Raw genomic sequence first — 71492 nt, 5'->3', positions numbered from 1 at the left:
CTCAGGGTCTGATTTGGTGGGCGGGGCCCCTCAGGGTCGATTTGGTCGGCGGGGCCCTCAGGGTCCGATTTTGTGGGTGGGGCCCCTCAGGGTCCGATTTGGTGGGTGGGGCCCCTCAGGGTCCGATTTTGTGGTTGGGGCCCCTCAGGGTCATATTTTGTGGCCGGGGCCCCTCAGGTTCCGATTTTGTGGCCGGGGCCCCGTAGGGTCCGATTTTGTGGGTGGGGCCCCTCAGGGTCCGAGTTGGTGGGCGGAGCCCCTCAGGGTCCGAGTTGGTGGGCGGGGACACTCTGGGTCCGATTTGGTGGGCGGGGCCCTTCAGGGTCCAATATGGTGGGCGGAGTCACTCTGGGTCTGATTTGGTGGGCGGGGCTCCTCAGGGTCCGATTTGGTGGGCGGGGCCACTCTGGGTCTGATTTGGTGGGCTGTGCCACTCTGGGTGCGTTTTGGTGGGCGGGGCCCCTCAGGGTCTGATTTGGTGGGCGGGGCCCCTCACGGTCCGATTTGGTGGGCGGGGCCCCTCAGGGTCCGATTTGGTGGGCGGGGCCCCTCAGGGTCCAATTTGGTGGGTGGTGCTGCTCAGGAAGAAAGGAGGTACAGATAGTGGTTTGAAATGGTGCCCGGGCTGCCCCTTTAAGAGAGACTTGCCTGCTGCCCCTGCAAGACTTTCAACTCAGGATCTGTTTTAACTGTGGGTGCCTCTCAGGGTCCACTTTGGCCTGTGGGGCCCCTCAGAGTCTGATTTGGTGGGTGGGGCCACTCTGGGTCCGATTTGGTGGGCGGGGCCACTCTGGGTCCGATTTGGAGGCCAGGAAGGCTCAGCCTCCGATTTGTAGGCCAGGGTCGATCAGCCTCCGATTTGGAGGCTGGGGTGGCTCAGCCTCCGATTTGGAGCGTGGGGTCACTCAGCTTTTGATTTGGTTCGTTGGCCCTTTAAGACTCATTTTGGTGCGCCGGCCCTTTAAGAATCACTTATGCGCGTCAGCCCTTTAAGAGCCAGTTTGGCGCACTGGGCTTCTAAATCCACTTTGGCGCACATTATCTTTCAGGGTCATGCGTCATGTGATGAAGCTAGATTTGCATTTGTACTTTGAGTTTTGCTTTAAGAGCTGATATTATCTTGCAGAATCTGTGTCCTGCTGGGGTCATGTAAAGTTCGTAGGCGTTGGCACAGTAACTGGGTGTGCCTGCGCATATTATTGAGCTTATCTGCCACCTCACGACTGCCCCATGCTTTCCCTATGGCAACATTTTCCCATTAAAATGCATTGAGACAATGCATTCCAATGACAGGAAAATGTTTTTACAAACGCAAATTGCGCAAAAACTACAAATCCGATCGAAACGAAACATACTTAGCACATCTCTCATGGACGCTGGCTTCGAAACGACACGTGGACGAGGCCCTTCAGGGTCCGATTTTGTGGCCGAAGCCCCTCAGGGTCCGATTTTGTGGCCGGGGCCCCTCAGGGTCCGATTTTGTGGCCCGGGGCCCTCAGAGTCCGATTTTGTGGGTGGGGCCCCTCAGGGTCTGATTTTGTGGGCAGAGCACCCTGGGTCCATTTTGGTGGGCGGGACCACTCAGGGTCCAATTTGGTGGGGGGGCCACTCTGGGTCCGATTTGGTGGGCAGGGCACCTCAGGGTCCAATTTGGTGGGCGGGGCCCCTCGGGGTCTGATTTGGTGGGCGGGGCTTCTCAGCGTCCGATTTGGTGGGCGGGGCCACTCTTGGTCCGATTTAGTGTGCGGTGTCCCTTAGGGTCCGATTTGGTGGGCGGGGCACCTCAGGGTCCAATTTGGTGGGCGGGGCCCCTCGGGGTCTGATTTGGTGGGCGGGGCCACTCTCGGTCCGATTTGGTGGGCGGGGCCCCTCTGGGTCCGATTTGGTGGGCGGGGCCACTCTGCGTCCGATTTGGTGGGTGATGCTGCTCAGGGTCCGATTTGGTGGGCGGGGCCACTCTGGGTCCAATTTGGTGGGCGGGGCCCCTCAGGGTCCAATTTGGTGGGCTGTGCCACTCTGGGTCCGTTTTGGTGGGCGGGGTGGCTCAGCCTCCGATTTGGAGGCCGGGGTGGCTCAGCCTCCGATTTGAAGCCTTGGGTCACTCAGCTTTCGATTTGGCGCGTCGGTCCTTTAAGACTCATTTCGGTGCGCCGGCCCTTTAATAATCACTTTGGCGCGTCGGCTCTTTAAGAGACAGTTTGGCTCACTTTGCTTCTAAATCCACGTTGGCGCACATTCTCTCTCAGGGGCATGCGTCATGTGATGAAGCTAGATTTGCATTTGTGCTGTGGGTTTCGCTTTAAGAGCTGAAATTATCTGCCAGAAACTCTGTCCAGGAGAGGTCATGTGAAGTTCGTAGGCGTTGGCACAGTAACTAGGTGAGCCTGCGCATATCAATGAGCTTAACTGCCACCTCACGACTGTCCCATGTTTTCCCTATGGCAACATTTTCCCATTGAAATGCATTGAGGAAAATGTTTTTTCAAATGCAAATTGCGCAAAAACTACAAATCCGATCGACACGAAAAATACTTAGCACACCACTCGTGGTCGCTGTCTTCGAAACGAGGCATCAACGGAGTCGGTGCGTGTAGCGGTTCAGGCCGCATTAATTGCGGAAATCAGCTGAATAGTAATAATAATACTAGATGTGTATTTCCTGAAGGAAGTACAGATAGTGGTTTGAAATGGTGCCCGGGTTGCCCCTTTAAGAGAGACTTGCCTGCTGCCCCAGCAAGATTTTCAACTCAGGATCCGTTTTAAGTGTGAGTGCCTCTCAGGGGCCACTTTGGCCTCAGGGTCTGATTCGGTGGCCTGGGCTCCTTAGGGTTTGAATTGGTGGCCGGGATCCCTCAGGGTCCAATTTTGTTGGTGTGGCCCCTCAGGGTCCGATTTTGTGGGTGGGGCCCCTCATGGTCTGATTTGCTGGGTGGGGACCCTCAGGGTCCTATTTGGTGGGCGGGGCCCCTCAGGGTCAGATTTGGTGGGTGGGACCACTCAGGGTCCGATTTCGTGGTTGGGGCCTTTCAGAATCCGATTTGGTGGGCGGGGCCCCTCAGGGTCCGATTTGGTGAGCGGGGCCCCTCAGGGCCCGATTTGGTGGGCGGAGCCCCTCAGGGTCCGATTTGGTGGGCGGAGCCCCTCAGGGTCCGATTTGGAGGACGGGGCCCCTCAGGGTCCGATTTGATCGGCGGGGCCCCTCAGGGTCTGATTTGGTGGGCGGGGGCCATTCTGGGTCTGATTTTGTGGCCGGGGCCCCTCAGGGTCTGATTTTGTGGCCGGGGCCCCTCAGGGTCTGATTTTGTGGCCGGGGCCCCTCAGGGTCTGATTTTGTGGCCGGGGCCAATCAGGGTCTGATTTTGTGGCCGGGGCCAATCAGGGTCTGATTTTGTGGCCGGGGCCAATCAGGGTCTGATTTTGTGGCCGGGGCCAATCAGGGTCTGATTTTGTGGCCGGGGCCAATCAGGGTCTGATTTTGTGGCCGGGGCCAATCAGGGTCTGATTTTGTAGTTGGGGCCCCTCAGGGTCTGATTTTGTGGCCGGGTCAACTCGGGGTCCGATTTTGAGGGCGGGGCCCCTCAGGGTCAGATTTGGTGGGCGGGGCCCCTCAGGGTCCGATTTGGTGGGCGGGGCCCCCAGGGTTCGATTTTGTGGGTGGGGCCCCTCTGGGTTCGATTTTGTGGCCGGGGTCTCTCAGGGTCCGATTTTGTGGCCGGGGCCCCTCAGGGTCCGATTTTGTGGTTGGGGCCCCTCAGGGTCCGATTTTGTGATTGGGGCCCTCAGGGTCCGATTTTGTGGGTGGGGCCCCTCAGCGTCCGAATTGGTTGGCGGGGCCCCTCAGCGTCCGATTTGGTGGGCGGGGCCTCTCAGGGTCCGAATTGGTGGGCGGGGACACTGAGTCTGATTTGGTGGGTGGGGCCCCTCAGGGTCTGATTTGGTGGGCTGTGCCACTCTGGGTCCGTTTTGGTGGGCGGGGCCACTCGGTGTCTGATTTTTTTAGCGGGGCCACGCTGGGTCCGATTTGGAGGCCAGGGTGGATCAGCCTACGATTTGGAGGTCGGGGTAGCTCAGCCTCCGATTTGGAGCCTGGGGTCACTCAGCTTTCGATTTGGCGCGCCGGCCCTTTAAGACTCATTTTGGTGCGCCGGCCCTTTAAGAATCACTTTGGCGCGTCGGCCCTTTAAGAGCCAGTTTGGCTCACTGGGCTTCTAATGCGCACATTCTCTCTCAGTGGCATGCGTCATGTGATGAAGCTAGATTTGCATTTATGCTGTTGGTTTCGCTTTAAGAGCTGAAATTATCTGCCAGAAACGCTGTCCTAGAGAGGTCATGTGAAGTTCGTAGGCGTTGGCATAGTAACTGGGTGAGCCTGCGGATATCAATGAGCTTATCTGCCACCTCACGACTGTCCCATGTTTTCCCTATGGCAACATTTTCCCATTGAAATGCATTGAGGAAAATGTTTTTTCAAATGCAAATTGCGCAAAAACTCCAATTCCGATCTACATGAAAAATACTTAGCACACCTCTCGTGGACGCTGGCTTCGAAACGAGGCCTCAATGGAGTCTGTGCGTGTAGCAGTTCGGGACGCATTAATTGCGGAAATCAACTGAATAGTAATAATAATACTAGATGTGTATTTCCTGAAGGAAGTACAGATAGTGGTTTGAAATGCTGCCCAGGCTGCCCCTTTAAGAGAGACTTGCCTGCTGCACCTGCAAGACTTTCAACTCAGGATCCGTTTTAACTGTGGGTGCCTCTCAGGGGCCACTTTGGCCTCAGGGTCCGATTTTGTGGGTGGGGCCCTCAGGGCCCGATTTTGTGGGTGGGGCACCTCAGGGTCAATTTTGGTGGGTGGGGCCCCTCAGGGTCCGATTTGGTGGCCGGGTCCCCTCAGGGGCTGATTTGGTGGGTGGGGCCCCTAAGGGTCCGATTTTGTGGCCGGGGCCCCTCAGGGTCTGATTTGGTGGTTGGGGCCCCTCAGGGTCCAATCTTGTGGCCGGGGCCCCTCAGGGTCCAATTTTGTGGGTGGGGCCCCTCAGGGTCCGATTTTGTGGCCGGGGCCCCTCAGGGTCTGATTTGGTGCGTGGGGCCCCTCAGGGTCCGATTTGGTGAGCGGGGCCCCTCGGGGTCCGATTTGGTGAGCGGGGCCCCTCAGGGTCTGATTTGGTGGGCGGGATCTATCAGAGTCCGATTTGGTGGGCGGTGCCCCTCAGGGTCCAATTTGGTGGGCGGGGACCCTCGGGGTCCGATTTGGTGGGCGGGATCCCTCGGGGTCCGATTTGGTGGACGGGGCCCCTCGGGGTCCGATTTGGTGGGCGGGGACCCTCGGGGTCCGATTTGGTAGGCGGGCCACTCTGGGTCCGATTTGGTGGGCAGGGCCCCTCAGAGTTCAATTTGGTCAGCGGGGCCCCTCAGGGTCCAATTTTGTGGTTGGGGCCTTTCAGAATCCGATTTAGTGGGCGGGGCCCCTCAGGGTCCGATTTGGTGGGCGGGGCCCCTCAGGGTCCGAGTTTGTGGCCGGGTCCCCTCAGGGTCTGGATTTGTGGGTGGGGCCCCTCAGGGTCCGATTTTGTGGGTGGGGCCCCTCAGAGTCCGATTTTGTGGCTGGGGCCCCTCAGGGTCTGATTTTGTGGCTGGGGCCCCTCAGGGTCCGATTTTGAGGGTGGGGCCGCTCAGGGTCTAATTTGGTGGGCGGGGCCCCTCAGGGTCTGATTTTGTGGGTTGGGCCCCTCAGTGTCTGATTTTGTGGCCGGGGCCCCTCAGGGTCCGATTTTGTGTCCGGGGCCCCTCAGGGTCCGATTTTGTGGCCGGTGCCTCTCATGGTCAGATTTTTTGGTTGTGGCCCCTCAGGGTCCGATTTTGCGGCCGGAGCCTCTTAGGGTCCGATTTTGTGGTTGGGGCCCCTCAGGATCTGATTTTGTGGCCGGGGTCCCTCAGGGTCCGATTTTGTGGCCGGGGCCCCTGAGGGTCCAAATTTGTGGGTGGGGCCCCTCAGGATCCGATTTTGTGGTTGGGGCCCCTCAGGGTTCAATTTTGTAGGTGGGGTCCCTCAGGGTCCGATTTTGTGGCCAGGGCCCCTCAGGGTCCGATTTTGTGGCCGGGGCCCCTCAGGGTCCGATTTTGTGGTTGGGGCCCCTCAGGGTCCGATTTTGTTGGTAGGGCCCCTCAGGGTCCGATTTTGTGAGTGGGGCCACTCAGGGTCCGATGTTGTGGCCGGATCCCCTCAGGGTCCGATTTTGTGGGTGGGGCCCCTCAGGGTCCAATTTTGTGGCCGGGGCCCCTCAGGGTCCAATTTTGTGGGTGGGGCCCCTTAGGGTCCGATTTTGTGGGTGGGGCCCCTCAGGGTACAATTTGGTGGGCGGGGCCACTCTGGGTCTGATTTGGTGGGCGGGGCCACTCTGGGTCCGATTTGGTGGGTGGGGCCACTCTGGTTCCGATTTGGTGAGCTGGGCCCCTCAGGGTTTGATTTGGTGGGCGGGATCTATCAGAGTCCGATTTGGTGGGCGGGGCCCATCAGGGTCCAATTTGGTTGGCGGGGACCCTCGGGGTCCGATTTGGTGGGCGGGATCCCTCGGGGTCCGATTTGGTGGGCGGGGCCCCTCGGGGTCCAATTTGGTGGGCGGGGCCCCTCGGGGTCCGATTTGGTGGGTGGGGCCCCTCGGGGTCCGATTTGGTGAGCCGGGCACTCTAGGTCTGATTTGGTGGGCGGGCCACTTTGGGTCCGATTTGGTGGGCGGGGCCCCTCAGAGTTCCATTTGGTCAGCGGGGACCCTCAGGGTCCGATTTTGTGGGTGGTGCCCCTCATGGTCCGATTTTGTGGTTGGGGCCTTTCAGAATCCGATTTAGTGGGCGGGGCCCCTCAGGGTCCGATTTGGTGGGCGGGGCCCCTCAGGGTCCCATTTGGTGGGCGGGGCCCCTCAGGGTCCCATTTGGTGGGCGGGGCCCCTCAGGGTCCGATTTTGTGATCGGGGCCCCTCAGGGTCTGATTTTGTGGTTGGGGCCCCTCGGTCCGATTTTGTGGCCGGTGTCTGAGGGTCCGATTTTGTGGCTGGGGCCCCTCAGGGTCTGGATTTGTGGGTGGGGCCCATCAGGGTCCGATTTTGTGGGTGGGGCCCCTCAGGGTCCGATTTTGTGGCTGGGGCCCGTCATGGTCTGATTTTGTGGCTGTGGCCCCTCAGGGTCTGATTTTGAGGGTGGGGCCCCTCAGGGTCTAATTTGGTGGGCGGGGCCCCTCAGGGTTCAATTTTGTGGGTGGGGCCCCCCAGGGTCCGATTTTGTGGGTGGGGCCCCTCAGGGTCCGTTTTTGTGGCTGGGGCCCCTCAGGGTCTGATTTTGTGGGTGGGGCCCATCAGGGTCCGATTCTTTTGGTGGGGCCCCTCAGGGTCCGATTTTGTGACCGGGGACCCTCAGGGTCTGATTTTGTGGGTGGGGCCCCTCAGGGTCCGATTTTGTGGCTGGGGTCCCTCAGGGTCTGATTTTGTGGGTGGGGCCCCTCAGGGTCTGATTTTGTGGCCGGGGCCCCTTAGGGTCTGATTTTGTGACTGAGGCCCCTCTGGGTTCGATTTTGTGGCCGGGGTCTCTCAGAGTCCGATTTTGTTGGGTGGGGCTACTCAGCGACCGATTTTGAGGGTGGGGCCCCTCAGGGTCTAATTTGGTGGGCGGGGCCCCTCAGGGTCCGATTTTGTGGGTGGGGTCCCTCATGGTCTGATTTTGTGGGTGGGGCCCCTCAGGTTCTTATTTTGTGGTTGGGGCCCCTCAGGTTCTGATTTTGTGGCTGGGGTCCCTCAGGGTCTGATTTTGTGGGTGGGGCCCCTCAGGGTCCGATTTTGTGACTGGGGCCCCTCAGGGTCTGATTTTGTGGTTGGGGCCCCTCAGGGTCCGATTTTGTGGCCGGGGTCTCTCAGGGTCCGATTTTGTGGCCGGGTCCCCTCAGGGTCTGGATTTGTGGGTGGGGCCCCTCAGGGTCCGATTTTGTGGGTGGGGCCCCTCAGAGTCCGATTTTGTGGCTGGGGCCCCTCAGGGTCTGATTTTGAGGGTGGGGCCCCTCAGGGTCTAATTTGGTGGGCGGGGCCCCTCAGGGTCTGATTTTGTGGGCGGGGCCCCTCAGGGTCCGATTTCGTGACCTGGGCCCCTTAGGGTCTGATTTTGTGACTGGGGCCCCTCTGGGTTCGATTTTGTGGCCGGGGTCTCTCAGGGTCCGATTTTGTGGGTGGGGCCTCTCAGGGTCTTATTTTGCGGCTGGGGCCCCTCAGGGTCTGGTTTTGTGGGTGGGGCCCCTCAGGGTCTGATTTTGTGGGTGGGGCCCCTCAGGGTCCGATTTTGTGACCGGGGCACCTCAGGGTCTGATTTTGTGGTTGGGGCCCCTGAGGGTCCTATTTTGTGACTGGGGCCCCTCTAGGTTCGATTTTGTGGCCGGGGTCTCTCAGGGTCCGATTTTGTGGTTGGGGCCCCTCAGGGTCTGATTTTGTGGCTGGGCCCACTGAGGGTCCGATTTTGTGGGTGGGGCCCCTTAGGGTCTGATTTTGTGGGTGGAGCCCCCTGGGTCCATTTTGGTGGGCGGGGCCACTCTGGGTCCGATTTAGTGGGCGGTGCCCCTCATGGTCCGATTTGGTGGGCCGGGCCCCTCATGGTCCGATTTGGTGGGCGGGGCCCCCCTGGGTCCGATTTGGTGGGCGGGGCCCCTCTGGGTCCGATTTGGTGGGTGGGCCCCTTCAGGGTCCGATTTGGTGGGCGGGGCACCTCTGGGTCCGATTTGGTGGGCGGGGCCCTTCAGGGTCCGATTTGGTGGGCGGGGTCAATCTGGGTCCGATTTGGTGGGCGGGGCTCCTCAGGTTCCGATTTGGTGGGCGGGGCCCCTCAGTGTCCGATTTTGTGGGTGGGGTCCCTCATGGTCTGATTTTGTGGGTGGTCCCCCTCAGGTTCTGATTTTGTGGTTGGGGCCCCTCAGGTTCTGATTTTGTGGCTGGGGTCCCTCAGGGTCTGATTTTGTGGCCGGGGCCCCTTAGGGTCTGATTTTGTGACTGAGGCCCCTCTGGGTTCGATTTTGTGGCCGGGGTCTCTCAGAGTCCGATTTTGTTGGGTGGGGCTACTCAGCGACCGATTTTGAGGGTGGGGCCCCTCAGGGTCTAATTTGGTGGGCGGGGCCCCTCAGGGTCCGATTTTGTGGGTGGGGTCCCTCATGGTCTGATTTTGTGGGTGGGGCCCCTCAGGTTCTTATTTTGTGGTTGGGGCCCCTCAGGTTCTGATTTTGTGGCTGGGGTCCCTCAGGGTCTGATTTTGTGGGTGGGGCCCCTCAGGGTCCGATTTTGTGACTGGGGCCCCTCAGGGTCTGATTTTGTGGTTGGGGCCCCTCAGGGTCCGATTTTGTGGCCGGGGTCTCTCAGGGTCCGATTTTGTGGCCGGGTCCCCTCAGGGTCTGGATTTGTGGGTGGGGCCCCTCAGGGTCCGATTTTGTGGGTGGGGCCCCTCAGAGTCCGATTTTGTGGCTGGGGCCCCTCAGGGTCCGATTTCGTGACCTGGGCCCCTTAGGGTCTGATTTTGTGACTGGGGCCCCTCTGGGTTCGATTTTGTGGCCGGGGTCTCTCAGGGTCCGATTTTGTGGGTGGGGCCTCTCAGGGTCTTATTTTGCGGCTGGGGCCCCTCAGGGTCTGGTTTTGTGGGTGGGGCCCCTCAGGGTCTGGTTTTGTGGGTGGGGCCCCTCAGGGTCTGATTTTGTGGGTGGGGCCCCTCAGGGTCCGATTTTGTGACCGGGGCACCTCAGGGTCTGATTTTGTGGTTGGGGCCCCTGAGGGTCCTATTTTGTGACTGGGGCCCCTCTAGGTTCGATTTTGTGGCCGGGGTCTCTCAGGGTCCGATTTTGTGGTTGGGGCCCCTCAGGGTCTGATTTTGTGGCTGGGCCCACTGAGGGTCCGATTTTGTGGGTGGGGCCCCTTAGGGTCTGATTTTGTGGGTGGAGCCCCCTGGGTCCATTTTGGTGGGCGGGGCCACTCTGGGTCCGATTTAGTGGGCGGTGCCCCTCATGGTCCGATTTGGTGGGCGGGGCCCCTCATGGTCCGATTTGGTGGGCGGGGCCCCCCTGGGTCCGATTTGGTGGGCGGGGCCCCTCTGGGTCCGATTTGGTGGGTGGGCCCCTTCAGGGTCCGATTTGGTGGGCGGGGCACCTCTGGGTCCGATTTGGTGGGCGGGGCCCTTCAGGGTCCGATTTGGTGGGCGGGGTCAATCTGGGTCCGATTTGGTGGGCGGGGCTCCTCAGGTTCCGATTTGGTGGGCGGGGCCCCTCAGTGTCCGATTTTGTGGGTGGGGTCCCTCATGGTCTGATTTTGTGGGTGGTCCCCCTCAGGTTCTGATTTTGTGGTTGGGGCCCCTCAGGTTCTGATTTTGTGGCTGGGGTCCCTCAGGGTCTGATTTTGTGGGTGGGGCCCCTCAGGGTCCGATTTTGTGACTGGGGCCCCTCAGGGTCTGATTTTGTGGTTGGGGCCCCTCAGGGTCCGATTTTGTGGCCGGGGTCTCTCAGGGTCCGATTTTGTGGCCGGGTCCCCTTCAGGGTCCGATTTGGTGGGCGGGGTCAATCTGGGTCCGATTTGGTGGGCGGGGCTCCTCAGGTTCCGATTTGGTGGGCGGGGCCCCTCAGTGTCCGATTTGATGGGCGGGGCCCCTCTGGGTCCGATTTGGTGGGAGGGGCCACTTTGGGTCCGATTTGATGGGCGGGGCCCTTCAGGGTCCGATTTGGTGTGCGGGGTCGCTCTGGGTCCGATTTGGTGGGCGGGGCTTCTCAGGGTCTGATTTGGTGGGCGGGGCCCTTCAGGGTCCGATTTGGTGGGCGGGGCCACTCGGAGTCTAATTTGGTGGGCGGGGCCCCTCAGGATCCGATTTGTTGGGCTGTGCTACTCTGGGTCTGATTTTTTGAGCGGGGCCACACTGGGTCCAATTTGGAGGCCGGGGTGGCTCAGCCTCCGATTTGGAGGCCGGTGTGGTTCAGCCTACGATTTGGAGGCCGGGGTGGCTCAGCCTCCGATTTGGAGGCCGGGGTCACTCAGCTTTCGATTTGGCGCGCCGGCCCCTTAAGACTCATTTCGGTGCGCTGGCCCTTTAAGAATCACTGTGGCACGTCGGCCCTTTAAGAGCCAGGGTGGCTCACTGGGCTTCTAAATCCACTTTGTCACACATTCTATCTCACGGGCATGTGTTATGTGATGAAGCTAGATTTGCATTTGTGCTGTGGGTTTCACTTTAAGAGCTGATATTATGTGGCAGAAGCTCTGTCCTTGGGATGTCATGTGACGTTCGTAGGCGTTGGCATAGTAACTGGGTCTGCCTGCGTATATCAATGAGCTCAACTGCCATTTCAATCGCCTCAGGGCACGTTTTGCCATTACCCATTGAAAAGCATTGGAGACAGTGCATTCCAATGACGGGAAAAAAAAATTTCAAACGCAAATTGCGCAAAAACTACAAATCCGATCGACACGAAAAATACTTAGCACACCTCTCGTGGACGCTGGCTTCGAAACAACACCTTAACGGCGTCTGTGCGTGTAGCGGTTCGGGCTGTATTAATTGCGGAAATCAACTTAATAATAATAACTAGATGTGTATTTCCTGAAGGAAGTACAGATAGTGGTTTGAAATGGTGCCCGGGCTGCCCTTTCAGAGAGACTTGCCTGCTGCCCCTGCAAGACTTTCAACTCAGGATCCGTTTTAACTGTGGGTGCCTCTCAGGGGCCACTTTGACCTCAGGGTCCGATTTTGTGGGTGGGGCCCCTCAGGGTCCGATTTTGTGGCCGGGGCCTCTCAGGGTCCGATTTGGTGGGTGTGGCCTCTCAGGGTCCGATTTGGTGGCCGGGGCCCCTCAGGGTCTGATTTGGTGGGTGGGGCCCCTCAGGGTCCGATTTTGTGGCCGGGGCCCCTCAGGGTCCGATTTGGTGGTTGGGGCCCCTCAGGGTCCGATTTTGTGGGTGGGGCCCCTCAGGGTCCGATTTTGTGGGTGGGGCCCCTCAGGGCCCGATTTTGTGGCCGGGTCCCCTCAGGGTCCGATTTGGTGGCCGGGGCCCCTCAGGGTCCGATTTTGTGGGTGGGGCCCCTCAGGGTCCGATTTTGTGGTTGGGGCCTTTCAGAATCCGATTTGGTGGGCGGGGCCGCTCAGGGTCCGATTTGGTGGGCGGGGGCGCACTTTGGCGCAAATTCTCTCTCTCAGGGGCATGCGTCATGTGATGAAGCTAGATTTGTATTTGTGCTGTGGGTTTCGTTTTAAGAGCTGATATTATGTGGCAGAAGCTCTGTCCTGGGGGCGTCATGTGACGTTCGTAGGCGTTGGCATAGTAACTGGGTGTGCCTGCGCATATCAATGAGCTTTACTGCCATTTCAATCGCCTCAGGGCACGTTTTAAGTTTCCCATTCAAATGCATTGAGACAGAGCATTCCAATGACTGGAAAAAAAATTTTCAAACGCAAATTGTGCAAAAACTACAAATCCGATTGACACGAAAAATACTTAGCACACCTCTCGTGGACGCTGGCTTCGAAACAACACCTCAATGGAGTCTGTGCGTGTAGTGGTTCGGACTGCATTAATTGCGGAAATCAACTGAAAAATAAGAATAAGTTAGCAGCGTTCGGATTACAACATTAATACTAGATGTGTATTTCCTGAAGGAAGTACAGATAGTGGTTTGAAATGGTGCCCGGGCTGCCCCTTTAAGAGAGACTTGCCTGCTGCCCCTGCAAGACTTTCAACTCAGGATACGATTTAACTGTGGGTGCCTCTCAGGAGCAACTTTGGCTTCAGGGTCTGATTTTGTGGGTGGAGCCTCTCAGGGCCTGATTTTGTGGGTGGGGCCCCTCAGGGTCCGATTTTGTGGCCGGGGCCACTCAGGGTCCGATTTGGTGGCCGGGGCCCCTCAGGGTCCGATTTGGTGGCCGGGGCCCCTCAGGGTCTGATTTGGTGGGTGGGGCCCCTCAAGGTCCGATTTTGTGGCTGGGGCCCCTCAGGGTCTGATTTTCTGGCCGGGCCACTCAGGATCCGATTTTGTGTCAGGGGCCCGTCAGGGTCCGATTTTGTGGGTGGGGCCTCTCAGGGTCCGATTTGGTGGGCGGGGCCCCTCAGGGTCCAATTTGGTGGGCAGGCCCCCTCAGCGTCCGATTTTGTGGGTGGGGCCCCTCAGGGTCCGATTTTGTGGCTGGGGCCCGTCAGGGTCCGATTTTGTGGGTGGGGCCTCTCAGGGTCCGATTTGGTGGGCGGGGCCCCTCAGGGTCCAATTTGGTGGGCAGGGCCCGTCAGGGTCCGATTTTGTGGATTGGGCCCCTCAGGGTCCGATTTTGTGGCCGGGGCCCCTCAGGGTCCGATTTTGTGGCCGGGGCCCCTCAGGGTCCGGTTTTGTGTCAGGGGCCCCTCAGGGTCCGATTTTATGGTTGGGTCCCCTCAGGGTCTGATTTTGTGGTTGGGGCCCCTCAGGGTCCGATTTTGTGGCCGCGGCCCCTCAGGGTCTGATTTTGTGGCCGCGGCCCCTCAGGGTCCGATTTTGTGGCAGGGGCCCCTCTGGGTCCGATTTTGTGGGTGGGGCCCCTCTGAGTCCAATTTGGTGGGCGGGACCACTCTGGGTCCAATTTGGTGGGCGGGACCTCTCAGGGTCCGATTTTGTGGTTGGGTCCCCTCAGGGTCCGATTTTGTGGTTGGGGCCCCTCAGGGTCCGATTTTGTGTCCGGGGCCTATCAGGGTCCAATTTTGTGGCCGCGGCCCCTCAGGGTCTGATTTTGTGGCAGGGGCCCCTCTGGGTCTGATTTTGTGGGCGGAGCCCCTCTGGGTCCAATTTAGTGGGCGGGACCACTCTGGGTCCAATTTAGTGGGCGGGACCACTCTGGGTCCAATTTGGTGGGCGGAACCACTCTGGGTCCAATTTGGTGGGCGGGGCCTCAGGGTCCGATTTGGTGAGCGGGGCCCCACAGGGTCCGATTTGGTGGGTGGGGCCACTCTGGGTAAGATTTGGAGGCTGGGGTCGCTCAGCCTCCAATTTGGAGGCCGGGGTCGTTGAGCTTCCGATTTGGAGGCCGAGGTCAAAGAGCCTCCGATTTGGAGGCCGAGGTCAAAGAGCCTCCGATTTGGAGGCCGGGGTCGATGAGCTTCCGATTTGGAGGCCGGGTGGCTCAGCCTCCGATTTGGAGGCAGGGGTGGCTCAGCCTCCGATTTGGAGGCAGGGGTGGCTCAGCCTCCGATTTGGAGGCCGGGGTGGCTCAGCCTCCGATTTGGAGGCCGAGGTGGCTCAGCCTCCGATTTGGAGGCCGGGGTGGCTCAGCCTCCGATTTGGAGGCCGGGGTGGCTCAGCCTCCGATTTGGAGGCCGGGTTGGCTCAGCCTCCGATTTGGAGGCCGGGGTGGATCAGCCTCCGATTTGGAGGCCGGGGTGGCTCAGCCTCCGATTTGGAGGCCGGGGTGGCTCAGCCTCCGATTTGGAGGCCGAGGTGGCTCAGCCTCCGATTTGGAGGCCGGGGTGGCTCAGCCACCGATTTGGAGGCCGGGGTGGATCAGCCTCTGATTTGGAGGCCGGGGTGGATCAGCCTCTGATTTGGAGGCCGGGGTGGATCAGCCTCCGATTTGGAGGCCGGGGTGGCTCAGCCTCCGATTTGGAGGCCGGGGTGGCTCAGCCTCCGATTTGGAGGCCGGGGTGGCTCAGCCTCCGATTTGGAGGCCGGGGTGGCTCAGCCTCCGATTTGGAGGCCGGGGTGGCTCAGCCTCCGATTTGGAGGCCGGGGTGGCTCAGCCTCCTATTTGGAGGCCGGTGTGGCTCAGCCTCCTATTTGGAGGCCGGGGTGGCTCAGCCTCCTATTTGGAGGCCGGTGTGGCTCAGCCTCCTATTTGGAGGCCGGGGTGGCTCAGCCTCTGATTTGGAGGCCTGGGTCGATCAGCCTCCGATTTGGAGGCCGGGGTGGATCAGCCTCCGATTTGGAGGCCGGGGTGGATCAGCCTCCGATTTGGAGGCCGGGGTGGATCAGCCTCCGATTTGGAGGCCGGGGTGGCTCAGCGTCCGATTTGGAGGCCGGGGTGGCTCAGCGTCCGATTTGGAGGCCGGGGTGGCTCAGTCTCCGATTTGGTGTGTCGGCCCTTTAAGACTCATTTGGGTGCGCTGGCCCTTTAAGAGCTAGTTTGGCTCACTGGGCTTCTTTTAAATCCACTTTGGCGCACACATTCTCTCTCAGGGGCATGTGTCATGTGATGAAGCTATATTTGCATTTGTGCTGTGGGTTTCGCTTTAAGAGCTGATATTATGTGGCAGAGGCTCTGTGCTGGGGTTCAGGTGAAGTTCGTAGGCGTTGGCATAGTAACTGGGTGTGCCTGCGCATATCAATGAGCTCAACTGCCATTTCAATCGCCTCAGGGCATGTTTTGCCATTTCCTATTGAAAAGCATTGGAGACAGTGCATTCCAATGACGGGAAAAAAAATTTTCAAACGCAAATTGCGCAAAAACTACAAATCCGATCGACACGAAAAATACTTAGCACACCTCTCATGGACACTGGCTTCGAAACGACACCTCAACGGAGTCTGTGCGTGTAGCGGTTCGGGCCGCATTAATTGCGGAAATCAACTTAATAATAATAAGAAGAAGAATAAGTTAGCAGCGTTCGGATTACAATATAGTGGTTTTTTCAAACCACTATAATAATGTATTATCACGTATTATTGATTTATTATTTCAAACATTGAAATCCATATATGGTACAAATTCTGATAATAATCATATTGATATTACTGATTGCTATGGTACGCCCTGATATTATAGGTTAGGAAAATTACCAGATTTGGTATAGAATAGAGAATGAAGACTTCAAGCAAGATACTGGAATTACGTTAATAAAGACTTTTTATATTTCTAAGTTGATTCTTACCAGTTGCAAGAAGTAGAATGCCGCTATCCAGAAGTCCCAGAAGGTAACAAAGCTATGATTACTGAGTAAGACTGTGTTAATTACAAGTGCAGTATCCACCACTGACGGTCACAAGTGCAGTATCCACCACTGACAGTCACAATTAAAGTGTCTAACCTGACAACCAGAGGACGATGATCTTATGATGCTGAGATGAACTGTGTTATCACGTTCTTACCAAGTTCCAGAGGTTTCCAATCACCTGTAAAGCTTCGATGAAGGCTGGTGAACAATAAGGTAATTGTCAGGAAGCTACAACCCTGACATGTGTCCTGTGCATTAGGACTACAGACTGGTAGATGTTTAGCAAGGAAGAGTCATTTTAACCCTTGCTTTGCTGACCAAAGACGTCACACCTGTTCAAAGACCAGTGCGGATGGAGGATTCAAGAATATCCAAGGCGAGCCAATGTAAGCCCAGGTTTTTAAAAGGTGACACTGCACAGATATTAAAGCTACATTTCATCTATAGACTTTGTTTTCTTATCAACATTTGAATTTATGGACTTTGATTTTATATACAACACGATTTCTACAACATCTATATGCTATAGAAAAACTGTGTTTTTAAAAGAATCAAGAAGAAGACAGAAGACATCAAAATGAAGACCAGATTACATCAAATGATGATGACTGGACCTGAGATGCTTCAATTTAGACTTAGGGAAGTATAATTATACATATTTTATATGAATATTGTTCACGGCTTACCATAACATGAATTCACATCATTAAGTACGTATAACAATAATCTGATGTTATTATTGATATTAAATTATTCTGTCGAAGAAGAAAAGAAGAAAGAAGATCTTGTTATATTTTGAGGGTTCCAATTAATGTCTGTCTCCCTCAAAAGGGGGAATTGTTAAATATTATTAGTTATGGATTTATATATATTAGTTATGGATTTGTATTCTTATCACACTCAGTTCTGTACTGGACATTGCCTTCCACTGACATTGCATGTGCTATTTTAGCAAGTGGTAAATGTCAACTCCTCTACATATGTAAGATTAGCTCATGGTAAAAGTTCGACTCCATATATACAGAGATCACGTGCTTTAAGAGACGTATATAATTCATGGCTCACTGTAGAGGTCGCTCTCACTCCTTCCCTATCACCATGAAACACATTCGAGGAGTCATCCTTGCTCGGACATGACATTACGAACAGCTGGTATGTAACTTTGCTACTTGAGAAGCCGAACAGAGCCAGATGCCATTTGCCATGTGGAATCCCAGAGAAAGAAGGTTACAAACTTTGCTATGAACAAATGATCATCTCTTTATAATCGTGCACCTATTTTTATGTTTTTCTGTAATAATCTTTTCTTTGATGGAAGAATCCAAATAAACCACTACATTTTTATCTGGTAACTAGTCCTAAGTATTTTACAAGAATACGCATTATTTTACAATCACTCCGTTCCTCTATGTGAGTCCCTATCATGTACACGTCCGGTAGTGAGACCAGTGACGGCTGCAGCTCAAATTCCTCCATCACTCGGTTCCTCTCTGTGAACCCCTATCATGTACCCGTCTTGCAGTGAGACCAGTGAAGGCCATGGTGCAGGTTCCTCCCTCACTCTGTTCCGCTATGTGACCCCCAATCATGTACACAACCAGCTGCGTGACCAGTGATGGCTGCAGTACAGATTCCTCCAACACTTGGTTCCTCTATGTAAGCCCCTATTATGTACACGTCCTGCAGTGAGAGCAGAGATGGCCGCGGTGCAAATACCTCCGTCATTTGATTCCTCTATGTAATCCCATAAAATGTACACATCCTGCAGTGGACCAGCAATAACTGCAGTGCAGATTCCTGCATCACTCAATTCCTATATGTGAGCCACTGTCATGTACACGTCCTTCAGTAAAACCAGTGATGGCCGAGGTGCAGATTCCTCCATCATTCGGTTCCTCTAGGTGAGCCCCTATCATGTTCACGTCCTGCAGTGAACCCAGTGACGGTCGCCGAGCAGATTGTTCTGTCACTCGGTTCCTCTATGTGAGCCCCTATTATGTACATGTGTGGCACCCCAGAGGGTTCAGTCACCACAGAAGTACTGCACCTCATCCAGAGGTGTGGTATTCCGCTCTCAGATAAGGAGGGGACATCACCCAGAAACCACACTTGCATCCAACATTGGATCTCTCAGTCGATGGGGAGAGCTGTGTAGAGGGTGTGGGTGGAGAAAGTTAGAAGGGGGAGGAGTCAGAGTGTAGTATGCAGTGGTCTGAGAGACCAGAGGGACAGTCTACAGGCGGGCTGAAGCTGAGAGCAGCTTGTCTCCAAACTACAGAGAGTGAAGCGAAAAAGGACTTAAGAGAGAGGCTCCAGAGGTGGAAAGGAAGAAGAGGTCTTAGGGGCACGGCTAGTGAGAGATCCATCTGTGGGGCCCGCATCCACCGGCATTGTCGGTGGAGGGACCAAGTCACAGTTAGGGGACTGGCCCCAAAACTAGTGGAGAAACTAAGGACTCAGCTAGGAAACTGGAGGCGGTAGGCATTGCAAGTGCTACAGCCACATCCATACATATTCACCGAAAAGGCAGACATATAGGATCCAGGGGTCTGACCAACGTCGCCGGACAAGATCTGATTCTGCTGCGTAGTGAGATGGCCAGGAAAGGAACATCTGAAAGGGGGTTCTGATACGGTGTACCCCAATCTACCTGGGAGCTGACTGGACCACGGACCCTAAGGACACAGCACCCCGGCTGAGGATTGTAACATCTGAACTGTGAGTAAAACCACACTTGCATCCAACATTGGATCTCTCAGTCGATGGGGAGAGCTGTGTAGAGGGTGTGGGTGGAGAAAGTTAGAAGGGGGAGGAGTCAGAGTGTAGTATGCAGTGGTCTGAGAGACCAGAGGGACAGTCTACAGGCGGGCTGAAGCTGAGAGCAGCTTGTCTCCAAACTACAGAGAGTGAAGCGAAAAAGGACTTAAGAGAGAGGCTCCAGAGGTGGAAAGGAAGAAGAGGTCTTAGGGGCACGGCTAGTGAGAGATCCATCCGTGGGGCCCGCATCCACCGGCATTGTCGGTGGAGGGACCAAGTCACAGATAGGGGACTGGCCCCAAAACTAGTGGAGAAACTAAGGACTCAGCTAGGAAACTGGAGGCGGTAGGCATTGCAAGTGCTACAGCCACATCCATACATATTCACCGAAAAGGCAGACATATAGGATCCAGGGGTCTGACCAACGTCGCCGGACAAGATCTGATTCTGCTGCGTAGTGAGATGGCCAGGAAAGGAACATCTGAAAGGGGGTTCTGATACGGTGTACCCCAATCTACCTGGGAGCTGACTGGACCACGGACCCTAAGGACACAGCACCCCGGCTGAGGATTGTAACATCTGAACTGTGAGTAAAACCACACTTGCATCCAACATTGGATCTCTCAGTCGATGGGGAGAGCTGTGTAGAGGGTGTGGGTGGAGAAAGTTAGAAGGGGGAGGAGTCAGAGTGTAGTATGCAGTGGTCTGAGAGACCAGAGGGACAGTCTACAGGCGGGCTGAAGCTGAGAGCAGCTTGTCTCCAAACTACAGAGAGTGAAGCGAAAAAGGACTTAAGAGAGAGGCTCCAGAGGTGGAAAGGAAGAAGAGGTCTTAGGGGCACGGCTAGTGAGAGATCCATCCGTGGGGCCCGCATCCACCGGCATTGTCGGTGGAGGGACAAAGTCACAGTTAGGGGACTGGCCCCAAAACTAGTGGAGAAACTAAGGACTCAGCTAGGAAACTGGAGGCGGTAGGCATTGCAAGTGCTACAGCCACATCCATACATATTCACCGAAAAGGCAGACATATAGGATCCAGGGGTCTGACCAACGTCGCCGGACAAGATCTGATTCTGCTGCGTAGTGAGATGGCCAGGAAAGGAACATCTGAAAGGGGGTTCTGATACGGTGTACCCCAATCTACCTGGGAGCTGACTGGACCACGGACCCTAAGGACACAGCACCCCGGCTGAGGATTGTAACATCTGAACTGTGAGTAAAACCTGTGAAGACTGCACACCGCTGTGTCCTCCAATTTATTACTGCGTCACTTTCCATGCTCTACAACCACCATAATCACCATCTATTACACCATAGCTGCCCTGGGGAATAGCTCTGCCTGTGGATAGCTGTACCAACTCCGCTGCTTCAACATCAACCCCAGTGGACTGAATCCGCAGCGTCGGCTAACACCTATTTGCCGAGTACCACAGGTGGGGTCACAAATCATCTCTTACAAACTTTATTTCCTCTTAAATCATCATTTTTCATTGGACGCCCACAGCCGCGAACTGGGTCACTACTGTCGTGACACATCCCCTTTAAGAACTGACCGGCTGGTACCGAGTATCCCCCGGCCCTGGCGGGCGCTTCGCATATCCTGCAGTGAGAGCAGCGATGGACGTGGTGCAGATTCCTCTGTCATTCGGTTCCTCTATGTAAGCCCCTATAATAAACAAGTCCTGCAGTGGACCAGCAATAACTGCAATGCAGATTCCTATTGTCAGGGATCCTATTTCACGATTCCATCTTCAGTTCCTTGTTTTAGAACTTGCAGCTCTATGGCACCCCCTTACCCTCAGGTCAGTCACAGAACCACACCTAGGCTAAGTATTCGCCAAAAGGGCTGCCTGATTGTGTATTGGCTATTGGGTACTCTGCAAGGACGGCGGTATGTATGTCCCCAGTCTCAGGCGGGTAATACACACATAAAACCTGTGTTTCGTCACTAGCAGAGTCTCCCAATTACCCCAGATCACACTTTGCTGCCACCAGCTCCTAGTTCTGATATTAAAATAAATATCGGGTTAGGAGCCAACCCAACAGTAGCGTGAATTTAGCCCAGAGGACATGGCAATACATTTAGAGCAAGGAAAACAAAGCTAGTATTTTTATAGTTTTACTCCAGAAAAGATAGGCAGTGTTTACAAAAATATAAAAAGATGTTACAAACGAGACAATTACAATATATACAGGCAATTACAAAATAACATGGATTAAAATAAGAAACTTACATATCTCAGTCAATAGCACGCCATGTGGGAGAGGGGGAGGGGAGTTCCCAAGGACCAGGATTCAGTCCACAGCAAGGATGGTATATGCTGTCTCCCCCCCGGTCTGAACAAAACCTGCATGAGCCTGCTATCCTTATACCTTCTTCTGGGTGACCTCATTTGGTTGGCAGAGCTATGGAATGCACTCCCCTTTCAGAAGTTACTAAAACATTACTTCTTCTGACTAAAACATTACGAGAACCATAACTCTGGCTGCAAGGCTTGCAGGGTGACAGCAGGACGATAATTTTTTTATTACGAAATTAGCTTTCTATTGATACCAAACATGAACTACCTGCGGGCTAGTGGACGGCGGGAACCCTTTTCTCAATTCCAGATAGGCGACAAAATGTCAAAATATAAGCTTCCTGCTTCTATGAATATTTTACGCCATTATATTTGATCTGAGATACACAAAGGAACCATGTGCTTTTAGTCAAAGGCTGGTTTCTGATCACACCACATTCCCGAGGGAGGGGTGAAAGAGTGAGATAGAATTACACAGTGCTGGCAGGGAGAGAAGGAGGGGGTTGGACGCTGCAGCTTGTGTGTGTAATGCACAACCTAATGGGAGGAAGGGCAGTGTGTGTGTCCCAGTAGTTGCAGCGGAAAGTTCTGGAAGTGTACCCAAACCCCTGCAAAATGGTTCATATTTTCATGACACCTCCCCTTTTGGACTGCACTATGAAGGCAGGGCCTCTCGGTACTCCGCCATGCGCAACTCTGCAGGCTCACCTCGCTGCCCTTTTTGTGTTTAACAGTAAAGTCGTACTGTTGGATGGCGAGGTTCCAGAATAGCAACCTTCCATTGGTACCAGACACAGTGTGCAGCCAACTTAGGGGCTTGTGGTCGGTCACCATAGTGAAGGTGCGTCCATACAGGTAGGGCTGCAAACGTTGCAGGGCCCAAACCATGGCCAGGCACTCCTCTATGGTGGAATAGGCCACTTCCCTTGGCACAAGCTTCCGGCTCAGGTACAACACGGGGAGCTCTTGGTTCCCCGAGTCGACCTGGCTAAGCACAGCACCGAGGGCAAACTCGCTGGTGTCGGTCTGTACTATGAACGGCCGACTGCTTTTAGCACAGGAGAGCTGCTCAGAGCTGTTTTCAAAGCCCTAAAAGCCACCTCACAGCCGTCTGTCCAGTCGACTGTTTGGGGTAGCTTCTTCCTGGTGAAGTCTGTCAAGGGCTTTGCAAGGCTGCTATAGTTTTGTACAAAGCACCTATAGTACCCTGCGGTGCCCAGGAAGGGCATCACCTGCTTCTTGGTCCTGGGTGTGGACCAGGATGCGATTGTGTCCACTTTCCCAGGCTCTTACCTCATAGAACCCCCGCCTACCCAAAGCCCCAGGTAGTGGACCTCTCTCATGCCCATCTGGCATTTTCCTGATGGTCATGTCTCCTTGGTGGATGCTCCTGAGCACCTCTTAGAGATGCTAAAGGTGTTCCTCCAGGAGGAACTGAAGACTACAATGTCATCCAGGTACGCCCTGCGCACTTCTCCAGTCCCTGAAGCAGGTGGTTGACTATCCGCTGGAATGTGTTAGGCGTCGGGTTCCTGCAGCTGCACAGCGGGAATCCAGAGCCTTGCATCCGGTGGTCTCCTATTCTCCACTGACCGCTCAGGAGCCTGCACAGCAATCTCATCGTCCCAGGCGCTCTGCTCAGACTAGTGCTGTAGGACTGGTTGTTGCTGCCACCTCTGGGTCAGCAATAGCAGCGCAGGCTGTCCTGCAGCAAGCCACTCCAGAGGCTAAGTCCTCTCATCCCACTACTGGGCATGCTCACGAGGTGATCTCCCATTGGAGATCGGGAGTCACGTGCTCCGGTCCTTCTCCTGATCTGATTGGTCCATCTCAGAGATATGAAAGGTCCCAAGAGCGCACGGCTATAAAAGGCCCGCATGGCCGCTCGGCCATGCGCTAGTATAGACTCTTCTTGCTAGATGTGTGAATGGAGATGGATGTATGATTCTGGTGACTAAGATTCCCCTCCCTCTGATATTACGCATGTGGATAGGGAACTATAGAAAGAGTCAGCGCCAGTCAGTGGCAACTCTTAGGCCACTGTGCACACCGCACCTCTACACTAGCGTCCGGTGGTGTCACGTCTCTCACTGCACTATCGCATAGTGGCTGTGTCTGCCGCCGCGCTGCATTCAGCAGCACTTGCCGGCGTCCGCAGTAGCGACGTCGCACGCACGGTAGGTCTAGATGGACACCGTTCCCTGTCTTGGGCCCGTGTCCTGTGACCAGATACTGTGCGTGCAATTTCACTGAGACCTGTGCGGCTAACAGGCTCGGCGTTTATGTTTATGTTACAGCGCCTCTGTGAGTTAACAGAGTCCGCTCTGCGCACATCTGGTGACATTGAACCCGTGTGCATTATACCGCCATATAGCGCGTCTGCCATTGTCTATCAGCGGTTTTAACACCTACTGCACGGTGGACCCCGGGCAGCGAACGCACTTTCAATTATTTAATATTTAGTGCGTTCCGCCGTCCCTAACAGAATGTGGCAGGGGCATTCTTCATGTCAAAAGGCATGACCGTGGATTCATATAGTCCGAAGGGGGTGATAAAGGCAGACTTCTCCTGCGCCTTGGGGCTCAGGGGAATCTGCCAATATCCCGACTCAGATCTATAATGGATAGATAGTGCGCGCCAGCTAAACGCTCAAGCAGCTCCTCGATGCGTGGCATTGGATGCACATCAGAGGCTGTGATGGCGTTGAGCCCCCTGTAGTCCATGCAGAACTGTGTTCCGATCCTTTTTTGGCACCAGGACTACAGGTGAGGCCCACGTGCTCTTTGACCGTTGAATCACCCCCAGCTGCAACATCTCATTGATCTTCCGGTGCATGACATGCTGCACCTCGTAAGAGATCTGATAGTGTGTCCGCAATAGGGGGGCATGATTCTCGGTGTCCACATTTTAGACCGCTACCTCAGTCCTTCCGGGTCAGTTGGTAAACCCGGCCCAGTAGGGTTCCAGCGTGGCTCGCAGCTGGGACCGCTGGTGTGCAGATAGCACATACGCTTACCTCCACGTCCTCCATGGACCCTCCGGCTTTGGCTTGGTCCAGCATGTCCAGGAGGGGGTCTTCCTCCCCGTCCTCAGGCAGGTTGCAGACCAGAAGGACGCAGGCTCCACGTTCTTGATGAGCTTTCAAAATATTGACGTGGAGGGTCTTGAGCCTACCCCGAGTGCGGTCACGGGTGACCACGTAGGTGACTGGGTTGAGCTGTTGATGCATGACGTATGGGCCTTCCCAAGCCGCCTGAAGCTTAGACTTTGGGACGGGGACCAGCACCCACACGTTCTGACCCACCTTGTAGGTTCTTTCCCAGGCGTTCTGGTCGTACCAGTGCATCTGGTCAGCCTGAGCCTGCACCATGTTGTCATGCACCAACTGCGTCAAGGTCTGCATCTGGTCACGGAAGCACATGACATACTCCATGATTGACACTTTTGAAGGGCTCAGCTCTTCTTCACAGGATTCCCTTACCAACCAAATGGGTCCCCGGACTCGCCTGCCGTACAGGAGCTTGACGGGGGAAAACCCAGTTGAGGCCAGCGGAACCTCTCGGTAAGCAAATAGGAGGCGTGGGAGGTACCGCTCCCAGTCTCGTTCTTGGATCTCAACCAGCATTCTTAGCATCTGTTTGAGGGTACCGTTGAAGCAGTCACACAAACCATTGGTTTGGGGGTGATACACAATACCAGACACTTCACCTACATTTTCTTACAAAGAGCCTCCATTAGGCGAGACATAAATAGGGACCCCTGGTCAGTAAACCTCTTCCTGGGAAATCCTACTCGTGAAAAGATGGCCAACAGGGCATCCGCCACCTTAACCGCCCTAGTTGAGGACAGAGCCACTGCCTCCGGGTACCATAGTCTACTACAGTAAGGATGTACTGCTTTCCAGATCTGCTGGGTATGGCCAGTGGTCCCACAATGTCCACTGCAATCCTCTGGAAAGGCTCCTCTATCACTGGCAAATATCAGGGGAGCCTTAAGAGCAAGCCCTGACTTTCCCACTCTTTGACAGGTGATACAGGAGTAGCAGTAGTTTGTTACATCTGTCCCCAATTTGGGACAATAGAAGTGTTGCGACAGCCAGGCCTTAGTTTTGCTCATCCCCAAGTGTCAAGCAAGTGGAATCTCATGGGCAATCCATAACAACTCACCCGTAAATTGGTACGGGACCACCAGCTGTCTTTCTCTCAATCACTCCTTTTGGGATTTACCGGGAACTGTCTCCCGGTACAACCTTCCTCGTTCCCAGAACACCCTCTCCTTACCAGTCTCAGAGATGGGCTGCTTGGCGAGGTGTCTCAAGGTCTCCAGGCTTGCATCTGAGGGCAGAGCAACCTGAAACTCCTGGCTGGAGGCAACCAGAAGTGACGTCAAGGTCCCTTCCTCAAGGGAACCCTCTGAGACCTGCTCTTGGTCCGTTTCTGGTTCAGTCATCCCTCTGACTGAGGAGGGTCCAGAAAGCAGGGTATTATCTGCATTCTGGGCACTCTGACTGCGAGTGACAGCGGCTACATAGGTTGTCTCCCTGGGGATTTCCACAGTTCCATCAGCCTGTTCGGCCATAGCTACTACCTCCCCATCTTCCCCCATTACCTTAGGAGCAGTGCCATATATGGGGCAGTTACTTTCGGCCAGGACACCTTCCTGTGTGGCACTGGTCAGTTGCAAGCAGCGTCGGACTGGAACACCTTGGGCCCACCAGAGAAAATCATTCTTGGGGCCCACTATGTAGCTGCATAGAGTTAAATACCAGACCACCAATTATGCGGTAAAACACGCTAATATCCGGGTATAATATAAGGTTGTACATGTCTTAATTATGTAGCAGGAGTTGGGGTAGCCCCCTCATAGAATATAAAGCAGCCCCCTCACATAGTATAATGCAGCCATCTCATAGAATATAATGCAGCCATCTCATAGAATATAATACTGCCCCCCTCATAGGGTATAATGATAGGGTATAATGCACCCCCTCATAGGGTATAATGCACCCCCTCATAGGGTATAATACTGCCCCCCTCATAGGGTATAATACTGCCCCCCTCATAGGGTATAATGATAGGGTATAATGCACCCCCTCATAGGGTATAATGCACCCCCTCATAGGGTATAATACTGCCCCCCTCATAGGGTATAATACTGCCCCCCTCATAGGGTATAATGATAGGGTATAATGCACCCCCTCATAGGGTATAATGCACCCCCTCATAGGGTATAATACTGCCCCCCTCATAGGGAATAATGCACCCCCTCATAGGGTATAATGCACCCCCTCATAGGGTATAATGCACCCCCTCATAGGGTATAATACTGCCCCCCTCATAGGGTATAATACTTCCCCCCTCATAGGGAATAATGCACCCACTCATAGGGAATAATGCACCCCCTCATAGGGTATAATGCTGCCCCCTCATAGGATATAATACTGCCCCCCTCATAGGGTATAATACTGCCCCCCTCATAGGGAATAATGCACCCCGTCATAGGGAATAATGCCGCCCTCCTCATAGGGTATAATGCTGCCTCCTCATACGGTATAATGCTGCCTCCTCATAGGGTATAATGCTGCCCCCTCATAGGGTATAATACTGCCCCCCTCATAGGGAATAATGCACCCCCTCATAGGGTATAATGCTATATAGATATATACAGTTAGATAGATATAGATAGAAAGATAGATGTAGAAATAGATAGATATAGAGATAGATAGTAGATAATGGATAGAAAGTAGATAATGGATAGATATAGATATAAAGATAGATAGAGATAGAGAGATAGATAGAGATAGATAGAGATAGATAGAGATAGATATAAAGATAGATATAGAAAGAAATATAGATAGATAGATATAGAGATAGATAGAAAATAGATAATGGATAGATAGATATAGAGATAGATAGAAAATAGATAATGGATAGATAGATATAGAGATAGATAGCTATAGATAGAAAGATATAGAGATATATAGATAGAGATAGATAATAGATAGAGATAGATAATAGACAGAGATATACAGATATAATAATAATAATTATAATAATAATAATATAGACATATATAGATAGATATAGAGATAAATATAGATAGATGGCCATAAATAAAAATAGATATAGACAGCGTCGGACTGGAACACCTTGGGCCCACCAGAGAAAATCATTCTTGGGGCCCACTATGTAGCTGCATAGAGTTAAATACCAGACCACCAATTATGTGGTAAAACACGCTAATATCCGGGTATAATATAAGGTTGTACATGTCTTAATTATGTAGCAGGAGTTGGGGTAGCCCCCTCATAGAATATAAAGCAGCCCCCTCACATAGTATAATACAGCCATCTCATAGAATATAATGCAGCCATCTCATAGAATACAATACTGCCCCCCTCATAGGGTATAATGCACCCCCTCATAGGGTATAATGCACCCCCTCATAGGGTATAATACTGCCCCCCTCATAGGGTATAATACTGCCCCCCTCATAAGGTATAACACTGCCCCCCTCATAGGGAATAATGCACCCCCTCATAGGGTATAATGCTGCCCCCTCATAGGGTATAATACTGCCCCCCTCATAGGGTATAATACTGCCCCCCTCATAGGGAATAATGCACCCACTCATAGGGTATAATGCACCCCCTCACAGGGAATAATGCTGCCCTCCTCATAGGGTATAATGCTGCCTCCTCATAGGGTATAATGCTGCCCCCTCATAGGGTATAATACTGCCCCCCTCATAGGGAATAATGCACCCCCTCATAGGGTATAATGCTATATAGATATATAGATATAGAGTTAGATAGATATAGATAGAAAGATAGATGTAGAAATAGATAGATATAGAGATAGATAGCAGATAATGGATAGAAAGTAGATAATGGATAGATATAGATAGAAAGATTCATAGAGATAGATAGAGATAGATATAGATATAAAGATAGATATAGAAAGAAAGATAGATAGATAGATAGATAGATCGATAGGTAGATAGATATAGAGATAGATAGAAAATAGATAATGGATAGATAGATAGATATAGAGATAGATAGCTATAGATAGAAAGATATAGAGATAGATAGATATATAGATAGAGATAGATAATAGATAGAGATAGATAATAGATAGAGATATACAGATATAATAATAATAATAATAATAATAATAATAATATAGACATATATAGATATAGAGATAAATATATATAGATACATGGCTATAAATAAAAATAGATATAGAGCTATATAGAGATAGATAGATATAGAGATAATAGATATAGAGATAGATAGATAGATAGATATAGAGATAGATATAGAGACAGATAGATATAGAAAGATAGATATAGAGATACAGTGCCTACAAGTAGTATTCAACCCCCTGCAGATTTAGCAGGTTTGATAAGATGCAAATAAGTTAGAGCCTTCAAACTTCACACAAGAGCAGGATTTATTAACAGATGCATAAATCTTACAAACCAAAAAGTTATGTTGCTCAGTTAAATTTTAATAAATTTTAAACATAAACGTGTGGGTCAATTATTATTCAAAACCTAGGTTTAATATTTTGTGGAATAACCCTTGTTTGCAATTACAGCTAATAATCGTCTTTTATAAGACCTGATCAGGCCGGCACAGGTCTCTGGAGTTATCTTGGCCCACTCCTCCATGCAGATCTTCTCCAAGTTATCTAGGTTCTTTGGGTGTCTCATGTGGACTTTAATCTTGAGCTCCTTCCACAAGTTTTCAATTGGGTTAAGGTCAGGAGACTGACTAGGCCACTCCAACACCTTGATTTTTTTGCCTCTTGAACCAGGCCTTGGTTTTGTTGGCTGTGTGCTTTGGGTCGTTGTCTTGTTGGAAGATGAAATGACGACCCATCTTAAGATCCTTGATGGAGGAGCGGAGGTTCTTGGCCAAAATCTCCAGGTAGGCCGTGCTATCCATCTTCCCATGGATGCGGACCAGATGGCCAGGCCCCTTGGCTGAGAAACAGCCCCACAGCATGATGCTGCCACCATCATGCTTGACTGTAGGGATGGTATTCTTGGGGTCGTATGCAGTGCCATCCAGTCTCCAAACGTCACGTGTGTGGTTGACACCAAAGATCTCGATCTTGGTCTCATCAGACCAGAGAACCTTGAACCAGTCTGTCTCAGAGTCCTCCAAGTGATCATGAGCAAACTGTAGACGAGCCTTGACATGACGCTTTGAAAGTAAAGGTACCTTACGGGCTCGTCTGGAACGGAGACCATTGCAGTGGAGTACGTTACTTATGGTATTGACTGAAACCAATGTCCCCACTGCCATGAGATCTTCCCGGAGCTCCTTCCTTGTTGTCCTTGGGTTAGCCTTGACTCTTCGGACAAGCCTGGCCTCGGCACGGGAGGAAACTTTCAAAGGCTGTCCAGGCCGTGGAAGGCTAACAGTAGTTCCATAAGCCTTCCACTTCCGGATGATGCTCCCAACAGTGGAGACAGGTAGGCCCAACTCCTTGGAAAGGGTTTTGTACCCCTTGCCAGCCTTGTGACCCTCCACGATCTTGTCTCTGATGGCCTTGGAATGCTCCTTTGTCTTTCCCATGTTGACCATGTATGAGTGCTGTTCACAAGTTTGGGGAGGGTCTTAAATAGTCAGAAAAGGCTGGAAAAAGATAATTAATCCAAACATGTGAAGCTCATTGTTCTTTGTGCCTGAAATACTTCTTAATACTTTAGGGGAACCAAACAGAATTCTGGTGGTTTGAGGGGTTGAATAATAAATGACCCTCTGAATAAACTTTTCACAATTTAAAAAAAAATTAAACAAAGAAATAACATTCTTTTTTGCTGCAGTGCATTTCACACTTCCAGGCTGATCTACAGTCCAAATGTCACAATGCCAAGTTAATTCTGAATGCGTAAACCTGCTAAATCTGCAGGGGGTTGAATACTACTTGTAGGCACTGTAGATATAGAGATAATAGCTAGATATAGAGATATGTATAGAGATAGATAGATATAGAGTTAGAAAGATAGATATAGAGAGATATAGAGATAGATAGAGATAGCTAGATAGATAGATGGATAGATAGATATAGATAATAGAGATAATAGATAGATAGATATAGAGATAGATATAGAGATAGATATAGAGATAGATGGATAGATCAATAGATAGATAGATAAAGAGAGATAGAGATAGATATTGATAGATAATGAGATATAGAGATAGATATAGAGATATAGTGTTAGATAGAAAGATAGCTATAGAGATAGATAGATATAGAGATAGATATGGATATAGAGATAGATATGGATATAGAGATAACAGATATAGAGATAGATAGATAGATATAGAGATAGATAGATAGATAGATAGATATAGAGATAGATAGATAGATAGATAGATATAGAGATAATATATAGATAGATATATATAGAGATAATATATAGATAGCTATAGAGAGAGATATAGAGATAGATATAGAGAGAAACAGATATATATATAGTTATAGATATAGAGATAGATAGGTAGATAGATATAGAGATAATAGATATAGAGATAGATAGATATAGATATAAAGATAGATAGAGATAGAGAGAGCGGTAGATAGAGAGATAGATACAGAGATCGATAAATAGATAGAGAGATAGATATAGATATAGATAATAGATAGAGATAGATAGATAAAGATAGATAATAAATATAGAGATAACAGATAGATATAGAGATAGAGTAAGATAGAAAGATATAGAGATAGGTAGATATAGATAATAGAGATAGCTAGATAGATAGTAATAATAGATAGATATAGATATAGATAGATTTAGATAGAAAGATAGATATAGAGATATATGTAGAGATAGAAAGATAGATATAGAGATAGAGTGATAGATAGAGATAGATATAGATAATAGATAGAGATAAATAGATAGATAGATAGAGAAAGATAGATAGATATAGAGATAGATATAGAGATAGAAAGATAGATAGATATACAGAGAGATAGATATAGAGATAGAGATAAATAGATAGATAGATATAGAGAGAGATATAGAGAGAAATAGATATAGATATAGAGATAATAGATATATATATAGATAGATAGATATAGATATAGAGAGAGATAGATACAGAGAAAAGATATAGAGATAAATAGATAAAGATAGATAGATATAGAGATAGAAAGATAGATATAGAGATAGAGCGATAGATATACAGAGAGATAGATATAGAGATAGAGATATATAGATAGATAGCTATAGAGATATAGAGATAGATATAGAGAGAAATAGAGATAGATATAGAGATAGATAGAGATAGATATATAGATATAGATATAGAGATAGATATAGATATAGAGATAGAGCGATAGATAGCGAGAGATATAGATATAGAGATAGATAGATACAGAGAAAAGATATAGAGATAGATAACGGATAGATAAATAGATAGATAGGTATAGAGATAGATAGATATAGATATTAGATAGAGATATATATAGATAAAGATAGATAGATATAGATGGTAGCTAGATAGATAATAAATATAGAGATAATAGATATAGAGATAGATAGAGTAAGATAGATAGATATAGAGATAGATAGATAGACATAATAGATAGATATAGAGATATATATAGAAAGATATAGAGATAGATAGATAGATATAGAGATAGATGTAGAGATAGAAAGATAGATATAAAGATAGAGCGATAGAGATAGATATAGAAATAGATAGATATAGATAATAGATAGAGATAGAAAGATAGATAGATATAAGAGAGATAGAGAGAGAGATATATAGAGAAATAGAGATAGATAGAGAGAGAGACAGATAGAGAGAGCGAGAGAGATATAAAAAAAAACCCAAACCACAATACTCACCTCTCCTCCTCGCTCCCACGCTGATCCCGGCTTCAGTGTCAGGAGCTGCCCCCTCTGCCAGACACACAGCGGGTGCGCGATGTAGTGACGTCATCGCGCACTGGCTGTGAGCCAGGAGCAGAGAGGACTGAGGGCGGCGCCGGCCCTGATGCAGAGCAGCTTACTGGGCTGGGGGCGGGGCCTCTGGGGGTGGAGACTGTGAAATGATATTCACTGCTTCGCAGTGAATATTCATTTCTCTTTAGCAGCGGGGACATGGGCTCCTGCCTCCTGACACCCGCTGCTACTCCGCTGGCAGGGGCCCCCATAGCAGCTGCATGGTGTGCGACACACCACTGGCTGGGGGCCCCTGGAGCAGCGGAGGCCCTAGGCAACTGCTGGCCCTGTATGCCAGCAGGTGCCAGGGCCCACCAGATGCCAGGGCCCACCAGAGAATCCACCGGTTCCCCGGTGGGCCAGTCTGACGCTGGTTGCAAGGCATCACCTTCCTCATGGTTCCCGTACCTTTCCCATTTCCCTTAGCATTGTCGCTTGCTCCTGTAAGGGGTTCCTCAGCCAGATCACCCCGCAGCGTGAGGTGACTGAGTACTCCTGCACCTTCAGATACATCATCATTATCAGGTAAAGCATGCACATTCACATCATTAGCAGTAACATTACCCTCAATATCAGATTGGGGAGGAGTGTCAGGTACACAATACTCAACCATCCTCCCCAAATCAGTTCCCAACAAAACGTGTGCGAGCAAGTTTTTGGACAACCCCACTTTCTTCACCCCGCTCCCGGCACCCCAATCAATAAAAACCTGGGCCATCGGCAAGGGACAGTGAACGCCCCCAATCCCGGTGACAGTCAGGGTTTTCCCCGGAATAATCTCTTCAGGGGCCACGAGTTCAGGTCAGATGAGGGTTCGTTCAGCCCGGTGTCCTTGAGGCCTATAGTGACATGGGTCCCCACGGTGACTTTCTGCAAATTTTCACAGGTCCTCCCATTCGCCCTACCCACAATAAGAACTGCTGCATTAAGCCCTAATGCCTTGGCTAGTGGGTTCTTCTTCTGCTTCTACCGACAAGTGGCGCTGAGATGTCTTGTCTAATTGCACAAATAACACTTGTGGGGATCGGGTGTAGGCCTGGCATTGGCAAAGGGGACGAGGCCTCCGGTGAGTTGGATGGCAGGGATACTGGGGTTGGTTGATGGCCTACCCCCTTTCCAGCTGGTGGTGACTGGCTTCCACACCTCTGGTTTACGGTTGGCCTCATAGATGTTGGCGATCTGCGCTGCTTTGTCTGTGTCTTTTGGCTCCCGGTCCATCACGAACTGTCGCACCTCAGCCCGACAAAGATGTAGAAACTGGTCTTTTATCATCAGGTCCTGCAGCTGCTCAAAGGTGGTCACTGACAGTCCTTGGATCCACTGGTCAAAGTGGGTTCTGAGTCCATGCACCACATCACTATAGCTGTCGTGTGGGCCATATTGGAGGTTCCGGAACTTTTTACGGTAGACCTCAGGAGTCAGCTGGAATTTCTTTATCAGTTCCTGCTTGATGGCCTCATAGTCTCCATGTTGGTCTTGAGGAAGCGAAGCAATTGCCTCCAGAGCTTTTCCTTTGAGCCATGGGGTTAAATATTGGGCCCACTGGGTCTCAGGCAGCCGGTACTGTCTGCAGGTGTAGTAGGGGCCGGGATTGGGGGGTGGACCACTGCTTACCCTGGCCGGATATGCAAATAAAGTCCGTGGAGCCTCATTTAAGAGTCTCAAACACGGGACTAGCCAGATGTTCCTCCAGGGAAGGACCCAGCCAAGGAGTGGCTCCTTTCGGAAACCACCATTACCACCATATTAAGTGGCCCTTTAAGTCAATATCAAGCTCTTTACGAGTTTACAGATATGATAAGGGAAATACCAAGGCCAGGTATCCATCCACAGACAGCTGTTTCGGGGTATTGCCCCATATCAGTGTGGAGTAGGATTCTGGCTAGGTGGGAGCAATGCCTAGTAGACCAACATCACGAAACAATCACTGACCTCAGGGAGACCAGTCAAAGAAAACACTGCTGCAGCCGGCAAAGGCGCTCAATCAGTGAAATCCTAGGTGCATTGCTCCCTGGGAAATACGAATATGCAAATCAAGTCCGTGGAGCCTCATTTAAGAGTCTCAAACACGGGACTAGCCAGATCTTCCTCCAGGGAAGGACCCAGCCAAGGAGTGGCTCCTTTCGGAAACCACCATTACCACCATATTAAGTGTCCCAGGGAGCAATGCACCTAGGATTTCACTGATTGAGCGCCTTTGCCGGCTGCAGCAGTGTTTTCTTTGACTGGTCTCCCTGAGGTCAGTGATTGTTTCGTTACCCTGTCTGGATCACACAGACACCAGGCGATGCAAGGACGAGGTGGAGACAGATTTCAGTTGTAACAGTTCCGGATTTTTTTGTCGTCCTCCTGACGACCACAACCAGGCACCGCAGCCTCTTTACAGTTCTCTGCCTCCAGGCCCGGGTACCTGCACCTTTGCTCCAGTCGAAGTAACGTCCCTTGCGGATCTTTCCCTTGGGCTGTCCTAGACCAATCTACCGCCAGCGCTTCATCTGCCCGAGGTCGTCATCCAATCGGTACCTCCGGGGCCTTGTCTGTCCTGCGGTCCGTCGGGCAGGGCCACCCCCCTGACTGTCTCTTTGCTGTCCGTCCCCTGGTCGAGCTCTTCTCTCTTCACCGTCTTCTACCAAGCTCCTCCCTGGACTAGCCTGCCTGGAACCCTATCCTGTTCTATTTATCCCCTCTCTCATCAGGAATTGCCCTCCTGGGTTCCTATCTCCCTGCCACCCATGACTAAGCGTTTCTCAAGCCATAAGCTGATGTTGAGTCCTAAGCTACTCCCCCCTGCCATCTTGTGGTCATTTCTAGGTAATGCACTCTCCTAGCCACCTTTCCCAGCTGTCACCCTTCTATCCTGTCAATCTCCGTCTCTTGTGCACAAACCATCCCCTCCTACTACCAGTCACGTCTGTCCATCAAGTCACCTTCCCCACACTGGCTTTTTCAAATCCCTGCAGAAAAATGTCCAAGTCCCCATCCTTTTCCATCACCAGAAAATGCTTGGGCCGGGGTTTAAGGAACTGAGCAATGCTGGATTCACTGCTAGGCTGGGAAGACCTCTGCCCCAGGCTAACTCCAGCTGGTACTCCCGCTCAGCTTTGACCTCTCGCTCGGCTCTCTCTGGGTATTGCTGGTACAACTGTAGACGTCTCTCATAATCGTCTGCAGGGCATTGTTGTAGGGCCATTTGCAGATAGTGGTCCACGCTACCCTGGTTGCGAGTAGGGCCAGCCTGCACCGGTTAGACCTCTGGCTCGGAAAGTCCATACTTTGTCTGACCTCTGCCTCTGCTGGGCTCTGTTGCAAAAAAAAGGGGGAGACAAAAAAGCGCAATAGGGTCTTATCCACGTTACAAGAGACAGTATATCATGAAATATGCTCACCTGGTTAGGATGAGATAAGAGCGTGTAGGTAGCGGCTGCTGCAGATCCACAGGTCTTCAGCGACCAAAGAAATTATGAATCCAAAGGGAGTTTGTAGCTATATTCCGCGCTGCCGCTTTAGACAAATTCCAGGAGAGTGCTGTATGATTGCAGTGGTTTTATTCTACGCGTTTCAGGGGTCTCATGCCCCCTTCATCAGGAAATACCACAAATACATACAGGTATCACAGACATAAATAGGTTTGAAAGGATGCTGGATTTCAAAAAAATGAGTGCCAACAAGTCAGATGATGCAGTGTCAAAGTTCAATGACACCACATGATTAACGGTTAACCTAAGATATATTACAAAAGAATACGTATTTTAAAAGATTTTTTTATTACATTTTCGTTTACAAAACAGATAATAAAGTCAAATTTACGATTTAAACAAAAAAAAACAAAAAAAAAAAAAAAAAGGGGAAGGGGAGAGTTTATTCCTGTTTAGAGGTGGATACCTTACAAGTGGACTATCGTATGGAAACAGCAAACCGCTTTTTTTCATTGAAAGCATTGCAATCTTTATACAAAAAGGGGAAAAAAGTAAAAACATAATTTTAATTCTTTACCAATAAAAAATATATAATTTTAGTTAAATTCTAAAAAATTAAATATAAAGTTATTTTTTAGTATAGAGGAAATGGGTTTAAAAAATAATAAAGGACACTAAAAGCAGCAACACACGAGAAGCTGCACAGCTTGCAATTTTATATTTATATTTATAATTAATTTTACAATACTGTGCCTCCTTGGTCTAATGAAAAAAAATTATTTATGTATTTATTTAAATATTACTTGTGCGTTAGCTCTAAAAGAGTGTTATATATATGAAAATCCTGTATAGCCTCCTATCAGGTTTAGCTCCTTTTGCCCTTGGGAGCAATCACTTTCATACCTCTGTCTTAAACATTATCTCTGTTAGTTGCATTTTTTGAAGAAATATTTTTTTGAAGAGTTTTTTTTTTTTTTTTCTTCTTTAATTAAGCCCAGGTAAGCGCTACTAATTCTACTAGTCTGACATGAAAGAATGACCCCGGCTGATAATAGTATCTCATTTCTCCTTTAAAGGGGGTTTTACACTAAGCGATATCGCTAGCAATATCGCTAAAACGTCACCGGTTTTGTGACGTTATAGCGATATTGCTAGCGATATCGCTATGTGTGATACTTACCTCCGACCGGCTCCCCTGCTGTCCATCGCTGATCGCGTGAGAATGTCCGGCTCCATTTCTCGTCGGGTGCTTCCTGCTGAGACTTCCTGCTGTGACGAGCGATGCGTGGAGGCGGGCGGGAGGACGTCACGATCGCTGTGTGTGAATGGTAAGTATCGTGCGCTGCGTCGCTGCTGCATCGCTGTGAGGTCTTTCTGTATGAAAGCTCACTAGCGATCATTTAGCGATGCACCAGCGATCCTGACCGCGTCGGATCGCTGGTCGGATCGCTGGTGCATCGCTAAATGTAAAAGGGCCTTAACTCAGCTCCCATGCATATATTGCCTAGCCATAGAGATTAGTGAACAGTGCAAGAATGTTACTGCCACTCCTTCACAGTGTAAAGACTTATGTGTCACGTGTTGAACACAAAAGCTGCCTGCGATCTTATCTATTAATGAAGCCACCCATTCACTCTGCCGCTTTATCCTGCGTTTTTACTTTGAGCAGTAGTGGGCTCCTGCACAGCGTCCTGTGTGTTGCTGCATCTGATGTTAACCCCCTTTTTTTATGTGCTTCATGTTAAATCTAAAATTTGCCCATGATCTTTGTATCAGTGAAGTAATGAATCCATGCTGTCTGCGTTCTCATTCTGAGCAGCGCTGACTGCTGTGCAGATTCTCGTGTGTTGCTGCTTTTAGTGTCCTTTATTATTTTTTAAACCCATTTCCTCTATACTAAAAAATAACTTTATATTTAATTTTTTAGAATTTAACTAAAATTATATATTTTTTATTGGTAAAGAATTAAAATTATGTTTTTACTTTTTTCCCCTTTTTGTATAAAGATTGCAATGCTTTCAATGAAAAAAAGCGGTTTGCTGTTTCCATACGATAGTCCACTTGTAAGGTATCCACCTCTAAACAGGAATAAACTCTCCCCTTCCCCTTTTTTTTTTTTTTTTTTTTTGTTTAAATCGTAAATTTGACTTTATTATCTGTTTTGTAAACGAAAATTTAATAAAAAAATCTTTTAAAATACGTATTCTTTTGTAATATATCTTAGGTTAACTGTTAATCATGTGGTGTCATTGAACTTTGACACTGCATCATCTGACTTGTTGGCACTCATTTTTTTGAAATCCAGCATCCTTTCAAACCTATTTATGTCTGTGATACCTGTATGTATTTATGGTATTTCCTGATGAAGGGGGCATGAGACCCCTGAAACGCGTAGAATAAAACCACTGCAATCATACAGCACTCTCCTGGAATTTGTCTAAAGCGGCAGCGCGGAATATAGCTACAAACTCCCTTTGGATTCTGCTGGGCTCTGGGCAGGGTCTTGATCTTCTTCAAGTTGCACCAGTTCCACGACCATTTGGCCTTTGGTTTTGCCCTGGGGATCGATGCCTTTGTACGTACACATTCCAGCAAAAACGTCCTTTTTCTGCTGGGTGTACCTCCCCTCGCAGCCATAATTGACAAATAAAAGATAGGACAGAAAAGCAAAGAGAAGGGGAGGTGGTAACTGCTACACACACCATATTGTTTCAGATCTAATAAACACGGAGTTCGATCTTTAAAAGTTTTTGCGCAGGGTACTCACAAGAACCATGCAAGTTTTTAGTGAGAGGAATGATTGCTCAAACCAGATCACTAATGCTCTATGATCCCATCACTCTGCCACCAATATGTCAGGGATTTATTTGTCTATCCCTCTGCTGCTACCAATATGTCACAAATTTTTCTTTATTATTTGACAATTTGTCAAGGTTATGATCCACAACTTTTGGTTCATTTTCAGTTCCGGTTTGGAACTTGCAGCTCTCTGGTGCCCCCTTACCCTCAGGTCAGTCAGGGAACTGCACCTAGTATATTAGTCGTCGGAAAGGCTGCCTTGTCGCGTACTGGCTATCGAGCACTCTGCAGTGAGGGTGGTGTGGTGTGTATATCACCAGTTCCAGGTTGAAAATACACATAGAAACCTCCGATCCGTCACTGCCAGGGTTTCCCAATGTCACCTGGATCAGGACACTTTGCTGCCACCAGTTCCTGTTTGATACTAAAGCTTATATTGGGTCAAGAACCAACCCAAACGGTAGCGTGTTTTGGCACAGAGTGCAAGTCAGTTCAATCATAGAGCAAAAAGATCAAAGCTAGTAAATTTATAAGTTAACTCCAAAATTATTGGCAGTGTTTACAAAAATACAAAGATATTACAAAGGGAGACAAAAATACAGTATGTACAACAGTTACAAATAAAAGGGAATAAAATAAGAGACTTACTCTATCTCAGTCACAGATATGACGTGTTGATAAAGGGGAGGAGGGCCTTCCCAGGAAAAGGGGTCCGTCAGCACAGCGTCTTGATAGCTGGCCCTCCAGGCATCTGGCAACCACCCCCAAATGAGCTTCTCAGCTTTATCCTTTTCTCTTGCTGACCTCACTAGGTGGGCTGAGCTAGGAGATGTACACCCCTTTTTTAAAAGTTATTAAAACTTCTACTTGCCATATCTCTGGCCGAGAGTCTCACAGAGTGAAGCCAGGGGTATCATATTTTCTCTTACAAAATTCTCTTTCGTTTGAGACCAAATATAATATATCTGTGGGCTAAGGCGTGGCAGAAGCTGTTTTTCCAGTTTCTGATGACCCTAGAAGCTGCAAAATTGTGCGGTGTGTAGCTTAAATTCTACCGGTTCTAAAAATATGTGTTTGCTGTCTCTAGAATAAATGTGCATTATGCAATTTGAGTTTGAACAGACAAAGGACCATGTAGCTGGAGCAAAACTGCATTTGACTGGTCAGGAGCAATAAAAGGAGACCAACAGCTGAAAATGAGGGTGAGGGAGGGGGGAAGTGGATAGTATTTCACACAGGAAGAGAGAGGGTGGGGTGCAGAGTCCTCGGTCACTCAGTTCCTTTGTGTAAACCCCTATCATGTATACGTCCTTCAGTGAGAACAGCGGAACCAAGGTGCAGATTCCTCCATAATTCAGTGAAACCAGTGATGGCCATGGTGCAGATTCCTCTATCACTCGGTTCCTCTCTGTGAGCCCGTATCATGTACACGTTTGCAGTGAGAACTGTGATGGCCACGGTGCAGATTCCTCCATCACTCGGTTCCTCTCTGTGAGCCCCTATCATGTACACATCCTGCAGTGCGAACTGTGATGGCCGCGGTGCTGATTCCTCCATCACTCGGTTCCTCTATGTGAACGTCTATCGCGTACACATTTGGTAGTGAGGCAAGTGACAACTGGGATGCAGATTTCTCTATCATTCAGTTCCTCTGTGTGAGCATCATTCATGTACACGACTTGCAGTGAGACCAGTGATGGCCGCGGTGCAGATTCTCCCTTCATTCGGTTCCTCTATGTGAGCCCCTATTGTGTTCTCATCATACAGTGAGAGCAGGGATGGTCGCGATGCAGATTCCTCAGTCATTCGGTTCCTCTATGTAAGCCAATATAATGTACACTGTTGTGAATTCCCTTGCTCGAAGTTCTGAGCCGAAGCTCCCTCTGCTCCCTCTGGTGGTTACTGAGAGTCATGGAGCTGGCCAGGTGGATGGAAGTTCTCCACCTGATGACAATAATTTGGAACCTGGGATTACTGGCTGGGAGCATATAATTGAGCTGGCTGCTCTTGGAAGTTGCTGGTGATTTCCTCTGTGTGCATTTGGAGTTATTTTGTCCCCTGCCTGATCTGCATGGTTCAGCTAAGTGATTCTTTTGCTAATCCTCTGCATCTAATATGGTTGTGACTTTTTTTGCTTTCTGTTTTGCTGCTAGGGTTCAGAGTGTTCCCTGCTGGGGGCAGCACTGGGCCCTGCTTCATATGTTGCAGCTTGTTCAGTCCCCTGTTATGTTAGTATCTTTTTTGCTTTGCTGCCAGTTTATACCAGAGTGCTGATTTAGCGGGGGTGAGGTTGTGTGACCTCAGGTCTTTTGTATATCATAAGTGTTGGACTTTCTCAGGGTTTTGTGTGTGATTGCAGACAGTATCCTTTCTGTCCTGTCCTCTCTAGACAGCTTGGGCCCCACTGTTTGCTCAGTCTGTTCTCTGCCTGTGTTTGTGTCTCATCTTGTCTCAATGAGACACAATATCAAACTTTTTGGATTTTGGCACGCACGGCGCACCGTCAAAAGTGCGCAGCGCAGGTCAAAGCGCAACTAGCGCACGGCCTGTGCACGATCTGCGCACCCTATGCTAAAGATAGGGTGCGCCGATCGCAGGCGCCGCTGTGCGCTAGGAGGCGGCGCTACAAGCAAGGGGCGGGCACGCCGGGCAGAGAGCCGGCTCGGGGGCGGAGCTACCCCCGGCCGTGCATCCGCTTAAAAAGCGCTAATGTGAAACCAGCCTTAGCTAGTCCTCCGGCTGTGACGAAGCATCTAGGGCATCGTAGGAACGCTCCACGGCTACTGCTAGTTGTGTGGCTAGGATCAGTGGTCTGCAATCCGCTTAGTTACCAACCTCTCTGGTCTTCTGTTGGCTTCGCCTGTTCCGGCCATCCTCCTCGGTGACCCATTCATAACAGTACTTGTCTTGCAGTGAGAACAGTGATGGCCTTGGTGCAGATTCCTCCATCACTCGATTCCTCTATGTAAGCTCTGTGAGAATCATGTGGGAATAGTGGATGAGGGCAGGTATATCTCGCCCAGATTCCTTTCCTATGTGGCCTAGTCTGGTCAGTATCGCACCTGCTTGCTAATGAATAATGGGAGGTGGATATAAAAGGATGCAAGGTGGTTGTGTGGGTGTCTCAGCCTGGGGACACAGAGAGTCTGTCTGTGTGAGAGACACACGTGAGTGAGAGCAGTGCCCACTGCAACTGTGGTTTGGCTGGACGGGAGAAGCCCGCCAGTTGGTAGTTAGGTTGTACTTTGTTTAGTTAGTGCCGGACAGGCAAGGATTTGTTTTATGTTTTATTTCCTTTTGCATTGCTTTCACCATTAATAAACCTGACCCAGTGTCAGTTATACCCGAATCCCAGCTCTGCGCCTGAGTTTCATGCTGAACGCACGTGACCTTTGACCCCAGCAAAGGCGATCCCGGAGTGTTTTATCACATTGTGGTGGAGAACGCGGGCATCACGTTGCAAGCATGAGCATGGAGGACGTGGTGAAAGCGCTGGTACAGTCCACCGCCGTCCAGCAAGAAGCTAATCGGGTGATGATGGCCCAGCTGAAGGAGTTGGTGGACATGACAGCTACCGATCGTTCACTTCTCCAGCAGGTGGCGCAGCGCCTGGCAAGCCTACATGAGGTTAACCTGGAAGCCGAGTCGAGAGTGATTCACGTGAGTCGGTACTGGCAGAAGATGACGACCGAAGATGACGTCGAGGCATACCTGACCACGTTTGAACGGACGGCGGTACGAGAAAAATGGCCGAAGGCACGATGGGCTGGCCTGATTGCCCCATTTCTTTCCGGTGAGGCCCAAAAGGCTTATTATGACTTAGAGCCTGAAGCTGCGCAGGACTTTGACAAACTGAAAGCCGAGATCTTGGCCCGGCTGGGAGTGACGACCGCTGTCCGTGCAGAGAGAGTGCATCAATGGACTTATCAGCCGGATAAACCACCACGGTCACAGATGTTCGACCTGATCCACGTGACGAAGAAGTGGCTACAACCCGAGGTGCTGACAGCGCCAGAGATAATCCAGAGAGTCGTCATGGACAAGTACCTGAGAGCTCTACCGCCAGCCCTGAGGAAGTGGGTAAGCCATGGAAATCCTACGACGGCAGATCAACTGGTGGATCTGGTTGAACGTTACTCCGTGGCGGAAGGACTCCGAGACGACGTTACCCCACCTCGTTCTTCATCATCTCCACGTGGAACCGGTAAGACTGTTCCAGGGAGTAGGGGAGATGGAAAAATCCCTAAGACAGTGGGGGAGGAAAATGGGACTGCCCGCAATGCAAAGCCGAGAGTAACGAACTATGGTCTAAGCAAGGGGCCCGTTAGGTGTTTCCGCTGCCAAGAGATGGGACATATTGCTGCGAACTGTCCGGTCACTACTGAACCCATGCAGTGCGACGTCACAGACTCTAAAAACCGCATGTCTATGGTTGCACGGGTAGTGAGTGTGAATGCCGGTCAAAAGGATGCGGAAAAACACTTGTGTGATTTAACTGTTGATGGCAAAAATGTGGTGGCATTGTTAGACTCGGGAAGTGTGGTGACTCTGGTGAAGTCCAGTCTGGTGTCATCCCCGACTGGACCATCAGACAAATTTTCTGTAACATGTGTGCATGGAGACACCTGTTCGTACCTCACCACGGTCATATGCATTACTACTTCCTATGGGTCTGTGCAACATAAAGTGGGACTCGTCCCGGCGTTATTGCATGATGTTATCCTGGGCCGGGATTTTCCCCACTTCTGGCAATTGTGGGAGAATCAGTTGATGCCCTCGGGTAATAGTGTACATGATTCTTCTCCCAGGGAGCGTGTGGGTCCCGAACCCCTGGAAGAGGTCTCCCCGGAAGACTCGGGGGAAGAGTCTGCTGGAAATGACCTGCAGTTCCCGTTTTCAGTCATGGCGGGTGATACGGAGGAGGCCGGGGAAGAGGAGGAGGCCGACAGCCGTCCACCTCCCCGTTTGCCGGATTTAGAAGTTCAGAAAGATGACTTCCAAAGCGAGCAAATAAAGGATCCTACCCTTTCTCAGGCTAGGGCAAATGTAAAAGTGATAAATGGGATTTACTCTATCAGATAGAGAAAAAGGGGGAAGATACGGTGCAACTATTAGTCGTGCCAAAACCCTACCGGCGGCAGGTGCTGGACCTGGCCCACGGACATGTGATGGGAGGTCACCTGGGAGTCCAGAAAACCACCGAAAGGATATTACACTGTTTTGTTTGGCCAGGCATGCATCACGATATTCGTGTATATTGTGAGTCTTGTCCTGACTGCCAAGCCTCTGCACCTAAGCCCCGGTTCTGTAGCCCTTTGGTACCCCTACCTATTATTGAAGTCCCGTTTGAGAGGATTGGGATGGATTTAGTTGGGCCCCTTCCACGGTCTGCACGTGGACACCAATATATCCTGGTCATCTTGGATTATGCCACTCGTTACCCGGAGGCTATCCCTTTGCGTAACACGGCCACCAAGACGATTGCCAAGGAACTGGTGCATGTGTTTAGTCGGGTCGGTATACCAAAACAGATACTCACCGACCAGGGGACCCCCTTTATGTCCAGGGTAATGAAGGAGCTCTGCCGATTGTTACAAATCGAACCGTTACGCACATCCGTGTATCACCCTCAGACGGGTTGGTCGAACGGTTCAATAAAACTCTGAAGCAGATGCTGAGAAAGGTGATAGACAAGGATGGGAAGAACTGGGACTATTTACTTCCGTATTTGCTTTTTGCCATCAGGGAAGTACCCCAGTCTTCCACGGGATTCTCGCCTTTCGAGTTATTGTACGCCCAACGTCCTCGCGGACTGTTAGACGTTGCAAAAGAAACCTGGGAGGGTCAGGTCACTCCGTTTAAAACAGTGATAGATCACGTCACACAAATGCAGGACCGTATTGCGGCTGTTATGCCTATCGTCAAAGAACACATGATACAGGCTCAAGGAGCCCAAAAAAGAATCTATGATAGGGGCGCCAAGATCCGTACGTTTGCACCCGGAGATAGGGTGTTGATCCTGGTCCCCACGGTGGTCAGTAAGTTCCTGGCAAAGTGGCAGGGCCCCTTTGAGATCAAGGAAAGAGTTGGTGAAGTAAACTACAAAGTATACCAGGCAGGTAAACGGAAACCTGAACAGATTTATCATGTAAATCTGATAAAGCCCTGGAAGGATCGGTCTGCCTTGTCAGCGGAGCTGGCCCGTCCTGTCTGCTCGCATACCGTACCGGAGGTACGGGTTGCAGAGACTCTCTCGGAGCAGCAAAAGACTGAGGTCAGGCAGTTTCTACTTCACAACCAAAAGTTTTTCTCAGAAAAACCCGGGCAGACTATGCTAATGAAACATGACATCGTAACGGAACCTGGTGTCACAGTTCACGTAAAGCCTTACCGAATCCCGGAAGCGCGCCGTGAAGCCGTTTCCAGAGAAGTGAAGGCAATGTTAGAGTTAGGAGTCATTGAGGAATCGCACAGTGCGTGGTCCATTATGTACACATCCTGCAATGAGAGAAGCGATGGCCGCGGTGCAGATTCCTACGTTATTCGGTTCCTCTATGTAAGCCAATATAATGTACACGTCCTGCAGTGAGACCAGTGATGGCATTGGTGCAGATTCCTCCGTCACTCGATTACTTTATGTAAGCTCCTATTATGTACAATTCCTGCAGTGAGAGTAGCGATTGCCGCAGTGCAGATTCCTCCATTATTCGGTTCCTTTATGTAAGCCAATATAATGTACACGCCCTGCAGTGAACCAGCAATAACTGCAGTACAGATTCTTCCGTCACTCGATTCCTCTATGTAAGCTCCTATTATGTACACATCCTGCAGTGAGAGTAGCGATTGCCGCGGTGCAGATTCCTCCGTCACTCGGTTCCTCTATGTAAGCCCCTATTATGTACACATCCTGCAGTGAGAGCAGCAATGGCCGCAGTGCAGATTTCTCCGTCATTTGGTTCCTCTATGTAAGCCCCTATAATGTACATGTACTGCAGTGGCCCAGCAATAACTGCAGTGCAGATTCCTCCATCACTCAGGTCATCTATGTGAGCCCCTATCATGTACACCTCATGCAGTGAGACCAGTGATGTCAGCGGTGAAGATTCCTCCATCACTCAGTTCCTCCTTGTGAGCCCTATTATGTACACATCCTGCAGTGAGACCAGCGATGGCAGCGGTGAAGATTCCTCCGACACTCGGTTCCTCTAAGTGGGCCCCTATCATATACACGTTCTGCAGTGAAACCACCGAAAACCACAGCGCAGATTCCTCCATAACTCAGTTTTTCTGTGACAGCCCCTATCATGTACCCTTTTGGCAGTGAGTCCAGCGAGAAAAAGCATACAGATGCCTCCGTCACTCAGTTCCTCTGTGTGAGCCCCTATCATGTACACGTCCAGCAGCGAGACCAATATGGCCGTGATGCAAATTCCTCCATGACTCGATTCCTCTCTGTGAGCCCCTATCATGTATACGTCTTGCAGTGAGAGCATCGATTGCCTTGGTGCAGATTCTTCTGTCATTCGGTTCTTCTAGGTAAGCCTCTATAATGTACACGCCCTGCAGTGGACCAGCAAAAACTGCACTGCAGATTCCTCCGTCACTCGGTTCTTCTACGTGAGCCCATACCATGTACACATCCTGCAGTGAGACTAGCAATAACCGCGGTGCAGATTCCAGAATCACTCAGTTCTTCTGTGTGTGCCCATAGCATGTACACATCCGGCAGTGAGATCAGTGATGGCCCTGGCGCAGATTCCTTAATTACTCGGTTTTTCTCTGTGAGCCCCTATCATGTACACATCCTGCAGTGAGACCAGTGATGACTGCATTGCAGATCCCTCCATCACTCGGTTTCTCTTTGTGAGCCCATATCATGTACACGTCCTGCAGTGAGACCAGCTATAACCACAGTGCAGATTTCTCCGGTACTCAGTCAAAAGGGGAATGAGCTCATTTTTGTGGACAATTCACTGGCCAATTTTTTCGTATCACTGGCAGAAAGATAAAGTAGCTACTTAATCTTTCTGCCAGTGATACAAAAAAAAATTTCTTCTTAACTATGGTGTAAAATTTGCATAAATTAAATTAATTAATCTGCAAATGACTGAGAGTGCGGCTGATTTAACTTTAATGCTAACTATAGTGAGAGCAGGCGATGGCTGACGGAAGTATTCATCAGCCGCCTGCGCTATAAATAAATTTAAAAAAACGTTGTGAGTTCCCCTGCATTTTTGATAACCAGCCAGTTAAGACTGACAGCTGTGGGCTGCAACCCTCAGCTGTCAGCTTCAGCAAGGCTTGTTATCAAGACGAGAGGTGTCCCCATGCTGTTTTTTAAAAATTTATTTAATTAAAAATGCTAAAAAATGACGTGGAGTTCCCCCCCCATTCTTATCAACCAGTCAAGGTAAAGCAGACAGCTGGGGGCTGGTATTCTCAGGCTGGTAAGGAGCCATGGATATTGACCCCCCCAGCCTAAAAATAGCAGCCGGCAGCCATCCAAAAAAGGCACATCTATAAGATACGCTAATTCTGGCGCTCTGTCCAGCTCTTCCCATTTGCCATGTAGCAGTGGGAAGTGGAGTAACATTTGTGGGGTTCATGTCACCTTTTGACACTTATTCATTACTAATCCTATATTTAGATTGTAAATAAAGACACAGCCAGAATAAAGTCTTTTACTTGAACTCAAAACAAACACACTTTTCCACTTTTATTTAAAAATAAACACAATGGTACTCACCAAACACCCATTTCATTGAACCCAATGTATCCTGTAATAATACTAAAAAAAATCCCTCACCTGTCTGACGTTCTGTCCCACTCCGCAAACCATGTCTGGGGATATATAGTTTTCAACTTGGACGGCCCCAAGGTGAGACCGTCCAGGCTGAGAACCACTGAGGAAAGAGCTGCTGTCAGCGCAGCATCAGTGACTAGAAGTGACCTCATCAAGGTTGCAGCAGGTCACTGACGATTCGTTTCCAGCTGGGCTAAACTGCGGTGACCTCAGCACGGTGTGAAAAAATCACTGAGTGTATGCCGGTGAACTCACTGAGCTGTACAGCGGTGAACTCAGTGAATTTTTCTCTCGGTAATGAGGTCATCACAGTTCAGCCCGTCTGGGAACGAAGCTCCAGTGACCAGAGGTAACCTCGATGATGTCACCGATAGGCACTGATGCTGCGCTCACAGCAGCTCACTCATCAGGTGGTTCTCAGCCCGGATGGTCGCATTTTGGCACCATTGAGGTTGAAAACTATTTATCCTCAGACATAGATTACGGTTTGGGACAGAATGTTGGACGGGTGAGGTATATTGTTATATTTTTTATTTTTGTTTAATTACAGGAAACGTTGGCTTCAATGGAATGGGTGTTAGGTGAGTATTACTTTTATTTTTAAATAAAAAAGGAAAAGTGTGTTTTCTTTTGATTTCAAAGAAAATACTTCATACTTGCTGTGTGTTTATTTGCAATATAACTATAGGATTAGTAATGGATAGGTGTCTTATAGACGCCTCTCAATTACTAACCCGTGGGCTTGATGTCACCAGACAATACAAAGGTGACATCAACCCCACAAATATTACCCCACCAGCGACCGATACAGAGCAAGTGGGAAGAGCCGGGCAAAGTGCCAGAATTGGCGCATGTAATAGATGTGTGTTTTCTGGGTGGCTGCGGGCTGCTTACTTTTAGGCTGGGGTGGGCCAATATCCATGGCCCTTTACCAGCCTGAGAATACCAGCCTCCATTTGTCTGCTTTTGCTTGGCTGGTTATCAAAAATGGGGTGGACCTAACGCGGTTTTTAAAAATTATTTATTTAAATAGCTAAAAAATACAGCATGGGGAAACCTCTATTCTTGTTAACAAGCTTTGCTGAAGCTGACAGCTGAGATGGATGGTTTCAAAAGTACAGGGAAATCCACGGCTTTTTTACATTTATTTATAGTGCAGGCAGTGGCTGATGAATACTCCCATCAGCTGCCGCCTGCTCTCACTGTTATTAGCAGCAGCAGGTGTAAGATGATGGGAGAAGTAGTGCCACCAGCAGCTACCTACTCTCACTGTTATCAGTGAAATCGAACTCTCAACAATCTTCACTGCTTGCGCTGATCACTGGTAGAGCAGGGGAGAATGATGTGAGGTGTCTTCAGCACCTGATGCCAGGGAACAGCGCTAACTGTAGCGCTGCTTCTCAGGCACCGGTACATGTCACACTGATGACACACAGATGTGGCCCGTGCTGCTGTTATAAACTGCTGTCATATCATTTTTTTTTGCCCTCGGACACACGATCCATGGAAACACACTGACGTGCACAGACCCATTGGTGACTGTTGCGCTTTTTTATAATGTCTGTCGGTTGCGCTCTGTTATGATGACTGTCGGTTTTGCTCTGTTATGAGGACTGTCGGTTGTGCTATGTTATGATGACTGTCAGTTGCGCTCTATTATGAGGACTGTCAGTGGCGCTATGCAATGATGACTGTCGATTACACTTTGGTATGACTGTCGATTGTGCTCTTTTGTGAGGACTGTCGGTGGCGCTCTATTATGATGACTGTCGGTTGCGCTCTTTTATGAGGACTGTCGGTTTTGCTCTGATGACTGTCAGTTGCGCTCTGTTATGACTGTCAGTTGCGCTCTGTTATGATGACTGTCAGTTGCGCTCTGTTATGACTGTCAGTTGCGCTCTGTTATGATGACTGTCAGTTGCGCTCTGTTATGACGACTGTCAGTTGCGCTCTGTTATGACGACTGTCGGTTGCGCTCTGTTATGAGGACTGTCGGTTGCGCTGTTATGATGACTGTCGGTTTTGCTCTGTAATGACTACTGGTTGCGCTCTTTTATGAAGACTGTCAGTTGCGCTCTGTTATGAAGACTGTCAGTTGCGCTCTGTTATGATGACTGTCAGTTGCGCTCTGTTATGATGACTGTCGGTTGCGCTCTGTTATGATGACTGTCGGTTGTGCTATGTTATGACTGTCAGTTGCGCTCTATTATGAGGACTGTCGGGTGGCGCTATGTAATGACTATCGGTTGCACTCTGGTATGATGACTGTCGATTGTGCTCTTTTGTGAGGACTGTCGGTGGCGCTCTGTTGTGATGACTGTCACTTGCGCTCTTTTATGATGGCTGTTGGCTACACTCTTTTATGATGACTGTCGGTGGTGCTCTTTTATGATGACTGTCGGTTGTACTCTGTTATGATGACTGTCGGTGGCGCTCTTTTATGATGACTGTCGGTTGTACTCTGTTATGATGACTGTCGGTGGCGCTCTTTTATGATGACTGTCGGTTGTACTCTGTTATGATGACTGTCGGTGGCGCTCTTTTGTGATAACTGTCGGTTGCGCTCCTTTACGCCTCTCCCCGTGAAGCTCCGCCCGCTCCTCACAATATCGCTGCTGCAGACAGGACCGGTGACAGACTGGAGACGTCACAATCTGGTGACACTGAACAATCAGCGCTGCACGGAATTATTTATATTACAAAAAGTGACAGTAAAAATGTAAGATTTATAAATCAGGAAAAAAATGAATTTTAACCAAATCTATAAAATCTAGAACAGTGTAATGAGCCTTCCTGTGTGACCGGTGATGTCTGCGCCGTTAACACCTTGAGAAATTCGATAAAAAAGCATTACACAAACAGAAGAGGGGACTAGAATGGAGTCCCCCAGCTCCGATCTACACGCCTCAGCACTGCACCGTCCACATAACATGAGGATCACCAAAAATCAACTCCGTCCGATCCAGACGGGACCACAACTTCCCCATGGTGTGAAGGAGGCCCCGCCTCTTCCGGTGACGTCATGCCCCTCAATAGATCAACTCCATTCTAGACCCTACTCAGCTAGCTGTGGGAGCGCTGATCCTCCTGGAGACGCTCTCTTCTGCGGCAGCGGACACTCTATGGTGCACTGTCTGGCCCTTGTTGTTGGTCTCTATGGTGTGAAGGGAAGGAGAGCCGGGGATGGCGGAGAAAGCTGCGGGGCCGGGAGAGTTGTGCGCTGACCCCGTCACGGGAGGCACCGAGTGACCGGAGAACAAGGTGCAAGGACCGTGACTGAGTACTGTGTAGGGGGGGGTGGTATCGGGGTGTGTGTATGTATATATATATATACAGTGTACGGGGGGGGGGTGTCTGTGCGTATATGCCGCGTATGGGGGGGGGGGGTGTCTGTGCGTATATGCCGCGTATGGGGGGGGGGGGTGTCTGTGCGTATATGCCGCGTATGGGGGGGGGGGGTGTCTGTGCGTATATGCCGCGTATGGGGGGGGGGGGTGTCTGTGCGTATATGCCGCGTATGGGGGGGGGGGTGTCTGTGCGTATATGCCGCGTATGGGGGGGGGGGGTGTCTGTGCGTATATGCCGCGTATGGGGGGGGGGGTGTCTGTGCGTATATGCCGCGTATGGGGGGGGGGGTGTCTGTGCGTATATGCCGCGTATGGGGGGGGGGGTGTCTGTGCGTATATGCCGCGTATGGGGGGGGGGGGGTGTCTGTGCGTATATGCCGCGTATGGGGTGGGGGGGGTGTCTGTGCGTATATGCCGCGTATGGGGTGGGGGTGTCTGTGCGTATATGCCGCGTATGGGGGGTGGGGGTGTCTGTGCGTATATGCCGCGTATGGGGGGTGGGGGTGTCTGTGCGTATATGCCGCGTATGGGGGGTGGGGGTGTCTGTGCGTATATGCCGCGTATGGGGGGTGGGGGTGTCTGTGCGTATATGCCGCGTATGGGGGGTGGGGGTGTCTGTGCGTATATGCCGCGTATGGGGGGTGGGGGTGTCTGTGCGTATATGCCGCGTATGGGGGGTGGGGGTGTCTGTGCGTATATGCCGCGTATGGGGGGTGGGGGTGTCTGTGCGTATATGCCGCGTATGGGGGGTGGGGGTGTCTGTGCGTATATGCCGCGTATGGGGGGTGGGGGTGTCTGTGCGTATATGCCGCGTATGGGGGGTGGGGGTGTCTGTGCGTATATGCCGCGTATGGGGGGTGGGGGTGTCTGTGCGTATATGCCGCGTACGGGGGGTGGGGGTGTCTGTGCGTATATGCCGCGTACGGGGGGTGGGGGTGTCTGTGCGTATATGCCGCGTACGGGGGGTGGGGGTGTCTGTGCGTATATGCCGCGTACGGGGGGTGGGGGTGTCTGTGCGTATATGCCGCGTACGGGGGGTGGGGGTGTCTGTGCGTATATGCCGCGTACGGGGGGTGGGGGTGTCTGTGCGTATATGCCGCGTACGGGGGGTGGGGGTGTCTGTGCGTATATGCCGCGTACGGGGGGTGGGGGTGTCTGTGCGTATATGCCGCGTACGGGGGGTGGGGGTGTCTGTGCGTATATGCCGCGTACGGGGGGTGGGGGTGTCTGTGCGTATATGCCGCGTACGGGGGGTGGGGGTGTCTGTGCGTATATGCCGCGTACGGGGGGTGGGGGTGTCTGTGCGTATATGCCGCGTACGGGGGGTGGGGGTGTCTGTGCGTATATGCCGCGTACGGGGGGTGGGGGTGTCTGTGCGTATATGCCGCGTACGGGGGGTGGGGGTGTCTGTGCGTATATGCCGCGTACGGGGGGTGGGGGTGTCTGTGCGTATATGCCGCGTACGGGGGGTGGGGGTGTCTGTGCGTATATGCCGCGTACGGGGGGTGGGGGTGTCTGTGCGTATATGCCGCGTACGGGGGGTGGGGGTGTCTGTGCGTATATGCCGCGTACGGGGGGTGGGGGTGTCTGTGCGTATATGCCGCGTACGGGGGGTGGGGGTGTCTGTGCGTATATGCCGCGTACGGGGGGTGGGGGTGTCTGTGCGTATATGCCGCGTACGGGGGGTGGGGGTGTCTGTGCGTATATGCCGCGTACGGGGGGTGGGGGTGTCTGTGCGTATATGCCACGGGGGGGGGACATGACTATATACAGAGTATGAGGAGGCAACCTATCACCGTGTAATCACCGTGTACAGGGGTGAAGACACTGACCGGCTGAGTCACGTGGTGAAATCACTTGGCAGGAAGGATTGTGATACCTCCACAGTGTGGGCTTTGAGCACCAGTATCTTGTACTCAGGAGCTGACAATCTGTCGCCCTCACCATTATCTAGTTATATCTAGGTTGTGATCTCAAGAACTTGTGCTCTAGCATGGCCTGTAGACACCTGGAGAGTGCAGACTTGTCTGACATGTTTGCTTTGTGTAGTCGTCATCGCCTGGTCATGGTTGCAGCTTGGGTGTCACTCAGTTTCCATGTAACACTATACCTGCTGCTCTTGTGTTCTGCCTCCTACTGATCTCTGCCAATCCCATCTGGGGAACAAGTAGTGGACCCCACAGCTGTGAATGGCCAGATCTGTGCGGGCAGGCGTGTCTGGCTGCAGACGATGGGGGTACGGGCAGGCAGGGCTGTGGAGTCGGTAAGCCAAACCTGCGACTCCGACTCCTCAATTTCCCTTCCACCGACTCCGACTCCAACATATATTGCTTATATTTAAGTGAAAAATTTATTGTAGTACAATGTGAACATCAGACATTTAATCATTTTTATGATACAATAATCAAGATATTTAGATAGAACATAAGATATATTTATTGGAATGCAACTTTAGAACACAAAACTGTAATAAATTGTAAATATGTAATATCTATTACATATATATAACACTATGTAATAAACTATGTAAGTGGCAAAAAGCAGTTTTCAACAAAAACATACTAAACATTTGTGCAGTCTATGAATTTGTTCTAAGAAATAGTATCGCCTCCATCAGATCCTCCTTCATAGATGATCTAAAATCTGCCCTAATAATTTTAAGGCCAGAGAACAACCTCTCTACACTAACTTGGGTTGGAGGCAAAGCCGTAACCACATGGGAACATCTCTAACAATTTCCCAGTATAAAGGAATTGCCTCGTGCACAGTCAGTTTTGATGAACGGTTGAATTTTTCTTTGAGAGCAAGTGAAACATTTTGCTGAAATATGGTCAATCTGCTTGCTATAGGAGACAGAGTGAAATCGTTTTCCTTGCAGCAACGCTTTGCCTGCTCCATATCATCCAAATACTTGTCAAAGTCAAACTCCTCATCTGATGAGGATGAAGATATGGCAGCAGTAGCACTGTCAGGACCAAAGTCCTCTTGTGCCTGGCAGTCCTCCTGTAGGCCACTCATCCTAACTGCTACCTCAGTCAGAGCTTCTCTTGCTTTAGTAAGCTGTTGATCATCAAGCAATATACGATGACTTAGGTCCACATAAACAGCTGCCAGAAAATAGCTGTGTCTCTCTCCGTTTCATTGAAGCAGAAATGCAATCTGCGATTAAATCTCCTCTTTGGGACAGGCAAAATAGCAAGTTCATACACTCCCTTATGAAAATGCCAGGAGTTAAATCCTCAGCTTGTAATTTTTTAGTCACTGTAAATAGGTGATTAAGCAATTCCTACAATTCAGCCACCTGTGTCCATTGACCTTCATTTAGGGTTACCTGAGGGTTCGCCATATCTATAAGAAACGGTTTTAGCCAGGATCAAAACTAGGGGGGGGGCAGAACCTCATACTGCACACCTCAGCTGCTGCAGAACCTTATACTGCACACCCCTATACTTGAAAATAAAGTCTGCACCTTAAGATGTGGTGAATGCAGTCTATTTATTCCAACTATCAATTGATGTTGATGTGTTACTGAAGACGAGCAATGCCTGTCCTGGGCGTCCTTTTGGGCAGCTATGAGGTGTACTAGACTGGTGCTAAAAAAAAAAAAGGAGTCTTAGTCTGTGTGCTACCCAGCTTTCATTCTTTTTGGTGCAGATAAGATATGGATAGAGCAGATTTCTAATCTGCTTTTGCTATTGAAAACATTATCTATGAGCTCAAAAACCTTTCAGGTGATGCGGTTTTTTTAAAAAGCTGATCTGCTTTTGCAGCTGAAAAACGTATCCTCAAAAAACGCAGCAAAAACGCTGTGTGTGAATGTAGCCTTAGATCAGGAATAGAACAGCCATTTATAGGACATTTCATAACTTTCCCAAATTCCTATGAAAAAATATTCAGCACATTCTGCATTGAACTACTGTACCCAATTTATTATATATTGTCGGAGTCGGACCATTTTATGCCTACTCCACCAAAATGAGCTCCGACTCCACAGCCCTGGTGCAGTCGTTATAAAATGGACCGACTCCTATCATATATAATATGTTGGGTGCAGTAGTACAGTGCAAGATGTCCTGTAAATGTTACTTTGCGAATTTGGGAAAGTTCTGAAGTGTCCTATAAATGTCTGCTCTGTTCCTGATCTGAGGATCTCGTCTTTTAGCAGAGATGAATCTGTGCTACACGTTACGCACATGTCAGAGGTGACCGGGGCTGTGGGATGGGTGGTTTGGATTACCGACTCCGCAGACCTGAAGACAGGGGTTCTGTTTGGCGGCAGGGGTGGTGTAGTTATGGATGACTCCAGCTGCAGATAATGGGGGTACTGACAGAGGTGGTACCCTGTGGTGTAGTTGCGGACGGCTCCGGCTGCAGATGATGGGGGTACTGGCAGGGGATCATTTGTCATTACTTCTGTATGTTTTGCAGATCTGATTTGTGGGGTGAGCCGCGAGATGGGCGACGCCATGGTAGAGCCAGCGTCAGTCAAACCCTCCGAACAGGCTTCCTTACAGGGCAGTGGGAGCCCCCTCGGTGTCATTACGGAGGGGGTGGTGTCTCTAGTCATAGACCCTGACGTGGCACAGAAGGCCTGTGAGGACGTCCTGGAGAAGGTGAAGCTCATGCACAGCTCGTCCTCTGACAGTCTGGACCAAGTGGAGACTGCGGAGCAGACCACCAACGGGGAGACCACCAGGATCTTTGAGGAGGATGAGTCTGTGATGGACATCAACAGTGTGAAGAACGCCCGGCGGAGGCAGAAGAATAACTCTGCTAAGCAGTCGTGGCTGCTGCGTCTATTTGAGTGTAAGCTCTTTGACATTTCCATGGCGATCTCATATCTGTATAACTCTAAGGAGCCGGGTGTGCAGGCGTACATCGGGAACCGCCTCTTCTACTTCCGGAACGAGGACGTGGACTTCTATTTGCCACAGCTCCTCAACATGTACATCCACATGGATGAGGACGTGGGGGACGCCATAAAGCCATATGTGGTGCACCGCTGCCGGCAAAGCATTAACTTCTCACTGCAGTGTGCGTGGCTCCTCGGGGCCTACTCCTCAGACATGCACATCTCCACACAGCGCCATTCCAGGGGGACCAAGCTGCGCAAACTTATTCTCTCCGATGAGCTGAAGCCCGCTCACAAGAGACGTGAGCTTCCCCCACTGAGCCTGGCCCCAGACACCGGGCTGTCCCCCTCCAAGAGAACCCATCAGAGGTCCAAGTCCGACGCTACCGCCAGCATCAGCCTCAGCAGCAACCTGAAGAGGACAGCGAGTAATCCCAAGGTGGAGAATGATGATGAGGTAAGGGTAGCATAAAGTATGGTCACCAGATGGGCTGTACGCTGCAGGGGCCCGCTCTATAATCGGTAACACACAGCTGGTAGGAAGAATGCAGAGGATGGACCCCCAGGAAAATGTACCAGTGCTTTCTTGTTCAGACTGTGACAGTTTCCCCATGGTGCACCCTGGGGCCTCCCTCCGAAGGCTGCTCGCAGGGTGCGCCCTGAGGCCTCCCTTCGTCGGCTGTACACTCTGTGCATGGAATGTCTCACAGGTCTGGTTCTTGGATGCCTGTGTTGGCTGCCATCTCAAGTAATTCTGGGGATTACAGTGAGGTAGTCTGTGGGGGTCCTAAGCTGCAAATTATTAGGTGTACCAGTTGTAGTATAATTGATATTTTGTATGTTTCGTCGTGTTGTCCTCTGTTGTGTACCAGTATTAGAACAAGGGTCCGCTGTGGTCTGTGTGGACAGGTGTGGCTCACTGGAGGTCAGCGGACCTTCCTCCTAATCCTGGCCATGCAAGTGAAATATCTCCTGTTCTGCTCCCATCCAGTGGGTTTGCGAACCTAGTCACTTGCATTTTCTGACCCATTAATACCATACCCCCCCTTCCTCCTCATGCTGCAGGGGGCGTAGCCTGCAGTGGTGGTGATGTCATGGTAACCTCTTGCTTTCTCTCCCCGCACCCCTGTTGCCCTCTTCCCAGGACCTCTCCTCCAGCTTCGAAAGCCTCGATAGTTCATTCTCCTCCGTAAGTTCTCCTCCATCTTGTAGTTGGCTGAGGGTCTTCCTGGCTTTCTCTCCGATCAGCATTTCCTCTGCAAGGGGAGCTACAGCGCTGCACCCCCTGCCCCCATCCCATCCCCCGCATGCGGAGGGCACCATGAGCTGTGCGTAGTATTTAAAGGGACTGTGCTCAGTAGGGTGACCGGATCTCATATGGGGGGGAAAAAATGTCAGAATCTTGTTCGTCTGGACCCCACAAAACGATTCCCCTTTCCAGATATTGAGAGAGCCAAAATTTGAGCTCGATCAAACGACGTTAACCCGTGCCGCTCGTCGCTCAAAGTTTGAAAAAATCCAAATTGAGGTATTTTAAGATTTAGGTATTTTGCATAGTCTGTTAGACTATAAAGAATGTGACAACAACATTGCAGAAATAGCCCTGACCAAATTTTCGAACCATTTGTGGTATTTGAATGCAGAGTTGGTGGGATTATCGTTTTTTGATCCCACCATTACAGACATTGAAAAGTTGTTAATGGCTAATAAATTGCTCAGTAGCACAGATGAACCATCAGAGCACGCTAACCTACATGAGTTGATAATTTTACATAGTTATCTAATCTATTCTAGAGCTTTTGTTAAAGTAGTTTTTGAAACGTCAGAATATAATGCTCGGCATTTGCTTACAACTTGCAGGACATATTGCTTTTGTTCTTCATCTTTTGTCAGAAGGTCGTTAAAGTCTGTTACTTCCTACCTCTTTTAATTTTTCTTTCCTAACTTTTGGATTTACAACCCTAGCGTGCTCTGATGGTTCATCTGTGCTACTGAGCAATTTATTAGCCATTAACAACTTTTCATTGTCTGTAATGGTGGGATCAAAAAACGATAATCCCACCAACTCTGCATTAAAATACCACAAATGGTTCGAAAATTTGGTCAGGGCTATTTCTGCAATGTTGTTGTCACATTCTTTATAGTCTAACAGACTATGCAAAATACCTAAATCTTAAAATACCTCAATTTGGATTTTTTCAAACTTTGAGCGGCACGGGTTAACGTCGTTTGATCAAGCTCAAATTTTGGCTATCTCAATATCTGGAGAGGGGAATCGTTTTGTGGGGTCCAGACGGACAAAATTCCGACATCGATTTTTTGCGGTCACCCTAGTGCTCAGATACGAAACTAGCAGTCACAAGTGTCAGAACTGAAGATATTGGTGCTAAACTCTTTAAACCCTAAGGTCACAGCTTTAATGGTTGTGTCTGCCATCATGGCTCCCCTTTGGCTGCATCTGCTAGTGAGCCATGTCATGTGTCTGCTGCCACTCGTGCACCATGCTTGTCGTGTTCAGCTGCATGTCATGGCAGAGTATAGCGTGCTAGTACTGCAGCCGCCATGATGAACCAGACCTGGGAGGGGTGGCTGCATTGGATGATGGGGCCATGTATGGATATGCTCCCACCATCATGGCTGACGTGTTCCTGCTGCTTTGGGAGTCCAGGACATTCACCTTCTGTGTAGTAATGTCCAGCCCCCCAGCTAGGGTGGAAGGATGAGTGACCTTCACTATGGCCGTCGGGCAGAGGAAATGCTGCTTCTCTGTGATTAATGGTGGAGAACCAATGACTCCTGTGTCTCCTGTCTGTCCTCCTCCTCCTCTCCTGTATTCTGCAGCAGCTGGGCAGAGCGCCACCGCTGATTCTTTGTCACAGATAATGGGGGGGGGGGTTAGCATAGCATAAAGTTGGGTCTGTCATAATCAGTGAGGGCCTCATCACAAGAGCTGACACTCTGAACGTACAAGGATTTTCGGAGATCGCTCAGCTTGTTCCTTCGGTGTCCTATAAATGTCACCTGGCGGTGGTCATGGGGGCCACCTGATCTGTTGCTGTTGGCAGAGGCGACACTCTTCAGTTTTGGTTAGATGGGCAGCCGGTTGACAGTCCTGGTGTTGGGGTTAGTAGGGTCCCTGTGTCCTAGCAGTTCTCCCTTTTGACGTCTGTCACTCTTTTTCCACCTCAGCCCGTGCGGCTCGCTCCAGAGCGGGAGTTTATCAAGTCTCTCATGGCCATTGGGAAGAGACTTGCCACTCTCCCAACCAAGGAGCAGAAGACCCAGAGGCTCATCTCCGAGCTGTCGCTGCTCAACCACAAGCTTCCGGCCCGCGTCTGGCTTCCCACCGCCGGCTTCGACCACCATGTAGTGAGGGTGCCACACACACAGGCAGTGGTACTGAACTCCAAGGACAAGGTAGGTCCTCTGGTTGTGGCCTCCATGGCTGACATATGCGAATAGCGTAACTCTTGTGATCCTGTTCTAGGCGCCGTATTTAATCTACGTTGAGGTTCTTGAGTGTGAGAACTTTGAGACCTCCACGGTTCCGGCACGGATTCCAGAGAATCGCATTCGCAGCACTCGCTCGGTGGAGAACCTTCCAGAGTGTGGCATTACCCATGAGCAGAGGGCCAGCAGCTTCACCACCGTACCCAACTATGACAATGACGATGAGGCCTGGTCGGTGGATGACATTGGGGAGCTGCAGGTAGAGGTGAGTCCCGCTCCTCAGTGTGGTGCAGCTGCTTCGTCATCTTTGATCATTGTTTTATGGTTCTTTGCCCCTTCAGCTCCCAGAGCTCCACACCAACAGCTGTGACAACATCTCCCAGTTCTCTGTGGACAGCATCACCAGCCAGGAGAGCAAGGAGCCAGTCTTCATTGCTGCCGGGGACATACGGTGAGGCACGGGAAGTCTCTGGTAGGGCCACATGCCCCATTCCCCATCGGACCACCTTATGAGGGTCTTCATAATCTTCGCAGGCGCCGTCTTTCGGAGCAGCTTGCCCACACGCCCACCACCTTTCGAAGAGATCCAGAGGACCCGTCCGCTGTGGCACTAAAGGAGCCGTGGCAGGAGAAAGTCAGGTGAATGGAGGGACACTTGTTTGGGAAGAGGGGCAGGTTCAGCAGCAGTGTGGCTTGTATATAAATTGGACTTGTTTTTCAGGAGGATTCGGGAGGGGTCTCCGTATGGCCATTTTCCTAACTGGAGACTCCTGTCAGTCATTGTGAAGTGTGGTGATGACCTCAGGCAGGAGTTATTAGCATATCAGGTGCTGAAGCAGTTACAGGTCAGTGAGTGCCTCCTGATGCAGCTCTGTGGTACTGCCATATATAGGACATGGTATATATCTTGTTCTGTGCTGCCAGGTCTAGGACAGAGTATATATCGCATTCTGTGCTGCCAGGTCTAGGACAGGCTGGGTATATATTGTGTACTGCGCTGCCGAGTGGGGGGATGTTTCCATTGCGTATGGCGCTGCCGGGTCTAGGACAGGGTGGTTACATATTGTGTACTGTGTTGTTGAGGTGGGGGTATATTCATTGCATACATACATTGTTGGTATATCTCGTGTATGGTGCTCCTGGGTGGGGGGGTATCTATATTGTGTATGGCACTGCTGGGCATAGGACAAGGTGGGTATATAGCAAGGACTGCGTTGCCGGGTGGGGGAATATACATCGTGTACGGCGCTGCTGGGTCTAGGAAGTATAAATATATTTCCCCTCTCTTGCAGGCGATCTGGGAGACAGAGCGCGTTCCACTGTGGATCAGGCCATACAAGATCCTGGTGATCTCGGCAGACAGTGGGATGATCGAGCCCGTGGTGAACGCTGTGTCCATACATCAGGTGAAGAAGCAATCCCAGTTGTCCCTGCTCGATTACTTCCTCCAGGAGCATGGCAGCTGCACCACCGAGGCGTTCCTCACTGCACAGCGTAACTTTGTGCAGAGCTGCGCTGGGTATTGCTTGGTGTGTTACCTGCTGCAGGTGAAGGACAGGTGAGCGGGCCAGACCTGGGGGAAGGGACGTCGTGGGGAAGGTAGCAGTGATGGGTGGAACGCAAAGTGGATGATGACCTGGCAGGGGCTGGAGCTAAGATATAGGCCATGATGTCAGAAGGTGACCCCAAACTGTGACCATCTCCTTTCACAGACACAACGGGAATATCCTGCTTGATGCCGAGGGACACATCATCCACATCGACTTTGGCTTCATACTCTCAAGTTCACCCCGGAACCTTGGCTTTGAAACCTCAGCATTCAAGCTGACGTCAGAGTTTGTGGATGTGAGTGATTATATATGGTCCTGGTCATCATGGCTGAGAGTCCCGCAGCCTGGTGCGGATCCTGTTTCTGAAGTGGTGCAATGTCCTATATACAGAGCTGTGGCTCTCAAGCGCCCCCTGGTCCGCCATACATACACTAACGCTGTTACCATGTCTCCTCTGTTCGGCAGGTGATGGGGGGGCTTCATGGAGACATGTTTAATTACTACAAGATGCTCATGCTTCAGGGACTAATCGCCGCCCGCAAGCACATGGATCGTGTGGTGCAGATTGTGGAGATTATGCAGCAAGGTAAGTGAGGACCCTGGCCCCTACACTGTAACAACTCCTTAGCTGTGTGAAGCCTCAGCTTGCCTCTTTCTCTAGGTTCCCAGCTGCCATGCTTCCACGGGTCCAGCACCATCCGAAATCTGAAAGAACGCTTTCATATGAACATGACTGAGGAGCAGCTTCAGCTTCTGGTGGAGCAGATGGTGGATGGGAGCATGAGATCCATTACCACCAAACTGTATGATGGCTTCCAGTACCTGACCAATGGCATAATGTGATCACTGTGATGGCGTCACATGGACAGCGCGGTTGCAGGTGGGCAGGGCCTCAGCAGAGCGTGGAGACCACTAGACCGCCGCACAGTCAGTATTCCTCTGAACTGGCCCCTCCCTTGCAGAATCATGTGGCCTGAGCTGACCCCTCCTTATTTCTCTACTCTGCCCCCAGCGGAGCAGACTCCACCCACTGCACCATATTCTACATGAAACCTATGATGGCACGCTGATTTTTTTTTTTTTCCTTATTAGAATGGTTTTATTGTGGGAGAGCACACAGGGTTAATTCTGGAGCCTTATGGTTCCTGTCTGCCATGAGGGCTGCATAAAGGCACTAGTACTTTGTCATGTAAATGGGGTTGCTGCCTATCTGGAGGGGTCGCTTTGCTACTCCGGATTTCGTGGAGGGATCTTTTTAAGAACAGCTGAGTCACGAAAGCTTCAAGTTTACTTTGTATTAAAATGAGATAATCCAGCAAACCTGTGTCTTCTCTGTGCCCGACCTGCAACTGATATTGGATGCGATTGTGCCCTCACTGGAATATGGCAGTATCCCCTAAATGTATACAGGGGCAGTCAGAGAACCTGGGGGTGTCTATAGGGGCCGGTGGCATACCTGGAACTAATGTATTTGGGCAAGCGGCCTGAGGACCTGGCACCGTCTATATGTGGAGGGGCTAAAGGACCTGGCGGCATACCTGGAGCTAATATATAGGGGCGAGCAGCCTGAGGACCTAGTACAGTCTATATGAGTAGGGGGTCAGAGGACCTGGCATTGTCTACATGGGTCGGCAGTATACCTGGAGCTAATATATATGGCTAGTCCGAGGATCTGGTGCTGCTTATAAGGGCGGCCAAAGTACCTAGAGGTAATATATATAGCTGCCTAATAACCTAGCATCAAATGTGCAGCTGGCAGGACCCAGGTAGCTGTTAGCACAGGTGAATTTTCAAGCCGGACTGTCCCTGATGTCTCCAGTGATGGAGAAGAACATGACCAGACCTGTATTGGCTGAATGTACAGATATCCGTGCCCCTGGGAGCAGTGGGATCACATGATATGTTCAGTCTGGGCACTATTGACCTGCAGACTCCACTACCACCACATAACCTTAGGATCGTGGGAGGTACAGTGGTTATAGGTAGTGACTGATTGCATAATTCCCACTCTGTATACAGTCATGGCTGAAAGTGTTGGCACCCCTTAAATTAGAAAATCATGCACTTCTCCCCAAAAATAATTACAATTACACATTTTGGTATACAAATGTTTATTTTCGTTGCGTGTATTGGAACAACACCAGAAGAGAGAAAAGGGCAAATTGAACACCATTTCGCACAAAACCCCAAAATTGCCAAGATAAATTTGGTTGCCCCCTTTGGAATAAATATCTGCAATCAATTGCGTACTAGAACCATCAACAAGCTTCTTACACCTCTCAGGTGAAACTTTCAAGTTGTCCCCTCACACTTCCTACAAGATATACTATCGCCTCACAATCCTACCTCAAACTCCCACCGCCCTTCACCCCAATACTGTTCCCACTCATTATCAAACTATCCCCTCACACATCCTTCTCTCCTATACTATCACCTCACATACTGTCCCCTCCCTCTTATACTAAACCCTTGCACTCCCCCCTTCATACGGTCCCATCACGCGTTCTACACTTCCATCACGCGTTCTACACTCCATACAGTCCCCTCATGCTTCTACCTCCCCATACTGTTCCCTCACTACCCATAATACTGCCCTTCACACTTCCTCCCTGCATACTGTTCCCTCACACTCCACCCTAACCACCTGTCAAGAACTGGGGGTGTGGTTGCCCCCAGTTGTCAGGGATTTATTATATCCTACTTTCTAGTTCCGGTTTGGAACTTGCAGCTCTCTGGTGCCCCCCCCTTTACTCTCAGCTCAGTCAGGGAACTACACCTAGGATAAGTATTTGCCAGAAAGGCTGCCTTCCTGTGTACTGGCTATTGGGCACACTGCAGTGAGGGCAGTATCTATATCTCCAGTCTCAGGCAGGAAATACACACATAAAACCTGCGTTCCTTCACTGCCAAAATCTCCCAAATACCCCAGAACACTTTGCTGCCACCAGATCCACGTTCTACATAAAAATCAATATCGGATCAGGAGCCAATCCACTAGGTAGCGTAAATTTAGCACAGAGGACTTGGCAGTACGTTATAAAGCAAGGAAAACAAAACTAGTACATTTTTATAGATTTACTCCAGAAAATTTAGGCAGTGTTTACAAAAATATAAAAGATGTTACAAACAATAAGATACAGAATATACAGACAGTTACAAAATAAAAATGGATTAAAATATGAAACGAACTTGCGTATCTCAGTCACTGGCACGCCATATGGAGAAGTTGGGAGAGGCGCCTTCCCCAAGGGAAAATGGTATATCAGCACAACTTCCTAGCTGGCACCCCGGGCAAATGACAACTTCCTACTCGAGCCCCCAAGTCGTCTTAAGCCTTTCCCTGGGTGACCTCACTGGGTGGGCGGAGCTATGGAAAGCAACTTTCAAAAGGGGAGTGCAAACAAACTTTTGAGAGCCATAACTCCGGCTGCGAGGCTCAAAGCTCGTCTGCAGGTGTGTTACAGTTTTTCTGACAAAACTAGCTTTCATTTAAGTCTAAACATTGTATCTCTAGGTACTATGGGGAAATCATATACCCGTTTCTCAATTTCAGCATGGAAGTCGCAGAGCGCTGTGGTGAATAGCTCAAAGGATGTAGATTCCAAATATATAAGCTTCCTGCCTCTATGCCTAATCTGCGTTATTATATTACAGTTTGAATGAACTAAGAAAACGTGCTTAAAGAACTGCCTTTAACCAGTTAGGGTTGTAAACTACTCCTTGTGTTGCAGGTATACCACAGTCTCACATTATACCAAGCTGGAGTAGCTAGAGGGAGGGGGAATGTTGGGTGAGCTCAGTGTCCTTTACAAACCAATGGGGGGAGGGAAAGTGACTCAGAGCAGAGAGAGGTGGTTGGAAGCTGCAAGGGGGATCGTTGCTGGAGCATGTCATTCACATACCAAGGACCTGCAGACGATGGCTCTGTATGTGTGGTGGAAACCATGGAAAATGATTTCCTATTTTCCTGACACCTCCATACTATCCCCTCCATGTCCCCTCACACTCCACCCTCGCCTCCATACTGTTCCCTCACACTTCCCTCCATGTCACCTCACACTCCCACCTCCCCCATATGCTGACCTCTATACCGTCCCTTCACACCTCCCCCATACTGTCGCCTCCCTCCCCTCCATACTGTCCCATGACATTCCCTATCCCCTCCATAATGTCTCCTTACACTTAGTGACCTCTTCAAACTGTCCCCTAACGCCACCTAACACTCACCCGTAATACTGTTCCCTCACTTTCTGCCTTCCCACCATACTGTCACCTCACACCCCCTTCCATATTGTCACCTCACTCTACAACTCCCCCCACAATTCTACTGTCCCTTCACTCCCTTTCCTATACCGTGCCCTCATTGACCCTCTGCCATCCATACTGTCCCCTCACACCTCCCCCCAAACTGTCTTCACGCCCCCTCCCCTCCATACTGTCTCATTACACTCCCCCATCCCCTCATTGTCTCCTTACACTTCCTCACTCCATACTGTCCCCTCACACTCCTTCCCCATATAGACCCATCCATATGGGTCACCTCATAATACTGTCATCTCACACTCACCCTTAATACTGTTCCCTCATTCTCCCCTCCATTCTGTCCCTCACTAATGTCTCCTTTCACTTCCGCCCTCCTTACTGTCACCTCTCCCTACCCTCTATACTGTCCCATGACACTCCACTATCCCTTCACTGTCTCCTTACACTTCCTCCCCATACTGTCCCCTCAGCTCTACTGTCCCCCTAACTCCCTCTTCCATACTGTCCCCTAACACTCCCACCTCCCCAATACTGATTCCTGACACTCCCTCCCCTCCATACTGCGTCACCCATATTGTCCCTTCACACTCCCCTCCATACTGTCTCCTCAGTCCCTCCCCTCCATACGGTTCCCTTGCCATTAAAATTCTATGTACACTTCCAGTGCTCATGCTGCTCCCCCCCCTCATTAAGTTTGTGCAGTGTACACACAAAGCCCCATGTGCAGGCAAAGCTCACAAACATCCCCCTTGCAGCTGTACCAGCCCCCTTTTTCTCCCTGATGGAATGTCCACTCGCCCCTCCCTGCAGTTAAACCAGCTTTGTGTAATGTGAGCTCCTGGCCGGTTAAATCCGGCTTTGTTTAAGCACGTTTTTTTGTTCATTCAAACTCGAATTTAATAACACAGAATAGTCATAGGGACAGAACCAATATTTCCAGAATCTGTATAATTGAAGCTATTCCCAGTAGCGTTTTGCGACTTGTGCGTCCACCAGAAGCCGAAAAAAGGGCATATGCCTCCCAGTCATACATAGACATATGGTGTTCGGTCTTAAATAAAAGAGAAATTCGTAAGCAAACATATGGTACCCCTGGCGTCACTATGAGCTCCCCGGCCAGAGATATGGCAAGTAGAAGTTTTAATAACTTTTAAGAAAGGTGTGTGCATTCTCTAACTCAGCCTGCCTCGTGAGGTTAGCAGGGAAAAGCATAAAGCCGACCCGCTCCATGAGGAAGTTGTCAATTGCCTGGAGAAGCAGCTAGCAGGAGGCTGTGCTTATATACCACTTTTCCTTCAGAAGATTCTCCACCCCTCATCCACACATCATGCCAGTGAGAGATGTAGTAAGTTTTTGACTTAATCCTTTTATTTGTAATTTTTGTATATACTGTATTCTATCTCCTTTTGTAATATCTTTCGTACTTTTGTAAACACCACCTAAATTTTCTGGAGTAAATATATAAAATTTACTAGTTTCGTTTTCCTTGCTCTGTGAACGAACCACCATGTCCTCTGAACTAAACTACGCTATCGTTAACGTTAATAGGGTAATCAGGTTTACCCACTCTCCGAGAGGAGGGTGTTATGATTGGGTCACCGAGGAGGATAGCAGGCCCAGGCTAAGCCACAGAAACTAAGTGGATTGCAGACCCCTGATCCTATCCACACAACTAGCAGTAGCCATGGAGCGTGCCTACGATGATCCTAGACGCCTCGGCACAGCCGGAGAGCTAACTAAGCCTAAAGCAAGAAAGGGGAAATCTAAACTGCCCCAGAGCAGACCCCCAAAGGAATAGATAGCCCCAAACATATATTGTCGGTGAGACAAGATGAAAACACAAACGCAGGCAGGAAAATAGACTGAGCAAATGATGGGGCCCACACTGACTAGACAGGAAAGGAAAGACACTGCAATCACGCAAAAACCCTGCAAAATGTCCAACACGTCTGATGCAAAAAATACTGAAGTCGCACGACTTTGCCCACTATATCAGCACTCTGGTATATTCTGAAAGCAGAGCAAAAAGAGGCCAATCTAATAAGGGACAAAAACAAACTGGCACAAGCAGTAACATATGGACGGAGATTCAGCACAGCCCCAGCCGGAGCTGGCTCGTCTACCCACACAAAACCGAGATAGCCAAAACCAGATCAAAAGTAAACAGAATAGCAAATGAACACTTAGCTGAACATGCAGGGACTGAGCTGGAAACAAAGACCTCAGGAGGCGGGAAGAAAATCAGCAGGGATAGAGGGAGTCGGCTGTCTTAAATCCAAATCTGAAACCCTAGATCTCCAATCATCCTCATTATCAGGTGGCAAGCCACTGTTAATGAGATCAGCTCCATTACCTCCAGTAACCACCAGAGGGAGCCCAGAAAGAGAACTCGCAACCCCCTCTGTCAATTTGACCAGCTCCACTACAGTAATGACAAGAGGGAGGCCAGAAAGCGAATTCACAACAGGAGAGGTTAAATTTATGCCAAAGTTATGTCTATGGGTTATTGTAGCGTTAAATGTTGGGGAGGGTGGAGGTTTGTTTCTTCAGAACAAGTTTTAAAAAGCACTTGAAGCAGCGGTCTATTTCATGGGGTCGGGGAGTTATGCACTTGAGTATATATGATGGGGGATAGGATTAAAGTACTCAGTTGGTATATAAGAGGACTGTCTGAAGGGACACGAAGGGCGGCAATTCTGGAATATATTAAAAAGAGGGATCCGGATGGGATATGCCTTCAGGAGACGCATTTATTGAGGGAAAAGGTTGAGATATTACAGAGGAGGTGGATTGGGAAGGCGTATCACTCCACATATTCATACGTTAGGGGGGTTTCTCTACTCATAGGGAGGTCTACGCCATTTGAAGAAATGGAGAGTCATGTGGATAGTGAGGGGCAGTGTTTTTTTAATTTGTCGAATTTATGGGCAGCCGGTGTGTGGCGGCTGTGTATATACCGCCCCCATTCTCGAGGACTAAGATCCAAGAAATATTTGACCTATTTAAGAGGGGAATGTGATTACCACTACTACTTATTGGAGATTTTAATAATGTAATAGATGAAGGGTGGGACAGACATAAAAAGGGAATGGATAAAGGGGTAAAGAAACTGTCGTCATTTGGTACTTTTATTAAAGAATTAGGGATGATGGATCTCTGGAGAGTGAGGAACCAAAATGAAGTATGCTACTCCTGTTACTCTGCGACTCATGGGTCTCTGTCAAGGATAGATATAGCACTGGGCAATGAGTAAATGACACGGACGGTCTGTGGGATGGAATATCTCCCAAGGGTAATTTAAGATCATAAACCCATTGAATTATCTATTAAAAAGACAGAAGGGAGGATTGGGCGAGGGGGTGGGTGGAGGATGCACCCCTTATGGCCTGAGCATATAAATATGGATATCAGAGAGGGAGATGAAAGAATACTGGCAACTTAATGAAGGCAGTGCTAGTAAACAGGTAGCTTGGGACGCCATGAAAGCTTTTCTGAGGGGCCTCTTTTTCGAGAAATATCTAAGTGTAAATCTAAGACTAGATTAAATGATACGGCGATTGTGGAGTCATTGGAGAGGGCAGAAATAGATATGGTTGCGGATCCATCGGCAGAAAATCAGAGAAGGCTTAGGGGGACCCAGGAAGCAGTTAAGCTATATCTAGCGAAAGCAGAGAGAAGGAGAGCTTTTCAGAAAACACAATTTTATGAGGAAGGAGAAAGAGTGGGTCATTTACGCTCGGTGGTGTCGGCGGCACAGAGGGATTCTTCATATATACAGTGCCTACAAGTAGTATTCAACCCCCTGCAGATTTAGCAGGTTTGATAAGATGCAAATAAGTTAGAGCCTTCAAACTTCACACAAGAGCAGGATTTATTAACAGATGCATAAATCTTACAAACCAAAAAGTTATGTTGCTCAGTTAAATTTTAATAAATTTTAAACATACAAGTGTGGGTCAATTATTATTCAACCCCTAGGTTTAATATTTTGTGGAATAACCCTTGTTTGCAATTACAGCTAATAATCGTCTTTTATAAGACCTGATCAGGCCGGCACAGGTCTCTGGAGTTATCTTGGCCCACTCCTCCATGCAGATCTTCTCTAAGTTATCTAGGTTCTTTGGGTGTCTCATGTGGACTTTAATCTTGAGCTCCGTCCACAAGTTTTCAATTGGGTTAAGGTCAGGAGACTGACTAGGCCACTCCAACACCTTGATTTTTTGCCTCTTGAACCAGGCCTTGGTTTTCTTGGCTGTGTGCTTTGGGTCGTTGTCTTGTTGAAAGATGAAATGACGACCCATCTTAAGATCCTTGATGGAGGAGCGGAGGTTCTTGGCCAAAATCTCCAGGTAGGCCGTGCTATCCATCTTCCCATGGATGCGGACCAGATGGCCAGGCCCCTTGGCTGAGAAACAGCCCCACAGCATGATGCTGCCACCACCATGCTTGACTGTAGGGATGGTATTCTTGGGGTCGTATGCAGTGCCATCCAGTCTCCAAACGTCACGTGTGTGGTTGGCACCAAAGATCTCGATCTTGGTCTCATCAGACCAGAGAACCTTGAACCAGTCTGTCTCAGAGTCTTCCAAGTGATCATGAGCAAACTGTAGACGAGCCTTGACATGACGCTTTGAAAGTAAAGGTACCTTACGGGCTCGTCTGGAACGGAGACCATTGCGGTGGAGTACGTTACTTATGGTATTGACTGAAACCAATGTCCCCACTGCCATGAGATCTTCCCGAAGCTCCTTCCTTGTTGTCCTTGGGATAGCCTTGACTCTTCGGACAAGCCTGGCCTCGGCACGGGAGGAAACTTTCAAAGGCTGTCCAGGCCGTGGAAGGCTAACAGTAGTTCCATAAGCCTTCCACTTCCGGATGATGCTCCCAACAGTGGAGACAGGTAGGCCCAACTCCTTGGAAAGGGTTTTGTACCCCTTGCCAGACTTGTGACCCTCCACGATCTTGTCTCTGATGGCCTTGGAATGCTCCTTTGTCTTTCCCATGTTGACCATGTATGAGTGCTGTTCACAAGTTTGGGGAGGGTCTTAAATAGAAAAGGCTGGAAAAAGAGATAATTAATCCAAACATGTGAAGCTCATTGTTCTTTGTGCCTGAAATACTTCTTAATACTTTAGGGGAACCAAACAGAATTCTGGTGGTTTGAGGGGTTGAATAATAAATGATCCTCTGAATAAACTTTTCACAATTTAAAAAAAAAATTAAACAAAGAAATAACATTCTTTTTTGCTGCAGTGCATTTCACACACCCAGGCTGATCTACAGTCCAAATGTCACAATGCCAAGTTAATTCCGAATGTGTAAACCTGCTAAATCTGCAGGGGGTTGAATACTACTTGTAGGCACTGTATATATACAAATTAAAGACGGATGATGGGGTACTGTTGGAAACCACAGGGGACATCTTGGGAGAATTTGGGAAGTTCTATAAAAAGTTGTATACATCTGGATTGGAGGCCTCTATTGGGGACATTAGAGATTTTCTTAGGAGGGCGAGGCTCCCTAATATTAAAGATAGTGACAGGCTTAGGTTGGAAGAGCCCATAACGGAAGAGGAGATTGAATCTGCTGTCATGTCGATGACGAACAATAGGGCCCCTGGGGCGGATAGTCTTCCGGGAGAAGTCTATAAGCAATTAAAGGGGGTGACAATGACCCAATTAAAGGCAGTCTTTGAGGAGGCACTTAAGGAAGGGGAGTTGCTGATGTGGTTATTCCGAAGGAGGGTAAGGATCCGGAATTTGCTGAATTCTATAGGCCCATCTCGTTGCTGACGGCGGATGTTAAGATTCTTGCTAAGGTCCTGGCTAACCGATTAACGAGTGTGGTTCAGGACCTTGTTCATCCTGACCAATCTGGCTTCATGCCAAATAAGTCCACAGCGATTAATCTACCTAGACTATTTTTGAACTTGCAGCTGCCGGTGGCCAATGGGGGTCGTAGGATAGTGGTGTCACTAGATGCCCGTAAAGCGTTTGATAGTATTGAATGGGGATATCTCTGGGAAGTGTTAAGGAGTTTAGGATTTGGGCCAACCTTTTTTTCATGGGTACAGTTATATACATCCCCAACTGCTAAGATTAACGTTAATGGGCAATTGACAGTTTTAGCCTTCACAGAGGGACTAGACAGGGGTGTCTGCTGTCCCCGCTACTTTTTGCATTGGCTGTGGAGCCCTTGGCGCAGACAATCAGGAGTGCAGCCTCAGTCGGGATTTAAATATGGGAGGATAGAAGAGAAAATAGCTCTGTATGCAGATGATGTACTGCTCTTCTTGAAAGATTCTGGAGAATCATTGGCGAGTGTGATGAACATCCTTAAAGTATTCGGGAGGGTGTCGGGCCTAGTCATTAATTGGGAGAAATCCAATATTATGGAGGTTGACAACGGGAAGGATGAGCTCACGTTAAGGGGAGAGGGAACAAAACTGGCGGTGGTTCTGCAATTTAAATATTTGGGTGTTCAGGTGTCACTCCCGCTCTCTAGTTATATTGACCTTAATCTGACTCTGCTGTTGGGAAAGTTTAGAAATAAAATCGGGACATGGGGTAGATTGCACATCTCAGTGGTGGGGAGAATTAATTTGATTAAGATGATTTTGATGCCCCAGCTATTATATGTGCTACATAATGCCCCTGTCTGGATACCCAAAAGGTGGTTCCGTACTGTTAGCTCTATCTTCAGAGACCTGGTTTGGGGGAAAAAGCAAGCAAGACTTTGGCTAGGGATTCTGCAGAGACCTAAAGATGAAGGTGGTTTGGCACTTCCAAACCCTTGGATTTATTATTTAGCTGCCCAGGGTCAACATATGAGGGGCTGGAGGGAAATTGCTGATATGGGCTCAATGCAAAGGGATTTGGTTCAATAGGAGTCCATTGGTTCAGGGTTTGGAAGCGGGTTGCTATAGGAAGTTTGGATTAGTTTACCCCACTTTTTTTTACTAATTCATAGGGTGTGGGAAGAAATTAAGACGATTGGGGGGGGGGGGGGGGGGGATATTTAACTGACTTCTCTCCAATATG

General features: G+C 49.8%; 1 protein-coding gene across 2 annotated transcripts; it reads left to right on the top strand.

Moving 5' to 3' along the window:
• The first annotated feature begins 49994 nt into the window (after positions 1 to 49994).
• PI4KB (phosphatidylinositol 4-kinase beta) lies at positions 49995 to 61509 on the top strand. 2 transcript variants are annotated; one of them, XM_073552401.1, is made up of 12 exons: positions 49995 to 50251; positions 54766 to 55646; positions 56334 to 56378; positions 58379 to 58606; positions 58677 to 58904; positions 58981 to 59090; positions 59174 to 59278; positions 59361 to 59484; positions 59932 to 60197; positions 60352 to 60484; positions 60655 to 60775; positions 60851 to 61509. In XM_073552401.1, exons 2-12 carry the CDS (start codon positions 54792 to 54794, stop codon positions 61030 to 61032), a joined length of 2397 nt encoding a protein of 798 aa, XP_073408502.1. In that variant the 5' UTR covers positions 49995 to 50251; positions 54766 to 54791; the 3' UTR covers positions 61033 to 61509. The 2 variants fall into 2 exon arrangements, with proteins under 2 accessions (XP_073408502.1, XP_073408503.1); XM_073552402.1 differs by lacking the exon at positions 56334 to 56378 and having other exon boundaries at positions 49996 to 50251.
• Positions 61510 to 71492: the final 9983 nt, after the last annotated feature.

The sequence above is a fragment of the Dendrobates tinctorius genome, unplaced genomic scaffold (assembly GCF_039654945.1).
Source record: "Dendrobates tinctorius isolate UK_male_01 unplaced genomic scaffold, ASM3965494v1 ptg000189l, whole genome shotgun sequence".
Taxonomy (NCBI): domain Eukaryota; kingdom Metazoa; phylum Chordata; class Amphibia; order Anura; family Dendrobatidae; genus Dendrobates; species Dendrobates tinctorius.
This window is presented reverse-complemented; position numbering and strand designations above follow the sequence as displayed.

What these genes read in the sequence shown, in the direction of transcription:
- PI4KB (XM_073552401.1), top strand. Translation starts at nt 54,792, where the DNA reads ATGGGCGACGCCATGGTAGAGCCAGCGTCAGTCAAACCCTCCGAACAG. An exon ending in AGGTGGAGAATGATGATGAG is followed by an intron (nt 55,647 to 56,333) that starts GTAAGGGTAGCA and finishes CCCTCTTCCCAG; the next exon opens with GACCTCTCCTCCAGCTTCGA. An exon ending in CCGTGGCAGGAGAAAGTCAG is followed by an intron (nt 59,279 to 59,360) that starts GTGAATGGAGGG and finishes CTTGTTTTTCAG; the next exon opens with GAGGATTCGGGAGGGGTCTC.